We start from the raw sequence: 70,783 nt of genomic DNA on the forward strand, positions 1-70,783 counted from the left end.
CTCACTCCTGCTGGGGTACTGCTCCTCTCTCTACTCCGCTCTCCTGCTGGGGAACTGCTCCCGTCACCGCTCCTCTCTCCTGCTGGGGTACTGCTCCTCTCTCTACTCCTCTCTCCTGCTGGGGTACTGCTCCCGTCACTATTCCTCTGTCCTGCTGGGGTACTGCTCCTCTCTCTACTCCTCTCTCCTGCTGGGGCACGGCTCCTCTCACTGGTATCTTCAGCTCCCAGTCCTCTTCCTGCTTTCTCTCGTAGGAAGTCCACAGCGCCAGACTCCAGGCTCCGCGTGTGCTCACGCACAGCTCCCCAGCTCACACAAAAACCACAGACAAAGAAGGTCTTTTCTCAGCTTTTATTGGTATTTTTTTAACCATTTCTCTTTTTCTATTGTTGTTTCCTTATGGTTACACAGAAGAATTAGTCACACAGTCAGTCAAGTTTGATTGTTTTTTTTCATTATTCTAGGTTTTTTTTCTCCTCACACTGCTAAAAGCTAAAAGTTACACGAGGACGAGCACGCCGATCTCTAGGGAACATGCCGTCGGAGACGAACAAGAGCAGATGGACACGGAAAGTTACTTTGAACCCCCCCAAAAAAAAGAAAATAAAACATAGAGACACATAGTCGTCCACACACAAACACCTCTCCCTCGCTCCCTTTTCCCACTTTTCCTGGGGGATTCAAAACGGAGACCTTCGGAACGGATCTCGGACTCACTGCGACATTCTGGCATCCTGATTTCACCAATTCCACCGACATAGCTGCCGGCAATAAATTTTAAGTCACGTAACCGGACACAGGGGTCATAGACCACAGTATTTACCATGGAGACAGAATATACAGGAGCTATTAAGGGATTCGGCACCTCCTCTACTTCCAACGATGTTTCCCATCCAGGTGTGGCCTACAGGAGCGCAGCAAACCAATTGATGAAACACTCCCGCCGACCCATCGGTAGGAGGACAGAAATCAAACTCAGCCTGAAACTCGCCGTCAACTTCCAACGGGCCCTCTCGGCGTCTACCGGATCTCGGGGATAACCGATCCGCACGCAGTCAAGCCCGTTCGCCACGAGCGGCTTACGCGACTGTCCGGTTCCGCCACCTAAACCTGGAACCCGCTGGCCGCTTCCTCTGCTCTCGGCTTCGTGCTCTGCGGATCGACTCCGGCCGGCCACCGCTGCGAACGAGAGTCTGGTCTCAGTGGGAGCGACCTGCTTCGGCGAGTGGAATGAATGCCCCGCCGACGATGAAAGACGCCAGGTTGGCCGGAGAATCCAAATCCCCAATAGGGTCCGCTGGGAGTGTGGGCACAGGGGACAAACCCAGCCAGCGGTGGGGAAATAAGCGAAATCCTGCGGACACTCTCGGCACTGCCCCGTCTGCAGGGTCCAGGCCCTGGCCGCGTTACCAATGGGGACGAGACCCCCCCCCCCCCCTTCCCTGGGGAATCGACGTCAGTGCACCCCGATGTTGTGGTTAACATCCTGACCGCTTTTCAAGACAGGAGAGCCATCAGAGAGTTTCGATCGGTCCGGCCTCTCCCAGATGTAGGAAGTAGGGGGGGGAGGCGGGGTGGTGACAGATGTACAGGACCGAAACAGGACAATGGCAAGCTACACACTGCTACACTGCTACAGAGTCCTCTCAGCTACCCCACTCCCCCCCGGATCTCTCACACACACACACACACACACAGAGACCAGTGCTCCCCCCAGGGATCAGAGTACGGGGCTTCGTGCTGATGACTGCACTGATCATCATCATCATCATCACTAGCTCAGGGTTGGCAGTTCTTCACCCAGTTTCAACGCTCCTCTTCTGCGTCTTCAAAGAACGCGGACACCGATCTGATGGCCTGCGGCTGCCGTGGGCGTTCTTGGGTGGGAGCTACTCAGGAAGCACGGGCTCGCCGACTGACACCAGCCTTGTGGTGGAACTCTTGCCTTTCTCCACCCGGAAAACATCACCCACTCGACACCTCCCAGCAAGCTCCGACAGTCCATCAGTCGACGGGATGATCGTCAGCCCGTTGTAGTCCCTCGGACTCTGCCATCATCACCGGCATCTTCATCATCGTCGTCGTTGTCGTCGTCCGTCACCTGCAGATCCGAGACGAGCTCCGGCCTAGCCCCGGCTGTCTTCTTACACCTGCCGCTCCCTTCTTCGTCATCTTCGTCTTCCTCCTCCCCTGCCGCTCGCCGCCTTTCCTTGTCATGAGATCGGGGATCCGGGGGGGGGTACCTCAACCAGCCCCCCTATAATGCAATCAACACCCCTGGGGCCGCTCTGCGGCACGGCAGCTCGGCAACATCATCCAATCCGCACGGATTAGCCGGACTTCGGGAGAGACACACGTGCCGTAACTCGGCAGTGGCCTAGAGTGGGTCCTGCAGGGCTCAGGGTTCGATCTGGGGGTTCGGGGGGGACCCCTGTGGAGAGCACCGGTCAACACGACATCGAAGAGCCCCACAGTCTACGGCACACAGCGACACCTGCTGGTCAGGGTGAGAATTCACCTAAAAGAATGGAAGCACTGGTTTGGTTCACTTCGGGCTTTGTTTTTTTTTCTACAACGAGAACAAATATGAATGCAAGTATTAATAATTTATCCCCACCACACCCTCTCTAAGACCCCCCCGATTCCCTCCTGCATCCCCTCCGACCCCCCAAAATTCACCGATTCTTTGATTTGATGTCACGGCCATCGTGATGTCGCTATGAAGGAGAAGCATGCGGTTCTAAGGAAGGGAAAGACTCCAAATTAAAAAGGCAGGAGAGGAAGACGGAGGAGCCGTCATATTCGAGCCAAAAAGAACAGAAGGTGTCACCTTTCAGGCCAGGGAACAAACAAACACAAATAAAAAAAACAAAACCAAAGAACGACAGTATGTATACATACGCATATTTATATATTTATAAATATATATAAATATATACCCACATCCTCAGAAGGTTAAAATCCATGGGGAAAAAAAGGAAATCACAAAACCATTTTTCCAGACGTTTGATTTCAAAATCAAAGGAAAGTCGACTAGTAAAGTTATCAGTAATAGTAATAATAATAAAAGTAGCGAGAACAATTAATCCCTTTTTCACCTGTGTCTAGGGAGAAACACTCAGCAAAGAAGGTTCACTGTTAATCCCGTGATTAATGGAAATCCCATTGTTATGATCGAGGCCCAGACCTTTGAAAACACCTTAAGATGTAGCAAATACATTGTTACTTTATTTGTATTATTATTATTACTATTATTAAAAAAATCTAAAATGCCTCACTGAAACGTTTTTAAGAGCTGTAAGGGTCTGTACTGGATAACGCTGTGCAGAAGATCTGGCTCTAGCAACAACGCCCTTTAAACTTCTGAGACACATTTTCTCTTGAAAGTGAGAACCCCCCCAACCTAACCCTAACCCCAACTCTCACCCAGAGCCCCTGGACTGTCCAGTGTCACCCCAACTCTCACCCAGAGCCCCCAGACTGTCCAGTGTCACCCCAAGTCTCACCCAGAGCCCCCGGACTGTCCAGTGTCACCCCAACTCTCTCACCCAGAAGCCGCAGTCTCTCCAGTGTCACCCCGACTCTCTCACCCAGAAACCCCAGTCTCTCCAGTGTCACCCCGACTCTCTCACCCAGAAACCCCAGTCTCTCCAGTGTCACCCCAACTCTCTCTGGGCCCTGGGCTGCTCGAAGTCGCTGAGACGGGCGTGTTCACTGTGTCTGCAGCTGCTGCTGGGAAAATAACATCGGGCAAGGAGACCCCGTCAGGACTGGACTGAGATTTCACCATCGTCTGCCAGGGCCCTGCCAACAGGCTGGCAGCTGGGGTGCACCGCGACTCGGGGTCAAGAGAAAAGCCCTCCCTGCAGGCGAAGCTGGATCTCCTGCACATCGTTAGCACTGAACCCCCTCTCACCACCACCTCTCTGCCCCCCACCCATTGCTGCCCGCAACAGTTTATCCAGCACACGGGGCAAGTTCTGAGGTGCCCATGAACCGCGGATTACGGGGGAGACCAGCGGGAGATGACTGACCCCACGGCCCCCACTCCTACAGGCGTTCCCCTGTCTTCCTGCCGCGCAGGCGCAGTTCCGGGGCAAGCCAGCAGGGCGCCGTCCTCTCCGCTGGCTGAGCGACGATGCGGTAGTGTGAAGGTCAGCTGGCGATGAAGCGCTAAGCCGGTCAGGCAGGGGCAGGGGCAGTGTTTGGGTGGGGGGAGGGGGCTGTGGGAGCGAGGAGGGGGTGGGGGGGTGGGGAGGGGGTGTCTCTCACCGCACCCCATCTAACAGGACACCTCCATGGTCTGGGAGGGGGAGGGGGAGGGGGGCACCTGGCCGGCCTCGCTGCCCTGAGACAGGGTCCGGGAGCGGGAGCGCGTCCCGTCCAGGGAGTAGGAGCTGGAGAGAGAGGCGGTGCGAGAGCGAGACAGCCGGGTCATGCAGGATGAGGCCACTAAAAGACAGGACAGAGAGAGGAGAGAGGAGAGGAGAGGGGAGAGAGGAGAGGAGAGAGAGAGGGGGACAGGGGAGAGATGAGAGAGGAGAAATGGGAGAGAGACAGACAGGTGAGAGAGAGGAGAGAGAGACAGACAGGAGAGAGAGACAGGAGAAGAAGAAACAGGATGGGAGGAAGGAGAAAGACAAGGACAGAGGAGAATGTCAGGGCGGGGAGCCGGAAGGGGACAGCAGAATGAGGAAGAGGGGACAACGGAAGAGATGAAGAGTGGAAAGGAGAAGGGGGAGAGAGGAGAGAGAGACACAGACTGGTTAATCCTCTGGTTCCTGGAGCCCTGCCTCGAGCGAGCAGACGGGGCTGGAGAGACTTACTGTAGCCCATGCCCTGGATGAAGTACTTGAAGGCCTCTGTCAGCTTGCTGGGCTGCGGAGACAAAGCCGGGGGAGAGGGCAGGTCACTCTCTCCGTACCTTGGACGCCGTTCAAAACACAAATGTGCACAGGCCTCTCTCTGCCAGCGGCCTTACCTGAGTGAGCTGGGGGAGTCCGCCTCCATCCGCCATCTGAGAGAGAGGACAAGAGCGTCAGCGAACAAGCGTCTGGAGCGGGGCGCGGGGGGTTGTGGGATAGCGCGAGGGAGCAGCGAGCACAGGGGGGTCGGGGGGGTCAGGGGAGTCGGGGTGCAAGGGAGGACGGGGACAGAATTGCGGACGTTCCGGCTCTGTTCACCTTCAGGAAAGAGGTCTGCGTGGGATCCAGCTTGCTGTTGCAGTCCACCTGGTGGACACAAGAGGAATTGCACCTGGTGAAACCAGCGCACCAGCACCGCGGATCTCACCACGGGGAGGACACTCGAAGGACGGGGCAGAGACCGGGGCAGAACACGAATACTCACCACCGTGTCCTCGTGGGGTGACTGGTCTCCTACCACCAGCATCACCGGACACCTGGAGAAGACACAGACAGAGACTAGGGTGAGACACAGACTCTGATGAACACTGATGGACAGGGCCAGTGACCACACCCTGGACACAAACTGGACACAAGCAGACCTGGCTGGCCAGAGAGGACAGGCTCAGTGACCACAGCCTGGACATAGAAAATAGACACAAGCAGACCTGGCTGTTCAGAGAGGACAGGCTCAGTGACCACAGCCTGGACACAGAAAGTGGACACAAGCAGACCTGGCTGCCCAGAGAGGACAGGCTCAGTGATCACAGCCTGAACATATAAACTGGACACAGGCAGACCTGGCTGCCCAGAGAGGACAGGCTCAGAGACCACAGCCTGGACACAGACACAGACCTAGCTGTCCAGAGAGGACAGGCTCAGTGACCACAGCATGGACACAGAAACTGGATACAAGCAGACCTGGCTGGCCAGAGAGAACAGGCTCAGAGACCACAGCCTGGACACAGACCTGGCTGTCCAGAGAGGACAGGCTGTGCTCCCACTCCCAGGGGGAGAAGCAGAGACAAAACTGCACTGTCTACTGCACTGAGAGAATCTGAGGATTAGACAAACACTCTTCCCTAAAATAACAAATCTAATCCCAGAATTCCTATTACTGACAGAATGGGAACAGCTCCCAATCCTACTTTAATCCTCAAATCCACAGTGCAGTATAACGGTAGATAGTAGACAAGTGCAGTTCTGTCTCTGCTTCTGTGCTCTGTGTGTTGTATGCTGTATGTAACGTACTGTGAAGTATTTGTCTGTACACACTGTACTGACTCTAAATGCTTTGGCAATACTGTAATCATGCGGACAAGGATCTTCGGACTTGAATTTGAGAGAGAGGCTACTGGGGATGAGACCAGAAAGAGCCAGTGGAGAAGAGACGGAGACACAAACACGGGCGAAAACGCAAAGCGACCAAACAGGCACAAACGTCAGGAGCAAGGCCACTTACTTCAGAGTGTTGGAGCTACGTTCAATGTCCAGGTCTCGACGACTGCCCCAGGGCGGGAGGGAGAGAGAGAGAGAGAGAGAGCAAGATTCTGCATAACTAGGGTGTGAGGACCGCAGCGCAGAGCTCTGATCGAAACCTTAAGATCAGCAGGTCCGGTCCAAACGGACGCGTTAGTGTGCAGTGCGTTCTGGGAGCGGACGTTAGCAGGCCTCCTCCTGCCGAGCCCATTAACGGATCTCCGATCAGACTCGCGTTTCACTTTTGGCTTCAATTGCTTAACTGATCCTAACCTGACTGGCCCTGCAACTGAAGGCGGCGTAAATATTAAGCTTCAATGTCCCCATTTCCCAAGATCCCCCGATGTCTCACAGGCCCGTCCGGTATGGATTAGGCCGGCGTCACGCTGCACAACTTTGCCTAGGATTTTCGGGCGGAGCCTTCATTCATCGGAAGAAAATCGCAGCGAGGCGGAGAGAGGGGTGGCTGCGTGCGCTCATTACCGTCGGCAGAGTGGTGCCGCACCCCCAGCTCTTTACAGCCCCTACGACTCTCCGCGACCCGCTCCGACAAGACCGAACTCGCAGGTCGTAGGGGCGGGCTCTCGTGTCTGCGACAGTCTACGGCCAGCGAGCGCTCCGCCGTTGCGGAGGACAGAGGGGAAGCGAGTGTTCTGGGCTGTACTGCGACACTGTAATCGTTGTCAAGCGCCTTGGGGCAACCTTGCTGTGAAAGGCGCTATATAAAAAGAAATTGAACTGAATGGAATAATCATGCCAATAGGGATCTCTGGACTTGGATGGGGGAGAGGCTCGGCTATCTTCGGGGCCGGCACAGATGTCTGTTTGATGTTTCGTATTTGTCGTTTGGTGTCTGTTGCGTGTTTACTGTCGTGCGGTGCTCCTCCTCTTATTCTGGGGTGGATTACTCCACGTGGATAGGCTGCCAAAACGAGGCGACCTCGCGGGACTTTCGCAGCGCAGTGCGAGATTCGGAACCGTGACGAAAAGTCGTGAAGGAATCGTGTAATTAGTCACCCCCTGCGATTGCTGGTCGTATAATCTGACGCCCTCTAGGACAGAAAAGGCAGCGAGATTCAGCAGCTGCAGTCGTGAAATTTGACATGCTCTCAGACTAGACGTCACGGCGAGTCCTGTAGTGTGAAACACCGCACCGCCGGCGGCCGCGGGCTCTGTCTCCCTCCAGTGGGGAGACGTGGGAAGCGCAGGCTGACCTGTTGAAGCTCTTCCAGAACAGCTCGAAGTTGTACAGGTTGGGGGCGTTGGAGATCCTCTGTCTGTTGGACTGCACCAGCTCTGTGTTCGCAGACAGCTCCTCCTGCACACACACACGAGACAAACAGAGACGCACACGTTTTCGAGAATGTAGAACTTGAGTGATGAGGACGTAACTTCAGTGATGAGAAAAAGTCTTCAGTGATGACTGGGGAAGAACTTTGACTCATGTACCAGATGTACAAATGTACATAAGAGATTGTAATATTGTACAATGTTTCAGAGATTGTAACAGGACTGTTCTATTGTCCTGGGACTGTAGCACCTATTGAAGAGGATTGTTCTACTGTACTGGGACTGTAGCCCCTACTGTAACAGGACTGTTCTACTGTACTGGGACTGTAGCCCCTTTTGGAACAGGACTGTTTCCACCAGGCAAGGTAAAACCATCCTGCTAGTGTGAGAAAATACCCCACCAGCACCTCTCCCTCCCTTGTACTCTCACCTGGCTGAAGAGGTGGCTCACAATCTGCTCCGTCAGGGAGAAGGTCAGGGTGGTCAGCTGGAGGGAGAGAGGGAGATCAGAGGTCAGACAGGCACAAGCTTACAAACGGCCAGCAGCGCTGTCTGCTACAGTCTGCAACGGCAGGACGTGTCTATTGGTACAGACCACCTCCGTTCACCCGGCATGGAGGAAATGACCTCTGACCTTGTGTGCAGCCCAGTCTATCCAGCCCTTGGCGTTGGGGTCTATGTTGATGAGCACAAGCCCCTCCACGGAGTCCGGGCAGTTCAGCTGGGGAGGGAGGGGAGGGGATGGGCAGTTAAGAACAGGTGTGCGTGACGTGCTGACGGACACACTGAACCGACGAGGGTGACTGTGTGCGCAGGGTGAGTGTGGATGTGTGAGCATGTTGGTGCCGACAGGCAGAGGGGCTGAGTCTGATCTTCACTCACCGTAAACCTGGACAGGACATAGGCCCCAGCGCCCACCCCTATTCCAATAACACTGCGGAAACTGTCAGAGAGAGAGGGGTTAATACAGACACATTGACCGACTGGACACTCCAGTACATTAATACTGCACTGAGAGAGAGGGGTTCATACAGACACACTGACTGACTGGACACTCCAGTACATTAATACTGCACTGAGAGAGAGGGGTTCATACAGAAACACTGACTGACTGGACACTCCAGTACATTAACACTGCACTGAGAGAGAGGGGTTCATACAGACACACTGACTGACTGGACACTCCAGTACATTCACACTGCACTGAGAGAGAGGGGTTCATACAGACACACTGACTGACTGGACACTACAATATAAAAACAGAGTAGACCAGGCAGAAAAATAAAAGACAGAAACACAAAGAGAGACTCACTTGAAGTACTGCAGAACACAGGGGATCATTTCAGCCAGCTGGTCCATTGAGGGGTACTGATACCTGTCAACGAAATGACCACATCAACACCCTGACTGCCCACGACAGCACACACGAGTACAAGACTGTCGCCGACGCTCCGGGCACCCCCTCAAACTCCGGACTGACCCCACGGGGAAGGCAGCTGCCTCCTCTTCCTGTCCCGGGGCGTCGATGTGACACACTGCGAAGTTCTTCACGATCTCCTGCATCTCCTCGAAGTGGAAGAGAGAGCTGAAACAGCTCTTGTCTGGGGAAGAAGACAGTACAGATCTGAGAACACCGCGATCAACAGTCTGAGCACACTGTAAATACAGCACTACTGTACAAGCGTGAGTGTACTGTCCATACAGGACTACTGTACGAGTGTGAGTATACTGTAAATACAGGACTTCTGTACGAGTGTGAGTATACTGTTATTGCAGAACTGTATACCATTATACAGCAGTGTGGGCAGTCCAGTAGAAAGCAGTGTGGACAGTCCAGTAGGCAGTCCAGTATACAGCAGTGCGGGCAGTCTAGAGGACAGGATACTCACGGTCCAGCCCCACGTCGTGGAAGGTGAGGATGGCGGGGCGCCGGGTCTTTCCCGAGCCGTGCAGGGTGACGTGCAGCAGGCCGTAGGGCGTCTCGATGCTGTGCTCCTGAGAGAGGGGGGAGGAGAGGGAGGCGCACCGCTCAGCAGCTCGTCCCAAACACCCACAACCCCCTCCTACAAGCGACACACGAAACAGAGCCGAGCGTACAGACCGGCCTCTCGGGGCAGTGACCGGGCTCTCAGCACCCCGGTAAAAGCGCACGCGAGCTCGGGCACGAGCCCGGGTCGTGGTACTAGCCGACTGTGACTGGGATCTCCCACAGGGGAGGAAATGGGTGGGGCTCGTCGGCCTGGGCGTGCCCTTTATCTCTCTCTCTCTCCCGGTGAAGACAGCGGGCACTCCCCAAATTGCGTGGGGGGTGACGCTCTGCAGCGGCGCCCACAATGACCGTACCGCTGGCCAACACGCCCAGTCTCGCCTGCCGCACGCCACGAAAGCCCGCGAGAATCCGTGAGGGCGCCGACTGCGAGACCCCGGAAGCGAAAAGAGATAGGTGACTCCTTCGAACCCCAACAGTGCTTACGGCAGAAAGTTTCGCGCCTCGGGGATTTTCGTGAGTGCTCCACAGAGAGGTCCGACGTGGGTGTTTAATAAGAGCTTCCTGCTCTCGGACCGACCAGGACCTTCGACACAGTCCACTAGTCACCATCAACACGGATCAAATTAATTACTGTCGAGTCGAAGCCCAGCGATGACCAAATAACTGTTACTTGTATAGCGCCCTCCAAACGCTTTATGTAATGATAAAAAAGAAACAAACGCCATAAAAAGCAAATAAAATGAAACAAGAACATTCAGAACAAACTGCAAGGCAATCAGACATAGGCCCTAGTGAAAAAAAACTCAGAATCAGCATCATCTCCTACTGCAGCTCGGCGCTCTCTTTCCAGTTGTTATTTGCAGGGAGTACATCCCAGTCCAAACCACTAAAGGGCGCACCTACCTGGCCCTGGTCCAGCAGGATCCTGGCAGCCAGTTCTGCATCCTGCACAAGAGAGCGGGAGAGATGAGTTTTCAGCTGGCAGGAAGGTCACGTGGGGACCTCTACGCCATGAGAGGGAGGCTCTACAATATCAATCGCTCCTCCCCCCCAGGAAAATCTGAGATCAGGATTACACAAAACTGGGAAGGACGGCACCTTTTTAGTCTAGTGTCCCCGTCACTATACTTGTGCATTAGGACACACACAGACCGCAGGGTGAGCGCCCCCTGCTGGCCCCACTAACACCTCTTCCAGCAGCATCCTTAGCTTTCCCAGGAGCCTCCCATCCAGGTACTGACCAGACTCACACCTGCTGAGCTCCAGTGGGGCTGCCAGCTGTGAGCTGCAGGGTGATAGAGCTGCTGGCAAAACATTCCTGTGTGTATAAACTGGGTTTAAGGAGCCAAGGCCAAGTTTAAGGCCAAGGAGCCATGCTAATCTTCACAGTTGAAGCTCTATATTTCAAATAGAAAGGTGAACATTATTTTAATAAATAAATGCACAGGTAGCCTATTTAAAAAAACATTTAAGAAATACAACAGTTAACAGTTTTACACCCATCAAATCTGATAATCTGACATAACGATAAGAACATTACAAAAGAGAGACCGTGCAGTCCATTTAGCACACAGTAGCAAATCAATCCCAGCAGTTCTGTAAAAGAAGCCAGGGTATCGGCTTCAACAACATGGTTGGGAAGCTTGTTCCACACCCCCACCACCCTCTGTGTAAAGCACCCCAGGATCTAAAAACAGGGCTTTCAGGATTTGTATCCGGGTGCTGTTGTGTATTGCTACCACAAGGTGGCACCACATCCCTACAAACCTCTCTATGTTTGCCCAGCTGTCAGATCCCTTCAATCCTTATGTGGGCCTCAGTTCCTGCCGGCACTGCTGGCAAAGACCGGACTCTGTGTCGGAGACTCACACAGGAAACCAGACCCCACAGGACACACACAGACACACACAGACACACAGAGACACACAGAGACACACAGAGACGGATAGACACGCACAGACATAAGATAAGATACTTTATTGGCCATATGCAATTTGAGACACACAGACAGGGAGAAGCTTGGGGTCAGAGCCCAGGGTCAGCCATTGTACAGCACCCCCGGAGCAGTTGGGGTTAAGGGGTTCAGGGGCTTAAGGGCTTCATCTGCCAGCCACGGGATTTGAACCGACAACCTTCCGGCCACAGGCACAGATCCTTAGCCACAGTGCTACCACTCCGGCCGAAGGTGAGACAGTGGCCCGTACTAGGATCAAACCCGCAACCTTGGCGTTATTAGCAACACTCTCTAACCAACTAAGCTAACCGGCTCCTGCACACGCACAGACACTAAAACACTCCTCACAGACGTCAGAACACGAGCGAGCCCCCGGTGACCTTTTCCTCACCTTGGCAGGATCCGCCTGACCCGGAAGCAAAGGCTTCTCCTCGGTGATGGCGATTTCCTGCAGTTCCGTCGTCATGGCGACTCGGTCACGACAAGCCAGCTGCGGAGGAACAGGAAGGACGCCGTCAAAACAAATATCAGTCTCGGTCAAGCTACCAATCGGTCACTCAATCAACCAATCAAACTCCACTGGCGCAGAACGCAGTTTCAGATCTTTGGGGGCAGAAGGGAGAGGGGAGGGGTGACCCCTGTCACAGCAGTCCGGAGCAGACCGGCCGTGAAAACAGAACGGGCCACTCGGCCCGTGGAGAAGGCCATTCCCACGGACAGCACTGGCTACACTGGAAAAGATCCCACTACCGCCACCAAAAAACGGGCATTTCGGCGCGATGAGTCGAACCCCACCTGCACGTCTTGGTGGGGGGGGGGGTTCGATCGAGGTCGCAGTAGAGAAGCGTTATGCAGACCGGCTCCCCAGGACTTGAACTCAGGGCCGCGAGGCGCGCAACAGGGGCAGCGGCATTTCCTTGGAGGTCCATCTCAAGAGGTCCGAACCCCACGGTGGGGTCGGCTTGACCGAGATGGGACATGTCACCGGTCAGGCCTGGGCCCCCCTATCCCACACACCCCCTCTTCTGCCTCCCCCCACCCCAGAACTCCCCAGCAATCCCCCACCGATCATCGGCCTCTCAGCTGGTTCTATCCCCAACACGCGTTTGAACCAGGAGTCACGCCCACAGCCTGACTGTGACCCCGACAGAGGAGGGGAGGGGCGCGCAACTGGCCAGGGACAGGGATGGAATAGTCAAAGAAGGCATCCCGTGGAGAAACAGCGCCCCCTTGTGGCCTCCCGGGTGGATCGCACTTCCTGCGGCACGGAGCAAGACCGCTCGCTGTACACACCTCTCCAACCCCAGACAAGGAGCGCAGGACCGCACGACGATCTAAAAGCAGGGAACCTCCACAGAGATGACCCCAGCCTTGGGCTAATCGGATCGGACCGGGCAGAACCGCGCAGACCCGTGACGCTTTCCCGGGACAGGCCTGGCTGGGCCTGCGTCCAGTCAAACCCGAAAGCATGTCTCATTCTGTTCCCTCCCAAAAATCCCAATTTTGCCCTCCACGGAACCCAGAGAGGATCGGAATCCCCTGGCCATGATTTCGCCCTTCCCAAACGGCTCTGCCCGGCGTTGCCGGCCTGTTCCAACCAGTTTGTTCTCTTTCTTCGATTTTTCCATGACTCTTCCGGTCTGCTGGCCTTGAACTTGGCAGATTTTTCCAGGGCTGTTCCAGATTTCCCTGGGGGAGTGTGTGTGCATGGGGGGGGAGAAACAGCGCAAAGCCGCGCCTGTCTGGCAGTTAATTAACGAGCCGCCACTTAATTAAAACAGGGATTTTTTGAGGCCTCCCACGAGGGTGTCTGATTATTCAATGACGAACTTCAATAAAGAGGAACGAGCTCCTGACAGCCCAGAGGCCACAACACGACTTCCAATCTAGGACACGAGAGCACAGAGAATCCCTCAGTAAAAACACACACAACAGGACAGGAGACACAGTGAGAGAGAGGAGATCACAGAGAATCCCTCAGTAATAACCACACACAACAGGACAGGAGACACAGTGACAGAGAGGAGATCACAGAGAATCCCTCAGTAATAAACACACACAACAGGACAGGAGACACAGCTCCTGTCAAGAACTCCTGCTGCGCTCATCATGAATAACCACGCTGGATTACAGCACTGTGGACAGACAGCGTAGTCAACACTACACACGGACTCACAGGCCCACAAGTACCGAACCGCACACTGGGACCTGCAGGTGGACGGGTCCGAGACAGGAGAGAGAGAGAAGGGAGAGAGGGAGGAGAAAAGAGAAAGAGAGGAGAGAGAGGAGAGTGCGGAGGTGAGAGAGAGGAGAGTGTGGGGTCAGAGAGAGTGCGGAGGTCAGAGAGAGGAGAGTGTGGGGTCAGAGAGAGTGTGGAGGTGAGAGAGAGGAGCCAGGAGAAGGAGTGTCCGAGAGAGAGGGAGGGAAGAAGAGAATGAGTGGAAGGCTGAAGAGAGGTGTAATATGAGCCCCAGAGCTCCTAAAATAACCGAGCGGAGACTGGCCTGCACCAGGCGGGAGAGCTGCTACAGAGGGGGGCTGTCCTGGACTGACACCCAGCCCTGGGGTCCCTGCAGGCCCTGAAACGTGTAAAATACCTCCCCGTCGCCGTCCCACCCTGTACACCCTGTACCTCCCGTCACTCGCACTGCGGGCTACCATACAGCAATACTGCTTCCAGCGTTTCAAAACCGTAGAGCTGGAAGAACCCAGGAAGATCCAGGAGGCTCTGCACAACAAGGCCAGTGGGGCTATGATGGTCAGCATCTGATCTGTAATTGCACTGTTGCGGTCTTACCCTGAAATCCCCAGCGCACACCTGCATGTACTATAGACACTACTAGTGTCACTGCTGTCACTCTCCTCTTACATTCACCCTGAACTCACCAGCACACACACACTGTCACACCTGACTGTACTGTAGACACTACTAGTGTCACTGCTATCCTTCTCCTCTCCCTGAACTCACCAGCACACACACTGTCACACCTGACTGTACTGTAGACACTACTAGTGTCACTGCTGTCTCTCCTCTCACACTCACCATCACACACACAGTCACACCTGACTGTACTGTAGACACTACTAGTGTCACTGCTGTCCCTGTACTCTCACAGTCAGGAAAGAAAATAAATTATTTAATTCAACAGGCTTTATTTCCCTAACCGATGAATTAGTGTTGCCATAGCAATACAAATCATCAAGTTATTTACAGACATTTATAACAATAAGATAAGACAATAGGAGGGTCTCTGCTCCTCTTTTGGTAGTGGGAGCAGAGCCAGTCCTCTCTGGACAGCCAGGTCTCCCTGTGTCCAGTTTCTGTGTCCAGGCTGTGGTCACTGGCCCTGTCCTCTCTGGACAGCCAGGTCTGCCCGTGTCCGATTTCTGTGTCAGCTGGTGTCTGTGTTGAGTGTGCGAGTGCCGATGGGTGAGCAGCATCGCTCGTGCTGCTGAAGCTGTGCCGTCCTGAGGCTGGCTGGCGCCGTGAGCTGCAGGACCAGGTGCAAGCTGTATTTTATTGCTCCTTCCTCTACAGTCCTTAGTACTTCATGATTAACAGCCCAGACACCTGATTTCCTGGAAGCTCTCTCTGTGTGGCGCAATGCGCCGGGGGGACAGGCGAGAAGACGAGCGAAGGGTGTGAGAGACGGAAGGAGACGTGTGAACGATGGAGAGCGAGCAAGGAGGAGGAGAGAGCCGACAGATGGGAAGAGGAGGAGAGGCCGCAGTGACTAATCACTTCCGCTTTCTGACACGCAGGGCCGGTCCCCTGAGGATCAGAGCCACACGGATCACTGCTCTCTCGCTCTCTCCCTCCATTGTTCTCGCTGTCCTCCTCCCTCCCACCCTGAGCCATCGCAACTCTCTCCCGAGTCCCAGAGCTGAAGAACAGGCAGGCCATGATGAGGAACAGAAACTGGACCCTGGACACAGATACAGAGAGGACAGGCTCAGTGACCATGGCCTGGACACAGAAACTGGACACAGACACAGACCTGGCTGTCCAGAGAGGACAGGCTCAGTGACCACAGCCTGGACACAGGCAGACCTGACTGTCCAGAGAGGACAGGCTCAGTGACCACTGCCTGGACACAGAAACTGGACACAGGCAGACCTGGCTGTCCACAGAGGACAGGCTTAGTGACTATGGCCTGGAAATACAAACAGGACACAGACAGACCTGGCTGCCCAGAGAGGACAGGCTCAGTGACCACAGCCTGGACACAGAAACTGGACACAGGCAGACCTGACTGTCCAGAGAGGACAGGCTCAGTGACCACAGCCTGGACACAGAAACTGGACACAGGCAGACCTGGCTGCCCAGAGAGGACAGGCTCAGTGACCACAGCCTGGACACAGAAACTGGACACAGGCAGACCTGGCTGCCCAGAGAGGACAGACTAATGTCCCACTTCATGCTATAGAGTAAGAAATACTCAGGGATTAGACATTCTCTCCCACAATTACACATCCTCTGTCCTACTGTGCTAGAATCCCCACACTTCACAGAATCCAAAACCGTCCTCAATGAGAAACTCGATGCAGATACGGCCCATCACAACCAGAGGAAGAGAGAGAGAAACTCTCCAATAATAAGTACCAAGTCACTGTCCTGCAACTACGCAAATAGCAATATCCAGTTGTGGTGACTGCTTTAGTTTTTTAAGGTTAAAGGGAAAGGACAGGGCTGAGGGGGACGGTTATCCTCAACCGCTGTGTTAGGGTGTGCTCCTCTCCGTGCTTGGTGTTGTGTCCTAGCCTCTGCCAGCGTTGATCTCAGAGAAACATGTCAGGGATATTCCCCACTGGGAGGGGGGAGGAGGGGAGGGCTGGGTCGCACCAAAGGAGTGTTTATCAGACTGCTGGCAACCGGCTGATCCATGCCTCTTTACAAAAGGATTTAAAAGCCACCCGGATCCCTCCCCTCTTCCTCACCACCTCACGGATCACATCAAAATGAGCTTTACTGTCGACCCAGTTCCACCTCTGATGCACGCCCCAGGGAAAAGGAGGAAGTAAATCACAATGCCGACAGAAATAGATGCAGAACGAAGCCTGATAGACATCAGGGACCAGGTACAGACGCTCCCTCTCCCTGTGGCCCTCCCTCGCTCGTCTCCCGTGATTCAGACAGCACGGCCAGGCAGCATGACTCACACACGCAGACAGGGAGGGAGAGGAGAGAGGGAGAACAGTCCTTCTCTGACAGAGAGACTCGGCACCTGCAGTCAGACCTGAGCAGAATAACTAATAGTGACCTTTCTCTGGCTCTCTCTGCTCTGCTCCTCCTCCCTCCCTCCCTCTCAGCTCTTTATCTCCTCCCTTCCTCTCTTTCTTTCACTCTAAACATCATTTTCCTTCAGGCTCCCTGTACCAGTTTCGCAATTTACCCAGAGTTCAGCTGGGCTTGAATCAGGAGACACCAGCTCTCCTGCACACTCACACACAATGAAACACCAGCTCTCCCGCACACTCACACACACAAAGAAACACCAGCTCTCCCGCACACTCACACACACAAAGAAACACCAGCTCTCCCGCACACTCACACACACAAAGAAACACCAGCTCTCCCGCACACTCGCGCACACAAAGAAACACCAGCTCTCCCGCACACTCGTACACTCACACACAATGAAACACCAGCTCTCCCGCACACTCACACACACAAAGAAACACCAGCTCTCCCGCACACTCACACACACAAAGAAACACCAGCTCTCCCGCACACTCGCGCACACAAAGAAACACCAGCTCTCCCGCACACTCGTACACTCACACACAATGAAACACCAGCTCTCCCGCACACTCACACACACAATGAAACACCAGCTCTCCCGCACACTCACACACACAAAGAAACACCAGCTCTCCCGCACACTCACACACACAAAGAAACACCAGCTCTCCCGCACAGTCGCACACACAAAGAAACACCAGCTCTCCCGCACACTCGCGCACACAAAGAAACACCAGCTCTCCCGCACAGTCGCACACACAAAGAAACACCAGCTCTCCCGCACACTCGTACATTCGCACACACAAAGAAACACCAGCTCTCCCACACAGTCGCACACACAAAGAAACACCAGCTCTCCCGCACACTCGCGCACACAAAGAAACACCAGCTCTCCCGCACAGTCGCACACACAAAGAAACACCAGCTCTCCCGCACACTCGCGCACACAAAGAAACACCAGCTCTCCCGCACACTCGCGCACACAAAGAAACACCAGCTCTCCCGCACACTCGTACACTCACACACAATGAAACACCAGCTCTCCCGCACACTCACACACACAATGAAACACCAGCTCTCCCGCACACTCACACACACAAAGAAACACCAGCTCTCCCGCACAGTCGCGCACACAAAGAAACACCAGCTCTCCTGCAGACTCGTACATTCGCACACACAAAGAAACACCAGCTCTCCCACACAGTCGCACACACAAAGAAACACCAGCTCTCCCGCACACTCGTACATTCGCACACACAAAGAAACACCAGCTCTCCCACACAGTCGCACACACAAAGAAACACCAGCTCTCCCGCACACTCGCGCACACAAAGAAACACCAGCTCTCCCGCACAGTCGCACACACAAAGAAACACCAGCTCTCCCGCACACTCGCGCACACAAAGAAACACCAGCTCTCCTGCACACTCGCGCACACAAAGAAACACCAGCTCTCCCGCACACTCGCGCACACAAAGAAACACCAGCTCTCCCGCACACTCGCGCACACAAAGAAACACCAGCTCTCCCGCACACTCGCGCACACAAAGAAACACCAGCTCTCCCGCACACTCGCGCACACAAAGAAACACCAGCTCTCCCACACAGTCGCACACACAAAGAAACACCAGCTCTCCCGCACACTCGCGCACACAAAGAAACACCAGCTCTCCCGCACACTCGCGCACACAAAGAAACACCAGCTCTCCCGCACACTCGTACACTCACACACAATGAAACACCAGCTCTCCCGCACACTCACACACACAAAGAAACACCAGCTCTCCCGCACACTCACACACACAAAGAAACACCAGCTCTCCCGCACACTCGCGCACACAAAGAAACACCAGCTCTCCCGCACACTCGTACACTCACACACAATGAAACACCAGCTCTCCCGCACACTCACACACACAATGAAACACCAGCTCTCCCGCACACTCACACACACAAAGAAACACCAGCTCTCCCGCACACTCACACACACAAAGAAACACCAGCTCTCCCGCACAGTCGCACACACAAAGAAACACCAGCTCTCCCGCACACTCGCGCACACAAAGAAACACCAGCTCTCCCGCACACTCGCGCACACAAAGAAACACCAGCTCTCCCGCACACTCGCGCACACAAAGAAACACCAGCTCTCCTGCAGACTCGTACATTCGCACACACAAAGAAACACCAGCTCTCCCACACAGTCGCACACACAAAGAAACACCAGCTCTCCCGCACACTCGCACACACAAAGAAACACCAGCTCTCCCGCACACTCGCGCACACAAAGAAACACCAGCTCTCCCGCACACTCGCGCACACAAAGAAACACCAGCTCTCCCGCACACTCGCGCACACAAAGAAACACCAGCTCTCCTGCAGACTCGCACACACAAAGAAACACCAGCTCTCCCGCACACTCGCGCACACAAAGAAACACCAGCTCTCCCGCACACTCGCGCACACAAAGAAACACCAGCTCTCCTGCACACTCGTACACTCACACACGCAAAGAAACACAAGCTGTCCCGCACACTCGCACACACAAAGAAACACCAGCTCTCCCGCACACTCGTACACTCACACACAAAAGAAACACCAGCTCTCCCGCACACTCGCGCACACAAAGAAACACCAGCTCTCCTGCACACTCGCACACACAAAGAAACACCAGCTCTCCTGCACACTCGTACACTCACACACGCAAAGAAACACAAGCTGTCCCGCACACTCGCACACACAAAGAAACACCAGCTGTCCCGCACACTCGCGCACACAAAGAAACACCAGCTGTCCCGCACACTCACACACACAAGGAGACACCAGCCCTCCTGCACACTCGTACACACAAAGAAACACCAGCTCTCTTGCACACTCACACACACAAACACCAGCTGTCCCGTACACTCACACAAAGAAACACCAGCTGTCCCGTACACTCACACAAAGAAACACCAGCTCTCCTGCACACTCGTACACTCGCACACACAAAGAAACACCAGCTCTCCTGCACACTCGTACACTCGCACACACAAACACCAGCTCTCCTGCACACTTGTACACTTGCACACACAAAGAAACACCAGCTTTCCACACTCATACACTCGCACACACAAACACCAGCTCTCTTGCACACACACACACAAAAGAACCCTAGCTGTCCCGCACACTTGCACACACAAAGAAACCATGCTCTCCCGCACACTCGCACACTCGAGGAGACACCAGCTGTCCCGCACACTCGCACACTCGAGGAGACACCAGCTGTCCCGCACACTCAAGGAGACACCAGCTGTCCCGCACACTCGCACACTCGAGGAGACACCAGCTCTCCCACACACACGCACACACAAGGAGACACCAGCTCTCACACACACCAAGTTCAAAGTCATATTCATTCACACAGAGGTACAAACACACACACCCCAAGGGACAAACATGCATCGAGACATTGAGACATGGACACAAGAGGAGCCACAGAGATGAACACTGGCACACACACTCACACAAACACAAAGATGCATGCCCCGTGCAGACACGCCCGCTCTATAAAAATACACACAAGAACAGGCATGATGGGACTGTGTGACAGATTGTAAAAGGACCCGCTCACATTCCGACTTCAAGTCTGTTTTGGGGGGCTGCGTCATGACAACGCAATGTCACGGACAGCGAGCGCAGACGGCAACAGGGGCTTGGCCCAGACCGCGGCACGGACGCAGAGCCAGCGAGGACCGCCGGCGGCAGCACAGCCCGAGAGAGCTCCCGGCGCCAGCCCCACTCCGTCCCAGAGCACAGGGAGGAGGCTGGGCTACAGCAGGGGAGTCACAGGATCAGACCGTTCGGTTCAGGACAGTGCTACTCTAGAGCAACCCCTTACAGTCACTGGTGTCAGGACTAGAGCGTTCTAGAGCAACCCCTCACAGTCACTGGTGTCAGGAATAAGGCTTTTCTAGAGCAACCCCTCAGTCACTTGTGTCAGGAATAAGGCTTTTCTAGAGCAACCCCTTACAGTTACTAGTGTCAGGGACTAGGCTTTTCTAGAGCAACCCCTTACAGTTACTGGTGTCAGGAACAAGGCTTTTCTAGAGCAACCCCTTACAGTCACTTGTGTTGAGAATAAGGCTTTTCTAGAGCAACCCCTTACAGTCACTTGTGTCAAAAATAAGGCTTTTCTAGAGTGATCCCTTACAGTTACTAGTGTCAGGGACTGGGCTTTTCTAGAGCAACCCCTTACAGTTACTGGTGTCAGGAACAAGGCTTTTCTAGAGCAACCCCTTACAGTCGCTTGTGTCGAGAATAAGGCTTTTCTAGAGCAACCCCTTACAGTCACTTGTGTCAAAAATAAGGCTCTTCTAGAGTGACCCCTTACAGTTACTAGTGTCAGGGACTAGGCTTTTCTAGAGCAACCCCTTACAGTTACTGGTGTCAGGAACAAGGCTTTTCTAGAGCAACCCCTTACAGTCACTTGTGTCGAGAATAAGGCTTTTCTAGAGCAACCCCTTACAGTCACTTGTGTCAAAAATAAGGCTTTTCTAGAGTGACCCCTTACAGTTACTAGTGTCAGGGACTAGGCTTTTCTAGAGCAACCCCTTACAGTTACTAGTGTCAGGAACAAGGCTTTTCTAGAGCAACCCCTTACAGTCACTAGTGTCAGGAATAAGACTGTTCACTCAGCTATATTTAACTGTCCACTACTCCGCCTCGAGGTTCACCAGACATGGTCTAGTGCAAAAAGCAAGTGGAGATTCAGGTTTCATGAGCTGCACATTGTAGGACTTGCGCTGACAAAGCCTGAAAGCAAACATGTTTGATATTGTTAGAACATCTCCCGTCTGTTGAAACTAAACTTTCTCCAGGAGAGGAGCTTGGAAACTCCTGCTATAGAAGAGCTCAGGAGCTTCCAAAACCCAGAATGGATCCGATTGCAGTGCAACAGGAGTCATACTAACAGCTCTGCGCAACCACTGTAAAACCTGGAGTGGATCTGACTCCAGTGCAATTGGAGTCTTGATAACAATGAATTGACTACTCTGAGAGCCTAATTCAAATCACGAGATCCTAATAAACAGATTACATACTATACAACTATATTTTAAATGTACACAAGGAACACAATAGCAGGTCCAGCAGCAGAAAAAAAAAATCTACAAAAACATGGTTCTTGGCTAAGAACACAAAATAGCAAACATTTAAAACAGGACTGCTCAGTTTGGAAACACAAGCTAACAATTCAGCTGATAACATGAAGGAGCCACTATCAGGCGCAGCCAGAAGGCAGAGTGAGTTCCCCTTCAACACCCCCCAGAGAGCAGGAAGGCCAGTGGCTGTCAGAGGAGGTAGATCGTTAGATCGTCCCAGTCAGTGTGTCTGTATGAACCCCTCTCTCTCAGTGCAGTGTTAATGTACTGGAGTGTCCAGTCAGTGTGTCTGTATGAACCCCCCTCTCTCAGTGCAGTGTTAATGTACTGGAGTGTCCAGTCAGTCAGTGTGTCTGTATGAACCCCTCTCTCTCAGTGCAGTGTTAATGTACTGGAGTGTCCAGTCAGTCAGTGTGTCTGTATGAACCCCCCTCTCTCAGTGCAGTGTTAATGTACTGGAGTGTCCAGTCAGTCAGTGTGTCTGTATGAACCCCCCTCTCTCAGTGCAGTGTTAATGTACTGGAGTGTCCAGTCAGTCAGTGTGTCTGTATGAACCCCTCTCTCTCAGTGCAGTGTTAATGTACTGGAGTGTCCAGTCAGTCAGTGTGTCTGTATGAACCCCTCTCTCTCAGTGCAGTGTTAATGTACTGGAGTGTCCAGTCAGTCAGTGTGTCTATATTAACCCCTCTCTCAGTGCAGTGTTAATGTACTGGAGTGTCCAGTCAGTGTGTCTGTATGAACCCCTCTCTCTCAGTGCAGTGTTAATGGACTGGAGTGTCCAGTCAGTCAGTGTGTCTGTATTAACCCCCCTCTCTCAGTGCAGTGTTAATGTACTGGAGTGTCCAGTCAGTCAGTGTGTCTGTATTAACCCCCCTCTCTCAGTGCAGTGTTAATGTACTGGAGTGTCCAGTCAGTCAGTGTGTCTATATTAACCCCTCTCTCAGTGCAGTGTTAATGTACTGGAGTGTCCAGTCAGTGTGTCTGTATTAACCCCTCTCTCTCAGTGCAGTGTCAATGTACTGTAGTGTCCAGTCAGTCAGTGTGCCTGTACATGTATCAGTATTACTAGCAGTGTCAGTATCAGTACAGGTACCAGTATTACTAGCAGTGTCAGTATCAGTATAACTAGGAGTGTCAGTGTCAGTACAGGTATCAGTATTACTAGCAATGTCAGTATCACTACAGGTACCAGTATTACTAGGAGAGTCAGTATCAGTACAGGAATCAGTATTACTAGGAGTGTCAGTGTCAGTACAGGTATCAGTATTACTAGCAGTGTCGGTATCAGTACAGGTACCAGTATTACTAGCAGGGTCAGTATCAGTACAGGTATCAGTATTACTAGCAGTGTCAGTACAGGTGTCAGTATTACTAGCACTGTCAGTATCAGTACAGGTATCAGTATTACTAGCAGTGTCAGTATCAGTACAGGTGTCAGTATTACTAGCAGTGTCAGTACAGGTGTCAGTATTACTACTAAGTGAACATTACTCCCAGCGAATCAGAGCCAGCGGATCAGAACCATTTACACGACAGGTCAAAGGTTATTGGAGACCCCAGTTCCTCAGCAGTTTGCAATCCCAGGACGGGTTGTGTGGGATGCTCCCAGGCTCCCAGGCAGCACCACTAAGCACCGTCTGGGTGTGAAGGAGACGGGGAGTGGGCCGTGAGCTGTGCTACTGCGAGTACTCTCCGTGCAGAGCTCTGGACATGCCCCCCCTGTCCTTCACACTGCTCGGAGCGAACCGCCTGACCGCACAGCGGGCAGGGAAGCACACTTCCTCAGATCCGGAAAAGCCACCCTCCCGCTAGCTTAGAGAAGCCAGCTCTGCTCACAAGCACTGGCCTTTCAGCCCAGCCCAGTCAACCAACAGATCAGTGAAGTCTCAGTGCAGCTCAGCTACAATGACAAGCAACAGGACAGGAGACACAGTGAGAGAGAGGAGATCACAGAAAATCCTTCAGTAATAAACACACACAACAGGACAGGAGACACAGCGGGAGAGAGATCACAGAGAATCCCTCAGTAATAAACACACACACCAGGACAGGAGACACAGTGAGAGAGAAGATTCAGTCCTTCAGTTATTAATGCACACAAGAGGACAGGAGACACGGTGAGAGAGGGAAGAGGTAACAGAGAATCCCTCAGTAATAAACACACACAAGAGAACAGGAGACACAGTGAGAGAGAGGAGATCACAGAGAATCCCTCAGTAATAAACACACACAACAGGACAGGAGACACAGTGAGAGAGAGGAGATCACAGAGAAAACCCTTCTTTAGAAAGGAAAGGAAAGGCGGCTGGGTGGTGGCAGGGTCATTGAGAGCTCTGCTGTCTCCACACAGAAGACAGTGGCAGCCCTGTTTCCCCTTCTGTCTGCTGACTGCCCCTGCCCCTTCCCTGCAGGACAGCAGGCTGCTCGGTGACTCCCGGCCAAGCCTCCCGTCACCACGAGCGGAGCAGCCGGATCGCGAGAGGAACGCAGTGTGCCTCTTGCAGAATCCGACGCTCCGGCTGGCTCATGCCGACTCGCTCCGGTACGGTGGGCGAAAGTCTCCTGCCAGGTCAGAGCAACACTCCTTTGCACTTTGAGAAGCCACCTTTAAAGGCGCTATATTATTATTATTATTATTATGAATCCTGTAGTCGCACTGCTGAACACAGAAAGACACTTCACACTTTAAAACACTACAGCCGCCTCAATGAGCAGAACTCCAACCACCCAGCCCTTTCCCATCTGCTACTTGGAACTGGCGGTCGCGGGAGAGCCGGAGCCTATCCCAGCAGGCAGCGGGCTCAGGGCGGGGTTCATCCTGGACGGGACACCAGTCCATCGCAGGGCGCACGCACACACACACACACACACACACACACCGGGGGCGCTTTTCCCAGCAGCCAATTAAGCCACCAGCCTGTCTTTGGACTGAGGGAGCAAACCAATGTGAACATGGGGGGGGGGGGGGGGGGGGAACGTGCAAACTCCACACAGAGCACCCCAGGAGGAGAATCAGCGCTGCCAGGCAGCAATGTTAACCGCTTCGCCGCCGTGCCACTTCACCCATCACCCGTGCCATCACCCAGTTCGTAGGTACTCTAGACCCATACGCCTGTATATACGGTATGTGTACAGGGTACACGTGAGGTACAGGGCCTGTATACAGGGTACACATGAAGTACGGGGCCTGTATATATGGTATGTGTACAGGGTACACGTGAGGTACAAGTTTGTATGTAGAGGGTATATGAGGTATACAATACAGCTGCACTTCTGCTGCACTGCCAAGCGTAGTCCCTCTACCGGGACAAACTGCAGCTGAAATGCACCCAGGGTCAAGGGTCATACCCAGGGTCATGAGGGTGACTGAGGTTTTGTTTCAAGTGTCTGGCCTCAGGTCAAAGGTTATGGTACCATGTCTGACGACTCAATTGACCCCTACCCACTGGAGATCTATAGTCTACTGATCACCTTCTCCACACTCCCCTGTTCACACTGACACCTGGAGATCTACAGTCCACTGATCACCTCCTCCACACTCCTGTTCACACTGACACCTGGAGATCTACAGTCTACTGATCACCTCCTCCACACTCCTGTTCACACTGACACCTGGAGATCTACAGTCTACTGATCACCTCCTCCACACTCCTGTTCACACTGACACCTGGAGATCTACAGTCTACTGATCACCTCCTCCACACTCCTGTTCACACTGACACCTGGAGATCTACAGTCTACTGATCACCTCCTCCACACTCCTGTTCACACTGACACCTGGAGATCTACAGTCCACTGATCACCTCCTCCACACTCCTGTTCACACTGACACCTGGAGATCTACAGTCCACTGATCACCTCCTCCACACTCCTGTTCACACTGACACCTGGAGATCTACAGTCCACTGATCACCTCCTCCACACTCCCCTGATCACACTGACACCTGGAGATCTACAGTCTACTGATCACCTCCTCCACACTCCTGTTCACACTGACACCTGGTGATCTAGTCTACTGATCACCTCCTCCACACTCCCCTGATCACACTGACACCTGGAGATCTACAGTCTACTGATCACCTCCTCCACACTCCCCTGATCACACTGACACCCGGAGATCTACAGTCTACTGATCACCTCCTCCACACTCCTGTTCACACTGACACCTGGAGATCTACAGTCCACTGATCACCTCCTCCACACTCCTGTTCACACTGACACCTGGAGATCTATAGTCTACTGATCACCTCCTCCACACTCCTGTTCACACTGACACCTGGAGATCTACAGTCCACTGATCACCTCCTCCACACTCCCCTGATCACACTGACACCTGGAGATCTACAGTCTACTGATCACCTCCTCCACACTCCTGTTCACACTGACACCTGGTGATCTAGTCTACTGATCACCTCCTCCACACTCCCCTGATCACACTGACACCTGGAGATCTACAGTCTACTGATCACCTCCTCCACACTCCTGTTCACACTGACACCTGGAGATCTACAGTCCACTGATCACCTCCTCCACACTCCCCTGATCACACTGACACCTGGAGATCTACAGTCTACTGATCACCTCCTCCACACTCCTGTTCACACTGACACCTGGTGATCTAGTCTACTGATCACCTCCTCCACACTCCCCTGATCACACTGACACCTGGAGATCTACAGTCTACTGATCACCTCCTCCACACTCCTGTTCACACTGACACCTGGAGATCTACAGTCTACTGATCACCTCCTCCACACTCCTGTTCACACTGACACCTGGAGATCTACAGTCCACTGATCACCTCCTCCAAACTCCTGTTCACACTGACACCTGGAGATCTACAGTCCACTGATCACCTCCTCCACACTCCTGTTCACACTGACACCTGGAGATCTACAGTCCACTGATCACCTCCTCCACACTCCTGTTAACACTGACACCTGGTGATCTAGTCTACTGATCACCTCCTCCACACTCCCCTGATCACACTGACACCTGGAGATCTACAGTCTACTGATCACCTCCTCCACACTCCCCTGATCACACTGACACCCGGAGATCTACAGTCTACTGATCACCTCCTCCACACTCCTGATCACACTGACACCCGGAGATCTACAGTCCACTGATCACCTCCTCCACACTCCCCTGATCACACTGACACCCGGAGATCTACAGTCCACTGATCACCTCCTCCACACTCCTGATCACACTGACACCCGGAGATCTACAGTCTACTGATCACCTCCTCCACACTCCTGTTCACACTGACACCTGGTGATCTAGTCTACTGATCACCTCCTCCACACTCCCCTGATCACACTGACACCTAGAGATCTACAGTCTACTGATCACCTCCTCCACACTCCCCTGATCACACTGACACCCGGAGATCTACAGTCTACTGGTCACTTCCTCAGCTCCCACCTATTCAGAAAACCAACTTACCTTTTTCTAGCACATGGAACAATCACGTACTACACTTGCAACAGTGACTGGTATTAGTAGCCATTTTACTAAATAGTGCAACCAATTTGTTGTTGTCTTTTTTTTTTTGCTTTGATAAAATCCCCTTCTACGCAGGCCCTTCTTTATAGGCCTGAGATACGCTGCGAATATTTATTCCCCCTAGAGGTGTAGGTTCTCTCTTTTCCACCTCGATCTCCTCGGAAACACCCTCTTTTGACATTGAAATTGAAAACAAAATCGCGAGAGGCGCTCACATGCCCGCTCCAGGAGGGACTAACCCAGCCCGCTCCCTCTCTCTCTCTCTGGCCAGCAAACACACTTGATTGTGCGCCACTTGACTGGGAACTCAGAAAGAAAAACAGACCTGTCCCTGGCGTGGGTTATGCAAGCCGGCGGAGAGGAAATAATGATCAACGTTAAAAACTCACGAGTGGGGAGACAGAGAAGGGGTACGCACTGGCACGGGACGGGACGGGACACCCCCCCCCCCCACACACACACAAACGATTCACCCCGATGTACATATGGTCGAGCGTCGAACTCGTCTCTCCCCCACCCCCCAAAAAGAGTTCCACGCATGTCCCGCGCGTCCAGTCCCCCGCGGCGCCCTGTCTGTGGGGCTTCTCTTGCCCCGGAGACTGAACGTGAGCGCACCCCACACACACACACAGAGGGCGAAGACGCGCAGCTCCTCGGCACAGACGCGGACACGCACGGCGCTGTCGCGAGTGTTTTCGCCCGGGGGAACCTGTGCGGCTAGTTCATCCACAGTCGCGGGGGGGGGGGGGTCGCGACTGTCGGATGCCCACGGCGAACGAGGGGCAACGACACGACGTCCAAGTGAGTTTGGAAAAAAAAAACCCATAAAAACATAAATACGAGCGCAGCGCCCGACCGCCCCTGGAGACACGTTCACGACCCAACCCACCCGGGTCGCCAAGACACGAGTGAAATCCGTCCCGACACACACACACACACAGAGGGCGAAGACGCGCAGCTCCTCGGCACAGACGCGGACACGCACGGCGCTGTCGCGAGTGTTTTCGCCCGGGGGAACCTGTGCGGCTAGTTCATCCACAGTCGCGGGGGGGGGGGGTCGCGACTGTCGGATGCCCACGGCGAACGAGGGGCAACGACACGACGTCCAAGTGAGTTTGGAAAAAAAAAACCCATAAAAACATAAATACGAGCGCAGCGCCCGACCGCCCCTGGAGACACGTTCACGACCCAACCCACCCGGGTCGCCAAGACACGAGTGAAATCCGTCCCGACACACACACACACACAAGAAAACAAGCAAATACGTCGTTTTATTATTCAAAGCCTGTGCAGCGGCGGATGCACCTCCCCCCATATAAACAGCTGGTTCGGGCAGACTCCCCACCAAGTGAATTGAAACATTAAAACAACAAAACAAACAAACGCATCAAAAACACTGGAAACAGACTTGTCCACGGGGAGGGGTGGGGGGGAGACAGCGTGTCCGTGTCCAGCAGCGGGTCCACGCCGCGGCTGTCGCCTCTCAGACGTCCGAGCCGAGTCACCCACCTATCTGAGCAGCAGCCGAACCCCCGTCGGCTTGGTGCTGGTTCTGCTCTCGTCCGCTCTCGCCTTCCCGACTTCTTTCGCCCAGCCTTGTTTTCCTTCTTTTCTCTCGCCTTTTCTCTCTCTCTCTCTGTGTTTTTTCCCCTCTCTCTTGTGGGTGGGTGTGTGTGTGTCTCTCTCTCTCTCTCTTTACACAAACTCAACCCGCCGCCTTCGGCAGCGCGAAGGGTCTCGCAGAAAATGTGGAGCTGTCCGTCAAAGCGCGAGGAGAGGCCGGAAAGCGAGGGGGGGGGGGGGGCTGGGAGGAACCAACTCCTAAAAATAAGAACCAAAACAGGGCGGGGGCTTGAGCGAGGAGGGATAGGTGATCCAGGCGGGCGCGCCTCCCGGGGGATACAGATCGCCCAGGCAGGAAGACGTTGCTCTCGCTCCTGAGGGACGAGCCCTGGGGTGAAGGGTGAAGGGTGAAGGGTGAAGGGTCTGCTCCCCCCCCCCCCCCCGGTGACCGGAGGCGGTGGTACGGTCCCGCGGCAGATGCGGTTTGTGAAACAAGCGCGCGCCCGCGCGCGCCGCATTCCGGGGCTCCGGTTACAGCGCGCGGCGGTACGAGGGGGCTGTCGCCAAAATTAGGGCTTCCTCGACGCCACCCGAGCTCCTTCACCTCTCACCCCGTAATATAGCGGTGTGTGTGAATTGCGCAACGGGGCACGGCCCGTTCCCGAGGGGACACCTTGTTATCGCTCCGGTCGATAGCGGTTCGCACGCTGCGGGCCCAGTCGTGACGGGAGAGTTCACAGCTTTGCGACACCCCGAGTCCCGCACACGCGGTGCCAGACGGGGAGGAGGAGGGGGGCTGTAGACATTCCCCGCTCTATAGCGACCGCTCTGCTGCTCTCAGTCCAGCAGGGGTCGAAATGTTTCCCTTCTTTGACTTAAGGACTGTAAACATGGTGCTGGCGTCCGTCTCTCTGGCCATTTCCTCATCGCTCTGTCCAGTCGGGCGGGGAAGGGGGGGGTGAGGGTCTGTCCCAGCAAGCAAAGGGCACAAGAGAGGATACAAGCCCGTAACAGGGCGCCAGTAGATCGCTGGGAGTAGAGCACCTGGAGGAGACCCACACGAGCCCGGGGAGAACATGCGAACTCCACACGGACAGCACCCCAGGTCCAGAATCGAACCAGGACCCTGGCGGCAGCGCTCCCCGCTGCGCCGCCGTGCTGCTCGATGTAGACATGCACAAACCTCAGGCAAAAGCTCTGCGTTTACCTCGTAGCTTTCTGTCGTTCACTCAGGGTGCACGGGTAAAAGGCTGCCCGTCTGCAGTGTCTTCGGAGCTGCAGTGTCCGGTCTCGGTCCGGCAGCGCTGCTCTAACAAACTCACGCCGGGGACCGATGGCTGTAGGGGAGAGCCCTCGTGCCCACAGGCGTCCGTCTATCCATCATCCATCCAGCAGTGTAATGCTTGTGTAGCAGCTTCAGACAGCTGACTCAGAGGGTCCAGCTGCCAGCAGCTCTAACACCCTGCAGCACTGGCAGCCCCACTGGAGCTCAGCAGGTGTGAGCCTGGTCAGTACCTGGATGGGAGACTCCTGGGAAAGCTAAGGCTGCTGCCGGAAGAGGTGTGAGTGGGGCCAGCAGGGGGCGCTCACCCTGCGGTCTGTGTGGGTCCTGATGCCCCAGTACAGTGACGGGGACACTAGACTGTAAACAGGCGCCGTCCTTCAGATGAGATGTAAAACCGAGGTCCTGACTCTCTGTGGTCATTAAAAATCCCAGGGTGTTTCTCGAAAAGAGTAGGGGTGTTACCCCAGTGTCCTGACCAAATTTCCCCCTGGTCTTTAGCAATCATGGCCTCCTAATAATCCCCCTCTCTGAACTGGCTTCATCACTCTGCTCTCCTCCCCACTGGGAGCTGGTGTGTGGTGAGAGTACTGGAGCATCATCCAGGTGGGGCTGCACACTGGTGGTGGTAGTGGGATTCCCCATGACCTGTAAAGCGCTTTGAGTGGAGTGTCCAGGAAAGCGCTATATTGGTGCAAGGAATTATTATTGTGATTCTCAAGGCACTTGACGTACAGTAGATTATACATAGAAACCCAAGAAAAAAGTACAGAAGCAGGAAAAGAGCGATGTCGAAAAATGTCCAGCCTCTGACACTGAAAAAGAATTATGTTAGGAACTGAAAGCTGACGAGATCACGTCAGTCTTGAGGCGAGGTTTACCAAGATCAGCAGAGGGGGCGTTTTCAGTAAGCTCAGGGAGTGTGGTCCCAAAGACGGGGTCACGTGTGTCCCATGATTCCCAGGGTCCGTGAAGTGCCAGTGTCTGCGTCAGCGATCGAAGACGGAGCCAAGAGGCCTCACCGGCGGCCCGACTGTTGGTGAGCCTGCCTCTGGTACGTCGCTGAAGGTAACAGCAGACCTGGCTAATGCGCCAATTCAGACAGGACAGTCTCAGGGGCCGATCACCCGGCCAGGGGGTGTCCACAGAGCAGGAGCTCCTCCTGGGTGATTGGTGCCTCAGCGTCTGTGGACGTCTAGGCCGGGTTGTCCATTCCTGGACAATTAATTGATGGATTGATTTGCCATTGTTGGTATGCATGATAATGAGAACCGGGTGCCTGTCTTTATACTACTGCTAGCCCTGTTTGAAAGAGGCAGAAAACAAAAGAGCAGCGAAGACTTTGCAGGAAACGCAGAACTGAGACCTTTGACGGAGACTTTAAACAGCGAGAGGAAAAGGAGTTGGAAATCTGGAGCGCGCTAAATAAATAATGGAAGAAGCAGGCAAAGATCCCTCCCAGACACACAAAAGGCTCTTTCTCTCTCCCTCTCTCTCCCTCTCTCTCTCTGGGTCTGGGCCAGCTGCCTTTTCTTTGCAAAGCCCTGATAAATCTCTCAGTCCCTGGGAGACAGGCTTGTTTACTTGGCCCAAGTCCGCAGTTCTGGACCACAATGGGAGCAGGACGAGGAGTCCAAGCCGAGGGGGCCCCGTCTCACCCCCTCTCTCGCTCGGCCCCAACAACGGCCCTTCGAGGGAGAGGGAGAGGACGAGGGGATTAGCCCCAGATTGTTCAAAAACAAGTAGTTGCGAAACCTGCTCAGCTCCCAGTGGAGTGATTAGGGGCTTCGACACACTCGGATTGAGCCTTTCCTGCCTGATGATGAGCTGATAGAGTTATACATCGTTGTGTATTGGAAGCCGGCTGCGCTGTAAAGATATTTCGCAACTCCAGATTTCTTGGAGATAAAAATAATTAAAAAGGTTTAATCAAGTGAAGTTAATTGGTTTCATTAAGGTCTCAATTAGGTGATTAAGCACTCAGCCTAAAGCACAATAGGACAGGAGGAACAGTTTGAAGAGGAGATAATCGAGAAACCCTCAGTAATAAACATGCAGAACAGGACAGGAGACACAGCGAGAGAGAGGAGATCAGAGAGAATCCCTCAGTAATAAACACACAACAGACAGTGAGAGAGAGGAGATAGCAGAGAAGCACTCAGTAATAAACACACACAACAGGACAGGAGACACAGTGAGAGAGAGGAGATCACAGAGAAGCCCTCAGTAATAAACACACACAACAGGACAGGAGACACAGTGAGAGAGAGGAGATCACAGAGAATCCCTCAGTAATAAACACACAACAAGACAGGAGACAGTAAGAGAGAGGAGATCACAGAGAATCCCTCAGTAATAAACACACACAGCAGGACAGGAGACACAGTGAGAGAGAGGAGATCACAGAGAATCCCTCAGTAATAAACACACACAACAGGACAGGAGACACAGTGAGAGAGAGGAGATAGCAGAGAAGCCCTCAGTAATAAACACACAACAAGACCGGAGACACACAATGTATAAACTGAGAAACGTGGCCCTGGTGTGCGTGTCTGTGATGGCTCTGCCCCCCCATCCAAGACCTAATACTGGACAGGGAGATTATGGTGATGTAATACACAGCTCTGGGGCCTTAAGTAACAGAGGACAAACACAGTCATCAGCAAGCAGGGTCACTTCTATCACTCATGAAATTTAATGAATACAAACAGTACTGTACAACTTCAAAAGAACACTAATAAATAAACGGATTCTGAAAGACCTGACTGACGTTAAAGCACAACTCTCCAAAATCTATTCTTTTTGTAATTGTACTTAGAATACGTTTAGGTCTTTACAAAATACAAACTATCTTACAGTATCATGTACAAATAATTTCTCACAATAAATACAGTAATTTATCACAATTTGTAACAATAATCTACCATAATAATTTCACACAATAAAATACAGCCCCAGAGTCTCCTCAACCTGGACATTACAGGCACAGCCAGGGTTCCAGCCCAGGATGAGCCCCTACAGCCCAGAGATCCCAACCAGGGTCCCAGTCCAGATGGAGCCCCTACAGCCCAGAGATCCCAGCCAGGGTCCCAGCCCAGGATGAGCCCCTACAGCCCAGAGATCCCAGCCAGGGTCCCAGTACAGGATGAGACCCTACAGCCCAGAGATCCCAGCCAGGGTCCCAGCCCAGGATGAGACCCTACAGCCCAGAGATCCCAGCCAGGGTCCCAGCCCAGGATGAGCCCCTACAGCCCAGAGATCCCAGCCAGGGTCCCAGTACAGGATGAGACCCTACAGCCCAGAGATCCCAGCCAGGGTCCCAGCCCAGGATGAGACCCTACAGCCCAGAGATCCCAGCCAGGGTCCCAGTCCAGATGGAGCCCCTACAGCCCAGAGATCCCAGCCAGGGTCCCAGCCCAGGATGAGCCCCTACAGCCCAGAGATCCCAGCCAGGGTCCCAGTACAGGATGAGACCCTACAGCCCAGAGATCCCAGCCAGGGTCCCAGCCCAGGATGAGCCCCTACAGCCCAGAGATCCCAGCCAGGGTCCCAGTACAGGATGAGACCCTACAGCCCAGAGATCCCAGCCAGGGTCCCAGCCCAGGATGAGCCCCTACAGCCCAGAGATCCCAGCCAGGGTCCCAGTACAGGATGAGACCCTACAGCCCAGAGATCCCAGCCAGGGTCCCAGCCCAGGATGAGCCCCTACAGCCCAGAGATCCCAGCCAGGGTCCCAGTACAGGATGAGACCCTACAGCCCAGAGATCCCAGCCAGGGTCCCAGCCCAGGATGAGACCCTACAGCCCAGAGATCCCAGCCAGGGTCCCAGCCCAGGATGAGACCCTACAGCCCAGAGATCCCAGCCAGGGTCCCAGTCCATTCCGGATCTGGTCCAGTCTGTTCTAGAACACAGTTCTGTTCTCCCAATGTTCTTCAATCATTTAGGATGCTAGAAAAGCAGGAGGAGAACTGATGGGGCCCAGACAGACCTCCTGCGTCTTCTCTCCGTTGTGAGCGCAGGGAAAGATCAATGATCTCCTGGGAAGCGTCTTTCAGATCCAAGATCCGATCCGGTTCGTCTGGAGGCTGACTGGGACACAGAGCGGCCCAGCACCCAGCTTGGAAGGAGGACTCATGCTGGGTCACATCATGACCGCAAACTCAAAATCCACAAAGTCTGCGTTTCGGTTCCAGAGGATGAAGAGAAGGAACTTGGGTCTGAGGATGACTATGACCTTCATCACCATGGCTGCGGGTTCCAGGGCTCCTGTGCTGCTGGGGGCCGGCGTGAGTGTGTCAGGCTGACGAGGGGGCGACGGGCTGCTTTTATCGGCTCCACAGCCTGCTCCGCGCAGCCCCTGAAACTCTCTCTCCCTCCCCCAACCCCCTGCTTGTTCTCGTCGGTGACGCTGGACAGACAACGATCTATACCGATCAATACTGCATGAACCAGTCCTCAGTCTCTCTCTCTTTGACCATTTAAATCAGCCTTCCCCTCTCCCTCTCTCTCTCTTCCCTCTGTCTCTGTCTCTCCCTGTCTCTCCCTCTCACCCTGTCTCTCTCTCTCCCTCTCCCTGTCTCTCCCTCTCCCTTCCTGTTTCTCCCTCTCTCTGTCTCTCCCTCTCACACTGTCTTCCCTCTGTCTCTCCCTCTCCCCCTCTCTCACTCTCTCTGTCTTTCCTCTGTCTCTCTCTCTCCCTGTCTCTGTCTTCCCTCTGTCTCTCAATTCAATTTCAATTCAAGGTGCTTTATTAGCATGACTGATGGGTACAATCAGTGTTGCCAAAGCAAATAAAAATAATAAAATGAACATGGAACAAAACAAAAAATAAAAGTAAAATACAATCTACAGATATATTACAGATATTTACAACAGAGACATGTCATAAAATATTGACATATACTGTAGGCAGATGGAGCATTATTGGGAGACAGACTCACTGTTCCTCAGGCTGTGACAGGAGATCACACACTGGGCTGCCAGTTCCACTGAGTTCCTTCCTCCCTCTCCCAGTAGGATTGGGACCTGTTGTGATTCTGGCAGGTGTGGGAACTCTGGGACTAGATTTCTGAATTTCGGGAAGAATGTTTCTCTAATCCCAGAGTATCTGTCACAGTACAGTAGGAAGTGCACCTCTGTCTCTATTTCTCCCCGCTGGCAGTGGGAGCACAGCCTGTGTTGCCCAGTTTCTCTCTCTCCCTCTCTCTCCCTCTCTCTGTCTTTCCCTGTATCTCCCTCTCTCCGGCTCTGTGTCGGAGCGGAGTCAGGGATAAGGATCATGATTCCCTGTATCTCCCTCTCTCCAGCTCTGTGTCGGAGCGGAGTCAGGGATACGGATCATGATTCCCTGTATCTCCCTCTCTCTGTCTTTCCCTGTATCTCCCTCTCTCCGGCTCTGTGTCGGAGCGGAGTCAGGGATAAGGATCATGATTCCCTGTATCTCCCTCTCTCTCCGGCTCTGGGGTGAACACAGTCCAGGATCAGGACAGGGGTCGCTCATCCCCGTGTCGCCCCTGCCTTGCTCTGCTCTCCCTGTGGGCCGGCGCACTTCTGTCGCTGTGCCTGCAGGGCCAGGCTGCTGACTGCTGACGTGGGTGAAGTAACGATCGCTCGGTCTGTCTGGTCTCCAGTGCTCCAGCCCTGCGTCTGCCCTCCCCCCCCCTTCGGCCTCAGCTTGTCATTGTGCGGCCTTACAGGAACTGAGTGTGTCCTTAGCAGAGCGCAGTATGGTATCCCAGTGACAGAGTCACGCCCAGGCCGAGCCCGGAGAGGCAGAGTGCTCTATAGTACTATAGGGTTTCAAGAAAAGTACAGTATAGTATTGTATAGTATAGTGTGACACCCTGTAGTACCACACAGATTCACATAGCACAGTGCAGTACCCTATGGTACAGTATGGTGTAATACCCTATAGTACCACACAGATTCACAGAACATAGTATGGTACCCTATAGTACAGTAGAGTGTAGTTCTCTAAAGTACTACACAGATTCACAGAACACAGTGCAGTACCCTATAGTACAGTAGCGTGTAGCACCCTATAGTACTATTCAGATTCACAGAGCACAGTGCAGTACCCTATAGTTCAGTAGAGTGTAGTACCCTATAGTTCCACACAGATTCACAGAACACAGTGGAGTACCCTATAGTACAGCATAGTGTAGTACCCTATAGTTCCACACCGATTCACAGAATACAGTGCAGTACCCTATAGTACAGCATAGTGTAGTACCCTATAGTTCCACACAGATTCACAGAACACAGTACGGTACCCTATAGTACAGTACAGTGTACTACCCTATAGTTCCACACAGATTCACAGAACACAGTGCAGTACCCTATAGTACAGTATAGTGTAGTACCCTATAGTCCCACACAGATTCGCAGAACACAGTGCAGTACCCTATAGTACAGAAGAGTGTAGTACCCTATAGTCCCACACAGATTCGCAGAACACAGTGCAGTACCCTATAGTACAGAAGAGTGTAGTACCCTATAGTCCCACACAGATTTGCAGAACACAGTGCAGTACCCTATAGTACAGAAGAGTGTAGCACTCTAAAGTACTACACAGATTCACAGAACACAGTGCAGTACCCTATAGTACAGAAGAGTGTAGCACTCTAAAGTACTACACAGATTCACAGAACACAGTGCAGTACCCTATAGTACAGCATAGTGTAGTACCCTATAGTCCCACACAGATTCACAGAGCATAGTGCAGTACCCTATAGAATAGTACTGTGTAACACTGTATAGTACAATACAGTTTTACACCAGTGTAGTGACCTCTGGTATAGAATAGTGTAGTAGCTGCAGTGTAGTAAGTACAGCACTCTGTTCTGTGATACAGAAAAGCACCCGCAGAGTGGTGGGCTGCAGCAGAGCACAGTTCAGTTGCACAGTGCAGACCAGGACGCTATGGCCCAGTACAGTTTCGCGCCAACCGAGCGGATTAAAAGCAACGCTCACCGGCACTGGAGAACGGGATGTTTTCGGATTCCGGGCAGCAGAACCTGACACGGATGTAGCGTGAGGGTTTCCCCCCAGGCCACGTTTTACTTTTCGGGGGGGGCGTCATTAACACGCGTGGGGGAAAAGCGTCTGAACGCCCTGCGAGAGTGTTCCGACGCGGCTGGACGGAAGACACCACGGGGCCAGGGGCCCCAAGAGGAGTCGGCACTGCAGACGGAGAACCGGCTCTGGAGACCCGGCTCTGGAGACCCGGCGGGTCGTCTGGCGTGCTGGTAGCCGCGCGTCACCGGCGGGATACACTCCCGCTCACGGAGATACAGAGAAAGGGCACGGAAGGGGTGTCGCGTAGACACTCTATCTAGTGTGACCAGACGTCCTCTTTTTGAGACCTAAAATACCGGTCCGACCGGGATTTATAAAATTCCCAAACTTGTCCGGGATTCCCAGACTTGTCCGCTGGGGTATCTAAATCTACTCTGAACAAACTGCAGGATGTCCAAAATTCAGCAGCCAGGATCCTGACCAGGTCTAGTGCAAGTGTTCACATTACTCCTATCCTGGAGTCCTTGCACTGGCTTCCGGTCAAATTCCGTGTGGACTTTAAGATCCTCCTGCTCACCTATAAGGGCTTTACATGGCTTGGCACCTCAATACCTGTCTGAACTTTTATCGCCCTACTCCCCACCTCACAACCTTCGCTCCTCTAATTCTGTTTTATGGCCATGAGAAATAACAATGTTTAACTTGTTTCATTATATTTCAAAATGTTTCGTCAATATTAAGCATTTTTGGAACCAGTGAGGACTTCTCCTGAGTTCTGGTGTCTTCGTTTTTTTCCTCAGATGTCAAGACTCACACCTGAAGAAGACTCCACGGCCGAAACGTTGTGTTTTCTTTCTTCTCTTCTCAGCCTGGGAATAAACCTATTACTTGTTCCTGTTAAGACTTTTGTTGCGTTAAAGTGAACAAAAAACTTTAAGTTGAAAATAGGATTGTTTTTTTTCCTTGTTTGCCATTATGGAAGAGAAATAGCAACCCTGCAACTGTTTAAAAGTTTACTAAGAAGTTTAATTTAAAAAATTGAGAGTTTAAATTGATTTTTTGATCAGAAAAAGTAATAAGGATTCTTTAGTTTGGAGGCGTGTGTCAGTTTTGAAAACCGAAATCTGGTCACCCTACTCTATACCACATGCTATACACAGTATAGACCGTATATAAACACGTTCGTGGAGAATTCGAGTAGGGAGCTGCGTCTGCAGGCTTAGGCTGGGAAGAAACGGGTAAACGTTTAGTCCACGCGGGAAGACAAAGACAAGAGACACAACGTGGAGACAAGAGAACATTCAGCATGAAGGACTGAAAATATTCCAAGACCCTGCTAACCCCCTCCCTATGAACCTCCCCTCAGGAAAAAGACTCGGAACCATTAAGACCAAAACCACCTGTTGGAGGGATCTTTAATCCTCACAGCCCTGACGTGTTCTCTGAAGCGGTCTCCGAGTCTCCTTCCTGTTTCTCCAGTGTAGATGGCTGCGCATTTACTGCAAGACATACAGTAAATAAGGTTGCCGGAGCTACAAGATGCCATCTGGGTGATCCGGAATTGTCCTGAGGGGCCTTGAATGAGTGTGGTGTTAGATGTGTACTTGCAGGATATATAAACTGTATACATATACATATATATGTATATATATATCTGCAATTTCCCTCACGGGATCAATAAAGTATCTATCTAGGATATAGGATATATATACCATGTATATAAACTGTATATATATAGGATAAAGGATATATGTATACCATATATATAAACTGTATATATAGAATATAGGATATATATACCATGTATATAAACTGTATATATATAGGATAAAGGATATATGTATACCATATATATAAACTGTATATATAGAATATAGGATATATATACCATGTATATAAGCTGTATATATATAGGATAAAGGATATATATACCATGTATATAAGCTGTATATATATAGGATAAAGGATATATAAACTATATATATAGGATATATATACCATATCCAGTATATAAACTGTATATATATAGGATATAGGATATATATACCATATGGGTGGGGAGCTGCGTCAGCATGCGTAGGCTGCAAAGGAACAAGTAATAGGTTTATTCCATGCTGAAAAAAAGAAGAAAGAAAACACAACGTTTCGGCCTTAGAGCCTTCTTCAGTTGTCTTCTTCAGGAGCCTTCTTCAGCCTTCCTCAGGCTCCTTCTTCTTTCGGCTCCACGGCCGAAACGTTGTGTTCTCTTTCTTCTTTTTTTCAGCATGGAATAAACCTATTACTTGTTCCTTTGCATATATACCATATATATAAACTATATATATAGGATATATATATACCATATCCAGTATATAAACTGTATACAGTCTGTATGGGTGTATGCTTTAAACGAATCAGGGAGGGGACAGCCCCCGTCCATGAGGTGGGGGCTGTCCAGGCAGGGTTTCGGCACGCCTGAGCAGCCTGCAGGCCTGTCTTCCTGTGAGATCGAAGCGAATGGGCGCAGAGCTCCGGCTGTCGGCGAGGCGAGTGTGGGCTCAGTGCGGCAGCGGCTTCCTTTTTTTATTGGATAACCGGCGGAGCTCCGGGGAGAGATGGCGGGGGGGCGTGTCCTATCGATCCCTCGGCGGTGTCTCGCTTCCCATTGGCCGCCGGGTGATTCCGGGGGGCGGGGCGGTGACGCCTCGTTCCTCGCTGACCTAGTTTGGCGCGCCGGTGGCCGCAGCTGTTCCCCGCCTGTCCTGAACACGCATTCCGGCACACATCGCATTCCGCACACACACACACACTCAGACCCCTCCAGGACTGGGACTGGACAGCCCTGCTGCAGACACACACACTGACCCCTCCAGGACCAGGACTGGACAGCCCTGCTGCAGACACACACACTGACCCCTCCAGGACCAGGACTGGACAGCCCTGCTGCAGACACACTGACTGACCCCTCCAGGACCAGGACTGGACAGCCCTGCTGCAGACACACACACTGACCCCTCCAGGACCAAGACTGGACAGCCCTGCTGCAGACACACTGACTGACCCCTCCAGGACCAGGACTGGACAGCCCTGCTGCAGACACACACACTGACCCCTCCAGGACCAGGACTGGACAGCCCCGCTGCAGACACACACACTGACCCCTCCAGGACCAGGACTGGACAGCCCTGCTGCAGACACACTGACTGACCCCTCCAGGACCAGGACTGGACAGCCCTGCTGCAGACACACACACTGACCCCTCCAGGACCAAGACTGGACAGCCCTGCTGCAGACACACTGACTGACCCCTCCAGGACCAGGACTGGACAGCCCCGCTGCAGACACACACACTGACCCTTCCAGGACCAGGACTGGACAGCCCCGCTGCAGACACACACACTGACCCCTCCAGGACCAGGACTGGACAGCCCTGCTGCAGACACACTGACTGACCCCTCCAGGACCAGGACTGGACAGCCCTGCTGCGGACACACACACTGACCCCTCCAGGACCAGGACTGGACAGCCCTGCTGCAGACACACTGACCCCTCCAGGACCGGGACTGGACAGCCCTGCTGCAGACACACTGACCCCTCCAGGACCAGGACTGGACAGCCCTGCTGCAGACACACACACTAACCCCTCCAGGACCAGAACTGGACAGCCCTGCTGCAGACACACACACTGACCCCTCCAGGACCAGGACTGGACAGCCCTGCTGCAGACACACACACTGACCCCTCCAGGACCAGGACTGGACAGCCCTGCTGCAGACACACTGACCCCTCCAGGACCAGGACTGGACAGCCCTGCTGCAGACACACACACTGACCCCTCCAGGACCAGGACTGGACAGCCCTACTGCAGACACACACACTAACCCCTCCAGGACCAGAACTGGACAGCCCTGCTGCAGACACACACACTGACCCCTCCAGGACCAGGACTGGACAGCCCTGCTGCAGACACACTGACTGACCCCTCCAGGACCAGGACTGGACAGCCCTGCTGCAGACACACACACTGACCCCTCCAGGACCAGGACTGGACAGCCCTGCCGCAGACACACTGACCCCTCCAGGACCAGGACTGGACAGCCCTGCCGCAGACACACACACTGACCCCTCCAGGACCAGGACTGGACAGCCCTGCCGCAGAACCCTCCAGGTTTGATTCATTAGGCTCCAGGGTATGGCACTGCTGTGCCACACCTGGGATTTGAACCCAGAGCCCTTCAGCTCAGGGGTGTAGAGCCCAAACCAGTTCTCCACACTGACTGAGGGGGGGCAGAGTGACAGTCCAGCGGGGAGAAGAGAGAAGGGCAGGAGAGAACCAGATGCTAATCTGGTGGCCAGAAGAGGGAGGGGAAGAGACACAGGGTGTGGGGGAAACGGAACGAACTGCCTCTTCCTGCCCGTTGCCCCCCCAGACGATCAATCTTCCACGCCGAGCGGCTTGTGAACAAAGGGCTCCTGGCACAGCCTCGCGCCCACGCCAGCTGCCAGCCCGACCCGACAGCAGCCCTCTCTCCTGCTCTCTCTCTGCCCCCTCCGTCCCTGCCTCTCACCCTCCCCCCTCCCCCTTCCTCCCCCTGCCCGAGCTCCCTCTCTCGGATCTCTCTCGCCCCTTCCTCCCCCCTTTAAACCTCTCGTTCCCCCTCCTGTCCAACTCCTCTCTCCCTCTCTCCCTCACCCTTTCTCTCCTTCTTTCCCTCTCTCTCCCTCTCCCTCCCTCTCTCCATCTCTCTCCAGGCCGATGGTCTGTCAGCTCTCCAAACTCCTGGCCTCCCCCCTCCCCCACCCCCCGCTGTAAAACTACAAGAAAGGCCCAACTTCCCCGTTCTCTCTGCCTGAGAAAAGTGGTTCCTCTCGATAGCGCTGCCGAGATCGCCGATTGGTATTCCTGAGAGACGCCCCTCCCCCCTCCGGCAGCCCGGGCCAGAACCGCACCAGGGAGGACAAAAACACAGAACACCGGGCGTCAACGCGGACGGGAGGCGGACTGTCAGCCGGGATCTCGGACGCCGGTCGATCTCCCGACTCAAGTACAGTACCAGTCAGATTTCTTCTCCCTCTGTCTGAGCCGATCGTAGCTCAGGATCAGGACTCTTTGTTCCTGAAATGTGTGGGGGGGTGACATTGCTGCCTCACAGTGCTGGGGCCCTGGGTTCAGTTCCTGGGGTGTTGTCTGTGTGGAGTTTGCATGTTCTCTCCAGGGTTTCGGCCCACAGTTCTATGCTGGTTGAATAGCTGTCCGGAAACACTGCCCCTGGTATCAGCTAGGACACAGAAATGGGTCTCTGAGTTTCTTTTCTGAACTGTCCCTGTTACTGGGTTCCAGGCAAGAGAAAACACCTGTCAGGTCCAGGAGAAATAATCTACTGCCCGACGCCTTGTACTAACACATATTATCACATATCCAAACACACACTACCAGCAGCCATATCACCCTGCAGCTCACAGCTGGCAGCCCCCCCCTGAAGCTCAGCAGGTGTGAGTCTGGTCAGTACCTGGATGGGAGACTCCTGGGAAAGCTAAGGCTGCTGCTGGAAGAGGTGTTAGTGGGGCCAGTAGGGGGCGCTCCCCCTGTGGTCTTTGTGGGTCCTAATGCCCCAGTATAGTGAGGGGGACACTGTACTGTAAAAAGGTGCCGTTTTTCACATGAGATGTAGAACTGAGGTCCTGACTCTCTGTGGTCTTTAAAAATCCCAGGCTGTTTATCAAAAAGAGTAGGGGTGTTACCCCAGTGTCCTGGCCAAATTTCCCCCTGGTCTTTACCCATCATGGCCTCCTAATAACCCCCCTCTCTGAACTGGCTTCATCACTCTGCTCTCCTCCCCACTGGGAGCTGGTGTGTAGGGAGAGGACTGGATCACATCATCCAGATGCTGTGCACTGGTGGTGGTAAGGAATGTCAACAGAGCAATGTTCCCTCTAATTTTTAATGGCCTGTGTGTGCAAAAATTTCGAGTTGTGCAAATTATTTCACCAGTGGCAAAAACTTGTGTGCACTCAATTGAGTGAATGTAAAATTGTAAACCTGAAATTATTTTTTGTCAATATTGTCATTCTCATAGAAGCAGAGAGAGCTAAAAGACTGGTCATGGAGACTGAGTGAGCCGAGAGGTGCGAGACGACGAGAGCAAAGATACCGCTGATCGAATAGCAATAATAATAATGCACACAGCCAAGCTGGGCCTCTCGCAGCCAGTCTCATGCGGTCAATCTAGCATTTTTCAAATGACGACCGTGTTGGTTTCATTATGATTTTTTTTAAATTTAATTCTTTTTGCGCAGTTCAATTTCCTATGTGCACTGATTTCATCACCTGTGTGCACGTTCCCTTGGAGGGAACATTGCCACAGAGCAGTTACCCTCACACGCACACTCGTCCACAGAGCACATTGTCACACGCACACACTCGTCCACAGAGCACAATGTCACACGCACACTCGTCCACAGAGCACATTGTCGCACGCACACTCGTCCACAGAGCACATTGTCGCACGCGCACACTCGTCCACAGAGCACATTGTCGCACGCACACAACACACACCCAGCCACGAACACGGACACTGTGGACAAAATTTATCGTCAAACTAAGGTACAGTGGATAAGGGTATCTGCTAAGCAAATAAGGATACTTGCTGTTGCCTTCACATATGTAAGACAGTGATTTAGTGACCCGCAGGCCTCTGCATTGCAGAAAAAAGACCCTGGTCAGAAATTCTTTTGTAAATTTTATTGAAATTTTTAATACAGTTAGACCTGTGAATCGAAAACAAAATGAAAATGACAGTATTGTATAATTACACACAACGCAGGACAGTTTAGAAAGTTCAGCCAAATTCTGTATACAAGATCTCATACAAAATAAACAGACTCGGAAGAAAACAAAACAACAACAAAGCCTTGTTTTTAGCGAGGGCCTCCCTGTCTCAACCACTCATCCCCCCTCCCCCCCTTCCCTCTCTTCCGAAAGAACAGAAATCAAAAATAATCCCAAGTCCAAAGAGTATCCTCTTTCACAAGATCTCATGCCTGTGCCCAATCGCATTCGCTTGGTTCACAAGAGTCCTGCACGTAGCTTCTTTAAAGCAATTAGTTCTCAAATTAAAAAAAAAATAAACCTTGTTATTTTTATTTAAATCCAGGGACACATGATTCATGCAGTTCAGGAGAGAACTTAACCCCTAGCCGTCCTCAATCGAAATAAGAAATGATCAACAAAATAAAAATATCTCTATAAAAAAAGTGATTTTGCCGCAGTGGGGAGTACAGGAGCAAGGACTGTACAGCCTTCATGTCTGGAGAAGTAAACAGCCACTGCCTGCCAGATGCCAGGGCCACACAGTCACAGCACCACCCGCTGGCCACACAGAGGCACTGCAGCCCCATTCCTTCTTTTGAGTCGATGCCGAGTAACGTTCATGGCTTAAAAACACACCCCTCTTACGCCTCACCTCCCATTTAACGCATTTATGATACAATCAAAAAAGCCACCACCTGAATAAAAATATGTGCGCGCGCGCGCGTGTGTGTGCGTGTGCGTGTGCGTGTGCGGAGGGAACAGAGTGCAGATGCTGAAGACTGAGAGCAGGAGCCGTCAGGAGGGAGAGATATCACGAGCAAAGGCCAGGCCTGGCTTTCAATCCCTGGGGGGACTCAAGACGAGCAGCGGGGCGCAGGATGGAGACGGGGAGGATGCAGGGGCCGACAGAGGGAGCCCGCGTGTCCGCCGAGGGCAGCAATTCTTGTACAGGAGAGGGGGCAGCAGATCTGTCCGGGACTGTTGGGAGGAGAGGGGGCAGCAGATCTGTCCGGGACTGTGAGATCTGAGTGTAGTGTCTGTGTGTAGAGCTGGAACAGGAGACCTCTGCTCTTCCACTCTGTGCCACCACCAACCTTTCTGCCAGCCGATTCTTAACAAATGGAGCCTCAGCAGTAGAGAACATCAAGTCAATTAGCCAACTGAAGACCAATTAAACAATAGAGGACCAATGTGGTTAAGTACAGGTAAGACTGAAGTCCTGCAATAGTATGGAAGAGAATGGGGAGCTCTTCAGTACAGGATCTTTGGGTCACGCTGAGCAGACAACCCAAACCCTGGTTACTGTTAGTCCCCACGATCCTAAATTGACTACTTGACTCCAGGGATTTTTCCAGCCCTGATTCCAAAGGATTACGGCATCAGCTTAGTTTAGTCAGTGACCTGCAAACTGTCGATTTATCTAACATGTCAGACCTTTTTCTCAAAAGAAAAAAAATCCTACTGGAACAATAAAAAACATAACCAAGCAAATCTCTAGATGAATCTGGGAATAACTCCCCCAGAATCTGGCCAAGATTAAAGCAACCGGACACAGTCCTGCTGCAGGGGCAGGGGCTGAAACAGCCCTTTAATGAAGTGGGATGAATGCATCCAGTTTTCCCAGGTCCTCAGCGGGGCTATGGGTAACAGACAGGGGCAGCGTGGCAGCAGGGTGCAAGAGTGTAGCTCCAAGACCCCTCCACTGTGATCTACACAGCCCCGGAGGACCTAAAAAACCCAGGTGTTTGTGTCTGTGTGGAGCGTGGGACAGGGCGAGAGCTGTGCCAGCCATTTAGGAATCGTCGTCCCCGTTGGCGCTGTCCCCGTCGTCCTCGCCCTCCTCCGCCTCCCGATCCTCCTCCTCGTCGTTGTCGTCGTCATCGTCATCACGGCCCCGACTCTTGATCTGGAAAAGAGGGAGCCAGGGGCCGAGGCAAATGGGAATAGGAGACAGTCAGACATCACTCATCCCCACGACCAGTCCGATACATGCCCAGTGCACTGCCTGACCCAACCCCCCCGCTCATACCAACCTGCTTCTCTTTATCAAGTGCTCCCCCCTCTCTCCTCTCCCTCCCCCTATCCTATCCCTCTGCTCCTCCCCCCCTCCCTTTCCCTCCTCTCCCCCCCTGCTCTCCTCTCCATCCCCTCCGCTCTCCTCCCTCCTCCTATCCCTCCCTCCCCCTGCTCTCCTCTCCATCCCCTCCGCTCTCCTCCCTCCTCCTATCCCTCCCTCCCCCTGCTCTCCTCTCCATCCCCTCCGCTCTCCTCCCTCCTCCTATCCCTCCATCCCCTCCGCTCTCCTCTCCATCCCCTCTGCTCTCCTCTCCCTCACCCCTCCTCCCCTCCGCTCTCCTCTCCCTCACCCCCCCTCCTCCCCCTGCTCTCCTCTCCATCCCCTCCGCTCTCCTCTCCATCCCCTCTGCTCTCCTCTCCCTCACCCCTCCTCCCCTCCGCTCTCCTCTCCCTCACCCCCCCTCCTCCCCCTGCTCTCCTCTCCATCCCCTCCTCTCCCTCACCCCCCCGCCCCTCCGCTCTCCTCTCCCTCACCCCCCCTCCTCCCCCTGCTCTCCTCTCCATCCCCTCCTCTCCCTCACCCCCCCTCCTCTCCTCTCCCTCACCCCCCCCCCACCATCCACACCCCCTCCCCGCAAGTCTCCCTCTTCCTCTCCCCTCTTCCCCCTCACCTCCTCCTCCTCCTCCAGCAGCTCTCCCTCTTCCTCTCCCCTCCTCTCGCTCACCTCCTCCTCATCCTCCAGCAGGTCTCCCTCCTCCTCTGAGTCGGGCAGCTCCTGGCTCTCCCTCTCCCTCTTCAGGCACTCCTCCTTCTTGAGGCTGGAGCTGCTGTGCTGGGTGGAGCTCTCGCCCCCGTCTGACTTGGTGCTCTTGCCTGCTGGGTGAAGAGGGGGAGAAGGGGAGAGAGGGGCAGGAGGAAGAGGAAGAGAAAGGGGATCAGTGCCGAGATGAAGACTGATGAGATGCGTGTTGGAGAGGAGAGGTTGAGGAACAGTGTGTGATCAGAGTATCAGAGAAGTCTGGAAGGACAGCGACACTGACATAGGAGAGTAAGGGGGGACGAGAAGGTGGTGGAGGAGTGTGAGAGAAAAGGGGAGATCAGGCGAGAGAGGGAGAGATGGAGAGAGGCGTGTACCTGACTTCTTGCTGTGGTCCCTCTCCATCCTTTCCAGGCTCTCCAGGAGGTAGTCCACCTTGTGCTTGATCTGGGTCAGTTCCTTCTTGATTGTCTGCAGGTCGTCCGCTTTCACTGAGAGAGAGGCAGCAAGTGAGCAAAGGAACAAAAGGTGTAGGGATTGGCTCTCCCCAGTGTTTCTATGCAGGACTGTACAGCGTATAGCAACTGTGTCCTTAGAAAGAGCGGTGTGGTGTGTCGACAGTGAGCAGTGAACGAGCAGTGCAGCGTGCTGGTGCGAGGCCTGTCTCCGAGTGTGTCTTTATAAAGAGCGGTGTGGTGTGTAGACAGTGAACAGTGAACGAGCAGCACAGCGTGCTGGTGCTCTGTGGTGCAAGGCCTGTCTCTGAGTGTGACTTTAGAAAGAGCAGTGTGGCGTGTAGACAGTGAACAGTGAACGAGCAGCACAGCGTGCTGGTGCTCTCTGGTGCGAGGCCTGTGTCCGAGTGTGTCTTTAGAAAGAGCAGTGTGGTGTGTAGACAGAAAACAGTGAACGAGCAGCACAGCGTGCTGGTGCTCTCTGGTGCGAGGCCTGTGTCCGAGTGTGTCTTTAGAAAGAGCAGTGCGGTGTGTAGACGGCGAACAGTGAACGAGCAGCGGAGCGTGGTGGTACTCACTGGTGCGCGAGGAGCTCCTCTGGCTGCTCTTGGAAGAGAAGCTGGTCTTGGTGCGGCGCCCCCCGCTAGTGCTGACCCTCGGCCGCTTGGAGGGAACGACTGCCCGGGACAGAGGGGGAGGCGGGGGAGGCACGCGGGAGGGGTACGAGTACATCCTGTCAAGAGAAAGGGGAGTGCAGGGGGTTAGCACACACAATGTAAGACACCTGACCGCTGCCGTCAGGGGGGCAGGAGGAGAGCAACGACAGACAGTGATGAAGACCTGCTGGGACCACACAGAGCAATAGGAAGGACAGAGAGAGAAAGAGAGAGCCGATACCAACACCTGTGCGCTCACCTGTCGTAATAGTCCCTCTGAAAGTCATAGTCGAGGTCGAAGGAGGAGCTGTAGGCGGACACAGAGAGATACTGTTAATCCTCCCAAACCCACGGCTTGTAACTCAATTTCACAGACAAAAATCTCCACAACCACAAAGATTTGGATAAAAAGGACTCTTACACTTACACTTTATTTTTTAGTCTTAACTGCCTTAACATGTTTTACACAGCCATGTCCAGGAATGCTGCCCACTACTTACATGAAAGCAATGGGTACAGTCCTTCAGTACGGCCTTAATGCACAGATTTTATTAGATTTTTTTCTCCCAGAGAAAACTCTATGTAGGACCAAGTTTTAAGATTTTTTCCAAAGTAAAGATCTCTCATTCAGTGAAAAGACAACAATGGAACACCCGTGGCCCGGTTTACTGTCCTGCCTCGTGTCCAGTCTCAGCTCCCTGTCCCGTCCCTCCCCTTCCATGCTGGACGCTCACCTGTACATGTCTCCTGCAGAGCGCTTCGCTGCCTTGGATCGATGGGGCTTGGGTTCACCGGCCAGGTTGATATCTACAACACAGAAGGACAAGGAGATCGGGGAGGTCAGGGGAGGCAGTGGGACAGCCCCCAGCTTGCCTCCACAAGGAGGAAATTGGTGGGGGTGAGAGGAGGCAGTGGGACAGCCCCCAGCCGGCCGCCACATGGAGGAGATTGGGGAGGTCAAGGGAGGCAGTGGGACAGCCCCCAGCCTGCCTCCATTAGACACACCCACAGCAGGAATAATGACACTGTCTCATACAAAAGACACAGAGTTCCCCCAGGACCAGGGTTGGGAACCACAGGCTTAAACAGTTACTTCTGGAAGAAGATTGCCAATCAAACTGGCTGAACTCTAAGGCCCCTGTTAATGATCACAGATCATATCATAGAAAAGCAAACCAAGCCACGCCCACTTCCTGTCCACACCATTACCATGCCCTTACTCAACCATACACTCCTCCTCCTGCCCACACCACACTGCTTCACACTGGTGGTGGTGGAGAGGATCCCCATTACCTGTAAAGCGCTTTGAGTGGAGTGTCCAGAAAAGCGCTATATAAGTGTAGACAATTATAATAATTATTAATTATTACTTCCTGTCTACGTCACGCCCCCATCCAACCATGCACGTCCCTTCCTGCCAACACCGCGCCCCTTCCTGTCTATGCCACGCCCCTTGTCTCTTACCCAGCACTTGGCCAACAATCATGCGCCCGTCCTCCCCAGCCACCGCGGAGCGGGCGTTCCTCTCATTGGCGTACTGGACAAAGGCAAAGCCTTTGTGCACGGAGCAGCCCACGATCTTGCCGTACTTGCCGAAGATGGCCTCCACATCTGCCTTGGTGACCAGCAGCGTGTTGAGGTTGCCGATGAAGACCCGCGAGTTGAGGGAGCGTGGGTCTGTCTTGTTCGTCACGTTGCTCGACATCAGGCTTCTGGTGGTGGGTGACAGGCTGTGTGGAGAAAGAGAGACAGAGAACAAGAGAAGGTCACCATACACACACCGGCTGCCGTCTGCAGTACTTTAATCATCATAATTCCTTGCATTTATACAGTACTCTTCACCCTGAAGGAAGGAAAAGCACTTTACATGGAAGAACAGAACCCACTTCATTCAGGGATTAATACAGACACACTGACTGACTGGACACTCCAATACATTAACACTGCACTGAGAGAGGGGGGTTCATACAGACACACTGACTGACTGGACACTCCAGTACATTAACACTGCACTGAGAGAGAGGGGTTCATACAGACACACTGACTGACACTGCACTGAAAAAAAGTGGCAGGTTACCACGTAAACTAAAGCCACAGCACTTTCATTGAGAAATACTTTTCTGCACTGATGGAGAGGAATAGGTCAGACAGCAACACAAAGAGTACACACACTGACAGTAAACCCAAGAGAGAGAACTCAGCAGGAACCTGCAGAAGTAGGATAAGTGCATTAAGAACTCAGAACAGGCGGCAATTCTTTCAAACAAAGGGTAGTGGTCATGGTGAGCAAGCTGCTGGCCCCGTTGTTGAAGCCGATACTGGGGGAAAAAAAGGCTGGATGAGATCCTAAGATCAATTAGCTACTACGTAACAAGTCAGACGGATCAAATGGCCTCCTGGCACATTTATCATTCCTGTACATCAGCCTCTCCCTGGGGGTCGGTGGACACTAGTATGGCCGTGTCTGTATTTATCTCTTTATTCCAGTCTCTCTCTTCCTGTGCTTGTTAAAATCACCCGGAGTTTCTAACAAAATGAAACACTGGCTGGGATGAAGCCAGAGTGAAGGGACAGGCAATTATTGCCTGCCTAAAACTCTCTGATGGCTCTTTGTTGTTCAGCCCCTCCTCTCCTGCAGGGGTAACAGCCCTGACGTGGGCATGGGTGCTGAGATATAATAACCCCGCCACAAGCTACTGACACCTCACTCCGCCAGGACATACCTACGCTATAGAGCGCACTGTGGCGGACAGCTGTCATAAGCATGCCCTTCAGAGAAAGCCCCAAACCCTTAATGCTTAGAAATCACAAAACAGGAGGGTGAACAAGAAATCCAGATAAAAAAGCAAAGAGGCTGCAGTAATATAGAGCGTGGCGACAGGACCATTAATCCAGCGAGCCGCCAGAAACGCTCGAGTTGTATTATTGTCACGTAGCCGCAGAGCTGTATAATTCAGTGCTGTCCTTGCGCTGTAACAGTGCTGTGGGGATTTTAACAAATAGTGGGATCACAGTGACACACCTGCGATCTGGGGGACTACATGGGCAAAAAGGCCTCCTCCTTTGTAGACTTATGGTTTTATCCGATATACCAAGATTACTATAAAATCCAAAGCCCACAGGACTGGGCAGGAACACTAGAATGATAGTGAATTTGGGGGATAAGAGACTCAGGCTGTCTTATTTGAGTAGCATGACTTAGAGGTTCTGCATGACTGAATTAGTCCTTCATTCATTAGTAAGGGGAAAAGGGCCCACAGTCAGAAGCCTCTGGGCCTGTGCTGATCTGGTGGGCGAGGAGATCTGCTTCAAGGGTGCAGCTGGCACCCATGGGCAGGGGGAGGAAGTCGCATACAGTCGTGTAAGTTAACAGGCTGGGGTCAGCCTGTTAGATAGGAAGGTAGCGCTGTCATGGAAGAAACAGGATGGGGGATAATCTGGTGTTGAGACAGTAGAAGACTGTAGTCAAAAGGGTCACAGGCTTTTTAAAAATAACTTGGATGAATGCAGCATCTGTTGTTTTCTGCCCTCACTGAGAGGATCAGATACACTCTGTAAACAGCTGAACAGAGAAGTCATTGAGGCCTATGCGTGTGATGGCCAAACCAGTTTTCAGTAACACAGGGTCCAAGTTTCCAAGTACTCAATTATCCTGAGATTTGAGAATTCCTTCCTGCATTTTAGACAAGACTGAGGAAAAAAAAAAGCATCACAGGCCTGTAGCTTGTTTCAAATGCAGAATCATCAGATTAAAAAAATCTGACGACATTACAAATACTTCCCACTGGGCAGGGTCAAAATTAAACAGAGGTTGCTATAAAACCAGTGGAGTTACAGTAACATGCAAGGATGATGATAATGAACTTGAGAGTTATAAAACGTAGCACTACTTTAAAACTGGTCTTTTAATGACGCAGAGGTGCTACAGTAAAGAGTTCAGGGCTGCTTGGAGAACATTCTTGATTACTATAGGAACATTTTAGGGCTACATCAATTAAACCTGAGTTATACTACAGCAAACATTACAGTAGTTATCCAGAGACATAGCAATATACTGGGGCAACATTAATAAACTGGGATTCAGAAAAGTGTGGTTACACATTAAGACTCCAGAAAAGACAGTAAGGTTCACTAATATTTTGGGGTCTCAGAAAGATATGAAGGCTACAGTAATGCTAGCAATACTTCGTGATCAGATATAATAAAGCTGCAGTAATGACAGTAGGGTAAACAGTTTTAATCTGTTGTGATAAAAACATTGGGGCTATAGTACTGATGGGGCGGGGTCAGATATCACAGTGGGGTCATATACAGTGGAAATATAACAGGTGGTGTTAATTGTGACTCACTTCATGGCTTTGCACTGCTGGGCAGTCCTCTCTCTCTCAGTCTGGAATGGGGCTGTGTGTGTGAGAGGGCGATCAGCGCTATAGGGACACGGCCTGTGTCTCGTTTTCTGCTGGACTACAATTCCCAGCAGCTCCGGCGCCTGCTTCCCAGAATGCAGCGCTCCACAACAACGTCACTGAGGCGACACAGAACACACCTCAGTACCTTTTTTTTTTTTAATTTGAGATTTGGGGAATGGCTGGAGAAAAGCTCTGAAGAAAACTGCCAGATCAGCTTTGCTGTGGGCAGCTACACAGCCCTTGGAGAGCAAACAGTACCTCAAACAGCCCAGTCACAGAAGTGCAGGTCACCGTTTTTCACGATTTTGTTTTACAGAAGAAAATCCATTTTTTTTATCACTTTTGTGGACGACGGAGAACTTTCACAAAAGGAGCTTTATGAATTTCTGTTGCTTCAGCAGCCCTGATGCTGTTCGTCACCACAATGTTAAATTAATTTTATCCATTACAGCCTATGGATGATGGACAAAGGAGTGGTATTAATCAAGTAAGGAAAGCGTGACTGGTAATCTGGCTGAATAAAGTCTGCTCTGCAAGGACAATGAATAGCTGAACAACATCTCTTTCGGAGTTTCCCTCCAGGTTTGGCTCAGAACATTTCCCAACCCCCTTCATTTACAATTTTTCATCTTTTTTTTTTGCCTTCGGGGAAAGAGTGTTCCCTTCCTTTCCACCTAAAAGAAAGGTAGAAAATCAGGTTTATCAGCAGCTGTGATGATGTCTGGGTGAAAAAAAGTCTCAGACACGTGAAAGAAAACATCCTTTCGAGACAAAAAACCTTCCTTCCTTCGGACAGGCGCAGAGCGTGTTCCTAGGCGCAACACCCTGGGATTGGGCTGTCTATGCCCTTCTGTCTCACAGGTCAGATTTTGGGGAAAAATGAAAAATCCAGTTGCTTATTAAAATTCAAGAACAGAATATCGCCCAAGTCCCTGGAGAGGGCAGAGGACTCATCCAAAAAAAAAAAAGAAAAAAGGCAGAACGGAATCCTTCTCATCTAGATGTCAACCAATCTCAATATACACTTTCTCTTAGTGAGCCTGTTCGATCAGCTGATGAAAACTGAGCGCTGTGGAGGAAAGAAATTTGATTCACATAGAAGTGTTCCCACGAATGAGGACTCCAGAGGTCACTGCACTGGCTCAGACTGACCACTGTTGGTGCCCACGATGACCTGAGTACACAGACTCAGCCCGACACTGGACACTATACTGGCTGACTGACCACTGCTGGTGTCCACGATGACCTGAGTACACAGACTCAGCCTGACACTGGACACTGTACTGGCTGACTGACCACTGCTGGTGCAGCGCCCACAGTATCATGTACCTCAAGGTCATTGGAGCGTGCCTGCCATACTTTACTGGCTCCCCAGCACCCAGTTTTCAAAAGCAGCTGCCTTGTTCTAAGGCCAACCTCACTACAGGTTTAACCTGCTTCGCCCAGGCAGTCAGACCTCTCTGTGTAATGTGCTACGCTACCTGCAGGTTTGTAACATTCAGTTAGCAATGGAGTAACTGTATGACTGTTCGTTGCCCTAAAGGTATCCCTTCCATCAGGAGGAGAAAAAAAAAAGGTTTCCTGCAAATCTTTATATCACAGGTGTTTTCTTGATTCCCCATCTTCAAAAAAACAAAACAAAACAGAAGGATGCTCCAAAATATAAAAAAAACTGCAAGAAAATCTGTGAACACAAAGTTGTTAACAGGGAATGAATATTAACACTGCCTATTAGAAAAGGGAGCAGGAGGTGGCAGTTTTATTCATCTGGTCCTCCCCTATGGCATGCACGTGTCTCCCGTTACCCTCCCCAAGGGTCTCCCGTTACCCTCTCTCACCTGTCCTATTATGTGGATTGAAAATGAACAAGTAAAAGGTTATTAAGAAACGGAAAAGAAACAACGTTTCGGCTGTGGAGCCTTCTTCGGGTGTCGAAGAAGGCTCCACAGCCCAAACGTTGTTTTTCTTCTCTTTTCAGAATGGAATAAACTCGTTCCTTTGCAGCCCGCGGATGCCGACGCAGCCACCTACTCGAACTATTATGTGCATTACTGAGGGACTGGGGAAACACCTCCTGTCCTGTTGGCTGTTTACTACAGGGGAAACCTCTCTGCAGCTCCTACTGCTTTGTAAAGCTTGGCGAGTTGGAATGTGCTGGCAGTGATGCTTTCCATCAGGAAAACGTTCCTCCCCATATGTACCTCTCTCAGAACCCTGCTGGGAAAAAGAAGTGGCTCCTATCAGAGCATCAGGCTGCTGCTGCTGGTGGCAGACACGCACGCCCCCTGGGTGGTATATCTGGCACAATAACTCTGCCTCTGATATGTGGGTGCGTGGGGATGAAGCAGAGGGTCACCTAGAGGCAAGTGTACCCTTTTCTTCCAAGTTCAGCTTCAAACCATTTTGGCGTTACAAATGTCTTGCTCACGAATAGCGCTTTAACAATACTACAATTTATTAATATGGGTCTGGGTTTAACCCTAATTTGACAATACTGCAATCCATTGATAAGGGTTTGGGTTTAACCCTAATTTGGCAATACTGCAATTCCTTGCCAATGCCAACCCAGCTCATCCACCTACTTCAGTCTGAAGGTGAGGGTTTGCAAACACTACAGAACTGTTCTTCGCCTCTGCCCTGGTAGGAGATGTCTTGGCTTTCAGTTTTCTTATCACAGTATCTTAGGGGCCCACAGGGGCCCCAGGTGGCAGGCTGGGGAGAGCGAGGGAGCGCGGGTGGGCTCCACACTCGTCCAGCGGTTCCTCCTGCGCGGGCTCCGCGGCACACTGCACGGCCCAGGACGTCTCAAAGGTCTGCCGCTTCGCCCCCGAGCAGCAGGGAACCCTGCCCGAATACTCCCGATCCTGCTCATCGCTGCGGCCGGGGGAGGAAGATCCCGGCGGCGGTCAGGCAGAGCCGGGGACCGCAGAGCCCTAAACCAGCTCTACCACGGGCTCTCCAGCTCCAGCCCACACAGCCGATCTGAAGAGCACGCTGGGAAAGCCTGGTTTCCGACGGGGAGGGCGCACACTACGGACGGGCACTTCTAGCAAGGACCCCCCAGTTTGTCAGGGAGGTGTCTTCATGATCAAGAAGAGTCCCTAGCCCAGAGCTCCCCTTAACCTCAGGTACAGCGCTTCAGCGGTCACCGGTCCCTCCGAGCACTGTCTGTGAAACTAGTAGGAAAGCTCTCCCCCTCTCTTCAAAGACATGGCTGTTACACCGGTCCCACACTACAGCACAACACCCCACTTGCAGCTGACGCTGTGCACAGGGGGTGGTGAAGTGACCCACAGTCAGCCAGGCTTAGACCAGAGCCTCAGGTCCAGGCTGACTGCGGGTCACTTCACCACCCCCTGTCCACAGTGTCAGCTGCAAGTGGGGTGTTGTGCTGTAGTGTTCCTGCTCCAGGCAGCCTTTTTAAATTCCACACACCTCTCACCTCTGTAACTTGAGCATATTTTATATTGCACTGTGGGGTGCTGTAACATGGGGGGGGGCAGGGGAGAGAGCAGCGTGCTGTGACGCGGGGGGGGGGGGGGGGGGGGGCAGGGGAGAGAGCAGCGTGCTGTGATGCGGGGGGGGGCGGGGCAGGGGAGAGAGCAGCATGCTGTGACGCGGGGGGCGGGGCAGGCGAGAGAGCAGCGTGCTGTGACGCGGGGGGCGGGGCAGGCGAGAGAGCAGCGTGCTGTGACGCGGGGGGGGGGCAGGGGAGAGAGCACGGTGCTGTGATGCGGGGGGGGGGGGACAGGGCAGGGGAGAGAGTGGTGTGCCGTGACGCGGGGGGGGGGCAGGGGAGAGAGCAGGGTGCTGTGACGCGGGGGGGGGGGGGGGGTGTAACATGGGGGGGGGCAGGGGAGAGAGCAGCGTGCTGTGACGCGGGGGGGGGGGGGGCAGGGGAGAGAGCAGCGTGCTGTGATGCGGGGGGGGGGGCGGGGCTGGGGAGAGAGCAGCGTGCTGTGACGCGGGGGGCGGGGCAGGCGAGAGAGCAGCGTGCTGTGACGCGGGGGGCGGGGCAGGCGAGAGAGCAGCGTGCTGTGACGCGGGGGGGGGGGGGGGGACGGGGCAGGGGAGAGAGCACGGTGCTGTGATGCGGGGGGGGGGGGGGACAGGGCAGGGGAGAGAGTGGTGTGCCGTGACGCGGGGGGGGGGTGTCAGGGCAGGGGAGAGAGCGGTGTGCTATGATGCGGGGGGGGGGGGGCAGGGGAGAGAGCAGCATGCTGTGACGCGGGAGGGGTGGATGTGGTTCATGAAGACTGCCTGTGGCCAGGAGGGGCACCATGCAGCACTACAGTTCCAGATCCCTGCAGACCTGCCTGGATAACAGGGGCAAGTGCAGCTCCCAAATTTATGAAGTGAGCCAACTTTCCACTTGTTTCTGAATTATTCACAATGCTGCGTATGTGAAGATCGCCATTGCTCAACAACACTCAATTCAGGAGCAGCCAGCGACACCAGGCGTGCTCTAGTAAACCAGGACAGGGAGGGTGGAGGCCCAAGAAGGACCTGAGCCAACTGAAGACAGAACTGTAAAGACATGCAGATCCTACCTATTCTGGGGCAGATCGACTGCCAGCTTAAAAAAAAAAACAGGAGTTGACAAAAAAACAGATAAAAACAGGAAGGCACGGAGAAGTTTAAGTCAGAATTCAGACAAAAAACCTTCAAAGTGCAAAACTGAAAACGTACAAAAACTGATCACAGAACTAAGGTGACGACAGCATCATTTGACTCAAATTGAAACGAGAGCAGAAAAAAATACCAGCAGTTTAATGGGGGGGGGGGGGGGGCGGGGGGAGGAGGAGGAGGAGGAGGAGGAGGAGAAGGGGAGGAAATTCGACAAAAATCTAAAAACTATTCTGACATGAGAAGTGGAGCAAAAAAACATGGAGAAAACTTACGGATCGCCGCTGATCAAAAATGTGGCTGCAAAAACTGAAAAAATAAAAAAAATAAAACAAAAAAGGAGGGGGGGGGAGAAACACAAAAAAGACTGAATTAGAAAAGGATGGCAACAGTGTTTTTAACAATAACAAAACTCTTCCGAGAAACAGGATGAAAAAAAACAGCAGGGAGGGGCAAACAGCGGGTTTGCTGCCCCCTATGGGTGAACATGCACATCTACACCCTCTCTCCTTGAAAGGCTGGGGTGACACCTCGCTACTCGCTTTGGATCCATTTCTCCAAAGACCGGCAAGGCGTCAGAATACTCGACGCTGTGAAAGGGCGAGGGGACACGGAGGGGGGCTGTGGACCAAGGCACCACCCTCAACCTTTTCCAGGAGCTCTGCAGAAGCTGGAGACAAGACCACCGCAGAGCTGCCAGGAGAGAGCTCAGGCCCGACCGCGCCCGGGGGGGGGGGGGGGGTTGCACACGTCCAGGGGAGGGGTATACCGATTCCCCCCCCCCCCCATCATCATCTATGCTGCCTTGTTCAAACAATTGTACTTGCAAAGGGGCGACGTCCACCTTCCTGCTTTGTCTGCTCGAAGTCCGGGAGCTTTAAAGAAACAGAAACAAGCGAAGGGGTATCTGGCTGCCCTGCGAGTGGTCTTATCTCCAAGCCTGAGACACGCGGGCAGGCCGTCGGCTTTGTGTGCCCAGTTTAGCACGAGTGCAAGCACCTGGAAGGGGTTTCAGAAATCCTAAAAAGAGGTTCTGTTAAGAAATGGGATTTTGACCCTTTTGCTTTGCATTAGTCTATTGAACACCCAAAATCTTATTCCCAGCCAGTTCCGTTGAACGAAGTTTAGCCGCCTAACGTTTCAGGGGACTGCAGCCTGCGAACGTGGGGGGAGGGGGGAGAGGAAAGCATTAAACAAGTTGGGGGGGTGGGGACATTTCTGAAACATCCAAAAAACAGACAAGCATAAAGGCAGGCCAAGCACAACCCTTTGTTTCCTGCGATTGCAAAAGGACCTCATCATCATCATCATCTTGCACAAGGAAATTTAAGATTTGGCACAAGAGCACCTTCACACAAGGCACTCATTTTAGGGTGGATTATTCTCGTGGGATATTACAGATCATCCACACCCCCAGAGACCCCTCTACACGTGGCCCCTGCAAAGGCATCAGGAGGCCAGAGGGGGGGCAGTGAGAACAGGAAAGGCTCCTGGATCTTCAGCGGGAACAGAGGGCAGGAGGCCGACCTGGCTCTGACAAACTGGTGCACAGGAGGAAGAGGAACAAAGCCGACTTTCTACCCCCCATCCCCCATCTCAGGTCGGCTTTACAAGTCACGGTGCAGTGTTCAATGATTTAACACCATTAAAACCACGGCACCTAATGCCTACTTATCAACAACCCGAGGTACCTTCTCTTTTAAAGCTTAATTATTCAAGCTGAAGCAAGTAGACAAAACTATCTAGGGTCTACAGCAGAGCCAGCAATCAAGAAGTTTAGCTTTAAAAAGTTAAAACTCAAACCAAGTTTAACCTCAGAATCTTAGCACCCCCCCCACCCAAGACCCTGGTCATGGAGAGCTCCAATCAAGCATCAAACCCAGGTCAAAAACGTTACCCGAGTGCCCAACAACAGGCAGTTCACTAGATGAACTTTACAGAACAGGAACAAAACTTCACCACTTGAGAACAGGAATCCCCTTAATTCAGACAATTCAACAGTTATTGGGGGGGCATGGGTATCTGCAAGCTTCTATTTCAACCTGGCTCTTAACCAGATTGTCATTTTTAGCTTACTGGGACCAGTTTAACTGCTCTAAGGCCTTGAGCAAACTGGAATGCTCCCCTTGAACCCCCCTGGCCCACTGGGGCTCAGAGCACGGTGCAAAGCCAGATCCGGTCCACAACCTCCTGCTGGAAAACAAGACTGCTGCTCTGGAGAATCACAGTGAGAAACCACAGCGAGCTCAATAACAGCCTGTAAACTCGGCTCTTACAAGTAGCATGAACAAAGCCAAAAAAAGCAACCCTATCAAGACTGGAATAATCAAAACTGAGCTTTCAGTTAAGGGACTAAGAGCTCGGACCAGATGAAAACCTGGATTAGACACCAGGACTGGACGTGATGACCCCTGGAATAGCCGTGCGTGAAACTTACGCTATATGGATGCTTCAGAGGCTTAAAATCACCGAGTACGACCCAATACTGAGTGCCTTGCTGACAAAACTTCAAATTCACCTTCATACACTCTTGCATCAACAGAGTAGATTTAAAACCAGACTGTGCATCACGACATGGTTAACCAACACCCTTCTCCGCGCAGGACTCGATCTGTTGACCTCGCAACACACACTAAAAATAAAAAAAAACAAGCCTTCAATCTCTTCGGCCATCATTAAAACGCGCTTCAGATCCCTTCAAAAAACAGGAGGCAATACTGCACACACCCTGAAACTTAATACTTGGAAAGCAGGCAGATACTCGCTTTACTGGCGCCCGTCGGCACTACAGATTTCAAGAGAAAACCAGCCAGATTACAAACACATCGATGCCACCGCCATGAAAAGAAGCGACCCGAGGGATCTCGTTAAATGACGACACCTGGCCCTCGAACGTGTTCAGGCAACGTGATCGCTCCGGGCTTTAATGGTTTAAGGCTGTGGGGAACTATTACAAACAAGATCGCTGTGCGTTTTCGAGGTACGACCTGGAAAAGGTTTATTAAAAAGCACCGGCGAAGCGGCGCGCCTGCTGGGAAGCTTCATGCCCGATTTGCGCAGTGCTACAGTAATCCGCCATTTACTACCTGCTTTCTGATTTACGAGATCAAGGACTACAAAAAGACACCCGAGTCAACCTCACGCCTGAGATAAAAACGCGTCAAAAAAAACCAAAATCCCAAAGTTTGCACGACATAACTTTATTATTGCTCCGTGTATTTAAATATAGATTCCAGACGTTTCTTTTTTAAAAGAAAAAAAACCATTACATGATCGTATCTTTTTTTCAGTCCTGTCCTCGCTGCCGCCAAAAAATAAAGTTTATTTTAAAGTCCTTCTTTAAAAATCGCCACCATAATGCTTCTTGCCGAAAAAAAACACCTCTTTAAAAATGCATCACCACAGTCTTAAAGCAAAGCCCACATTCCGCACAAACGCACCAAAAATTAGAAAAATTAAAAATCTCCAACCCATATTCACCCTGAAACTTTCTTAAATTAAAAATGACGGGAAAAATAAAGCAAAAAGAAAAAGATATTTAACACCAATCCAGCCACGAACCGCTGACCAACACGACCGCCGGCTTTGGGGGAAAAAATAAAAATGAAAGTAAAAAGGTTACAACGCCAGTGGTTATAGGAAAAATCTGTTTTTTTTTCTGTTTAAAGGAGGAGACTTTCTTTAAAAAGAAATCGGAAAAAAACTGCAGCAGACGTGTAAAACACAGCGTAGCTTTCGCGGTTTTTAACAGTCAACAACAAACCACCTCCGTTTCAGCCACCTGAAAAAAAAATAAAAATCCAAAATATTTCACAAAGTTAGCAAAAAAACCCAAAGGCTTTTCCAAATCAAAATACTCACCAGGGGCTTTATTAATTGTTTTGTTTTTAAAAATGTAACAAAAGTCGACGGCTTTCTCGTTTTGTGCTCAATTTCTCTCCCTATAAAGTCTCTGTTCTCTGAGAACCGCCGACGCTCGAGCTCCTCTCGCGAAATGGCGGTCGCTACTCCGAGCTCCCTCCCCCTCCGCCGTGCCTGCTTCCATCCAATTGGTCGGCCTCGGGGCCCGCCCACTCCGTTCCCGTCGTTAATTGCTCCTTGGAGACGTCGATTTCTATTGACGTCACCGCCTCCCGGGAAAGGACCTTGGCTGCCCTTGGTGGTGTCGGACGTCAGTCAAGTGGAGGGGCGGAAATGGGGGCCTCGTCCCGCCTCTGACATCGTTTTCCTGAAACTATTGGTTTCTTTACATGCCAATCATTGTGCGGCCCAATCAATTTGTGCTCCTGCAAAATCCCTTCGAGTAAAAGGTCTTCTCTCCTTACAAATCATCGTTTAGAGTCTGTCTAAAACCAGCGGTTTCGCACTAGGAGGTGAGGTGGAAGAATGGTCCCGAACGATTTGATAAGGGGCAGACTTTTCTTTAAACTTGCCTTTGAACGGCCAGAAACGGTCGTGTAATTTAAATTTCTTTTCTTTCTTTCTAACACGAGTTCTGAATAGCTACTGCAAAATAACCGCAGCGGAGGAATAATTGAATTCCCCGCCGCTGCCGATGCTGGCGATTAACTGAACAGCGACGCCGTTTCGCGTCTTTGAGTCCCCGACCAGAAACAACAACGGAAGATCTGATGCATTACGTGGTAAATCAGGAGAAATATGTTGGCGTTGACATGATATGTTGGCATAATTTTTCATTTAACTTCAAGGGGTTCGCTTATGAGATGTAACAAAAAGCCATCGGTGTAGCGCCGCCTGCCGGAGCCGGGGTGCACTCCGGGTCAGGGCCAGCAGGCCGCAGGGGACGGCCCGGTGGCGTCTTACTGTCGGCCATGTCTGTCAGAGCCGCCTTCGCCACAGACGTAACGTAAATAACAGCAACGCTCCCGCAACGTTACAGTTGGACAGAGAAGAAAGCAGTGAAAACACCCACCCACCCCACCCGCCTCGCACTGCGAGTGGAGGTGATGGCGGTGTTTATCGGGTTTGGTCGGACGTTAATGCCGACCGCTTCAGTTCCGAGCAGCTGGATATAACCCAAGCACACGAGGATGCTGAGGGCAGGTTCAATTCCTGGGGCCTGGGGTGCCATCTGTGTGGAGTTTGTATGTTCTCCTGTGTTCACATGGGTTTTCTAAAGACATGCTTTTATTTTTTATTTTTTAATTTTTTTTCCCACTTTCCCAGTCAGCTTTACTACTCAGGAAAATATAGAGCACACAATACATACCAGAGAAACAGCAAGGTAATAAATACACCTTAATGTTTGCAACTTTTTTAAAAAAACATAACATAAACATCTTGAAATATCGGTAAACCAGAGATCTTCATCCTCGTACTGATTATCCAGACTATTACAATATAACCACGCTGAGCAACCCTACTTCCCTACTCCCTTATATTAGCAGTATCTTACTACAAGAGCTCTCAGACATCCTGTTCTGTTCATTGAAAGTACAACAGCAAAGCCAGCACTACAGATTCACTGTGCTAGAACAACTGTCTTCTGAAAATGAAATTCTTCAAAATTGTAAGGCAGCTCAGTCATAAAGACATACTAGTAGGTTAATTGCCTTCTAGGAAAACTGGTCCTGGTGTGAGAGTGTGTCCGTGCGTGTGTCCTGTGATGGACTGGCGTCCCGTCCAGGGTGTACCCTGCCTTGAGCCCGCTGCCTGCTGGGATAGGAACAGGAACAGCACTGGGGATAGAATTTATAAAAATAATTCCTTACACTTCTATAGCACTTTTCTGGACACTCCACTCAAAGCGCTTTACGGGTCATGGGGAATCCCACTACCACCACCAGTGTGCAGCCCCACCTGGATGATGCTCCTGTACTCTCACCACACACCAGCTCTCAGTGGGGAGGAGAGCAGAGTGATGAAGCCAGTTCAGAGAGGGGGATTATTAGGAGGCCATGATTGGTAAAGAACAAGGAGATTGGTAAAGAACAAGGAGAAATTTGGCCAGGATACCAGGGTAACTCCCCTCGGTTTTACATCTCATCCGAAGAATAGAGAAGGAGGAGGAGGTTACTATTTCACTCTGGCAAACTACTATAGTGTACAGCACTGTACCATAGGTTACTTTATCACTATAGAGTACTGCACTCTACTACTATAGTCTACAGCACTGTACCATAGGCTGCTATATTACTATAGAGCACTGCACTCAACTACTATAGTGTACAGCACTGTACCATAGGTTACTATATTACTATAGAGCACTGCACTCAACTACTATAGTGTACAGCACTGTACCATAGGTTACTATATCACTATAGAGCACTGCACTCTACTACTATAGTCTACAGCACTGTACCATAGGGTGCTATATCACTATAGAGCACTGCACTCTACTACTGTAGTGTACAGCACTGTACCATAGGTTACTACAGTATATCACTATAGAACACTGGACTCTAATACTATAGTGTACAGCACTGTGCCATAGGTTACTATATCACTATAGAGCACTGCACTCTAATACTATAGTGTACAGCACTGTACCATAGGTTACTATATCACTATAGAGCACTGCACTCTACTACTATAGTCTACAGCACTGTACCATAGGGTGCTATATCACTATAGAGCACTGCACTCTACTACTGTAGTGTACAGCACTGTACCATAGGTTACTACAGTATATCACTATAGAACACTGGACTCTAATACTATAGTGTACAGCACTGTGCCATAGGTTACTATATCACTATAGAGCACTGCACTCTAATACTATAGTGTACAGCACTGTACCATAGGTTACTGTATCACTATAGAGCACTGCACTCTACTACTATAGTGTACAGCACTATTTTTACGTCTTGTCCGAAGACAGGATCTCCATCTGCTCCTGGCTGGAAGGGATTTTGCTTTGCTCAGTAAATTACTGACAGTTTAGCATGAGCAGCTCTTCTTTTCCCTGATGTTTCAGTAAAGTTTTTTCTGGTGTTTCTGTAAAGACAGGCACTCAGTGCAGAAGAGGAGTCATGTTGGTCAGCAATACTGGGTGAACGTGCTCGGGGCTCGTCAGGACCGTGCTCGGAGCACCTCGTTTTAGGGGCTTTGTTGGCGACCACCATCTCAAGAGCCCAGGGGGAGGCGGAGCTCAAGAGAGGGGAGGGGCAGGAGAGTTAAGGGGCTGCCGTCAGTGTGTCCGCTGAGAGGTCAAAGGTCAGAGGTCAGGTCTGGGAGAATCCCTGCTGGCGTCACCACTTCAGTTTCCGGGGCAGAGAGCCTGTGGGACAGACAGTGAGGTCAGCCCCCTCTCCCACACACAGTCGAACTCTTCCTCTCTCCTCAGCGATCAGCTGGTTTAAATAATAATATTCCTTACACTTCTATAGCACTTTCTGGACACTCCACTCAGAGTGCTTTACAGGTCATGGGGAATCCCACTACCACCAGTGTGCAGCCCCACCTGGATGATGCTCCTGTACTCTCACCACACACCAGCTCTCAGTGGGGAGGAGAGCAGAGTGATGAAGCCAGTTCAGAGAGGGGGATTATTAGGAGGCCATGACTGGTAAAGACCAAGGTGAAATTTGTCCAGGACAGTGGGGTAACACCCCTACTCTGTTTGAGAAACATCCTGGGATTTTTAATGACCACAGAGAGTCAGACTCTGTTTTATATCTCATACAAAGAAAGTTGGCCTTTTTTATAGTATAGTGTCCCCGTCACTGTACTGAGGTCCCACACAGACCAGAGGGTGAGCGCCCCCTCCTGGCCCCACTCACACCTCTTCCAGCAGCAGCCTTAGCTTTCCCAGGAGTCTCTCATCCAGGTGCTGACCAGACTCACACCTGCTGAGCTTCAGTGGGGCTGCCAGCTGTGAGCTGCAGGGTGATATGGCTGCTGGCATTGTTTGTTTGGAGTCTACAGTCCTAATTTCTCTTAGTAAACTCTGACGTGAATCAGAAGCTACCCGTCGGCTCTGTCCTCTTGCTGCGGGAGCGGGGCAGGGAGAGGTCCAGGCGGGGGCTCGGCTTAGGTGTCCTCAGCACCTCCTCCATCTCGCGGTGATGCTGGAGAGCCTCTGCGGGGCCCGGGGCGCCCTGAGAGAGGGGGAGAGCACGTGTGAGTGTGTGGCTACGGTAAAGACTGTCTCGTGCTCTGGCTCCACAGCTCGCCGAGCACAGCGTGGATGGTCATGGGAAACCGGTGCCCTGGGTGAGTGCAAATCTCAGTGCTCCCGCCTCCTATCCCATCATCCTCTCTGACGGACGCGGGCCAGTGGGCAGCGTCCTGTTGTTATTGTGTGAGAAGTCCCTGGTTCTGCCAGCGAGGCTGTCGATACTGTCACACAGAAATCAGACCAGTCCAGGGGGCACTTCCTTCCTGTTTTTTTAAAAAGGTCTTACCACAACTAAAGAGAAGATCTCTATCTAATAATACAGCAGAAAGCCCAACCTACCCTTCTGTTACTGAAAGTACTTCAAACTACTATCCTCTCAGCCAGATGATGAACACCTGATCATCAGTTATTTCCCAGCGACACACCATTATACACACTGACACCCCACAAGTTAAACCCCCACCAGAAGGAGCATTGCAAATAATTCGTGAAGAATGCCATTAGTAAGACTATTTTATATTCCTCTGCGCTCATCAGTTAAAAGCCCATGTGGCGGCCCCTAGTGGCAGAATCTGGAAATGACAGTCCTTCCACGGGGAAAGAACAGGCCCAGAAGATCAGAAATAGGGGAACCGTACATCACATGATTTGCCCCCCCTCCAACCAAATACTTTCAATTTCAGGAAATCCTCTTTATCTCCCAAGTGGAGGAGTCTTGCTCTAAACTGTTTTCATATTTGCTCTGAACCAGCCTGCTCATTCGATATGCAAAGCATGGAAATTTCCAGCTGTTTTATTTCCGTCTTTTCTCGTTCAAATCGTCCCGTTTTCAACCATGGTGACCCCAACTCCCTGTTCATCAAACTGGATCCTAGTGGTCCACCCACGTGCCCCACCCTCAAGGCAGGGTGTGTGTGCGTGCATTGTGGAGATCCACACACTGGTGACTGTGAAAAGTGTTCAGCAGAGATGTGAATCACCAGTGACTGTGACTGCAGGTGTGTGTGAGTGTCACGGAGATCTGTGCATCAGTGACTGTGAGCTCAAGTGTGTGTGTGAGCGTCACGGAGATCTGCGCACCAGTGACTGTGAGTGAGAGTGTGCATGTGTGTGCGCGTCACGGAGATCTGTGTACACATGACTGTGAGTGCGAATGTGCATGTGTGTGCGTCACGGAAATCTGCGCACCAGTGACTGTGAGGGCGAGTGTGCATGTGTGTGTGTCACGGAGATCTGTGTAGCAGTGACTGTAAGTGCAGGTGTGTGTGACACGAAGATCCACACACCAGTGACTGTGAGCGTGAGTGCATGTGTGTGTGTCATGGAGATCCACGCACCAGTGACTGTGAGCATGAGTGTATGTTTGAGTGTCACGGAGATCTGTGCACCAGTGACTGTGAGCGTGAGTGTGTGTTTGAGTGTCACAGAGATCTGTGCACCAGTGACTGTGAGCGTGAGTGTGTGTTTGAGTGTCACGGAGATCTGCACACCAGTGACTGTGAGTGCGAATGTGTGTACGTCACGGAGATCTGCACACCAGTGACTGTGAGCATGAGTGTGTGTGTCACGGAGATCCGCGCACCAGTGATTGTACGTGCGAGTGTGTGTGTGAGGGTCACGGAGATCTGTGCACCAGTGACTGTGAGTGCGAATGTGTGTGCGTCACGGAGATCTGCACACCAGTGACTGTGAGCGTGAGTGCGTGTGTGTCACGGAGATCCGCGCACCAGTGATTGTACGTGCGAGTGTGTGTGTGAGGGTCACGGAGATCTGCACACCAGTGACTGTGAGCGTGAGTGCGTGGAGGCTGGCAGACGCTCTCTCTGCTGCAGGATGGCCAGACGGGTGCTGCGGTACTCCAGGGCGAAGTCGCTGACCGTTTTGCAGAATGCCTCCGGGCAGATGCCCCTCACTGCAGTGCTGCTGTACCCCAGGAACAGCAGGAAGGAATGGAACCTGCAGCCACAGGGAGAGAACATGGCATTGGGATTGGGACAGAAGGAGTGGGATTGGGAGAGAAGGGGTGGGATTGGGACAGATGGTGTAGGATTGGAACAGAGAGAGTGGGATTGAAAGAGAGAGGGAGTGAGATTGGGATAGAGAGGGAGCAGGATTGGGACAGAGGGGTTGGGATTGGGAAAGGAGGAGTGGGATTGGGAGAGAGAGGGAGTGGGATTGGGACAGAGTGAATGGAGTCAGTTATACACGGAGGGCCAGTGTTCAGTGTCAGTTATGCACAAAGGCCAGTGTTCAGTGTCAGTTATATACAGAGCGCCAGTGTTTAGTGTGCACTGAGTGCTGTACCTGTTGGTGACTCTCCGGTACACAGCCCTCAGTACAGCCAGTCTCTCCTCACAGTCCCTCAGGAACTCTGGAAGCTGAGTCCTCACTGCTTCCTCTCCCCTGCTATCACACTCCATCCAGTGCAGCTGCTCCCAGGACGCCTTGCAGCGGTTCTGTAACTGGGTCAGATTGGACTGTACCTGTGAATAATCACACTGAGAGAGAGGGGTTAATACAGACACATTGACTGACTGGACACTCCAGTACATTAACACTGCACTGAGAGAGAGGGGTTCATACAGACACATTGACTGACTGGACACTCCAGTACATTAACACTGCACTGAGAGAGAGGGGTTCATACAGACACACTGACTGACTGGACACTCCAGTACATTAACACTGCACTGAGAGAGAGGGGTTCATACAGACACACTGACTGACTGGACACTCCAGTACATTAACACTGCACTGAGAGAGAGGGGTTCATACAGACACACTGACTGACTGGACACTACAGTACGTTAACACTGCATTGAGAGAGAGGGGTTAAAACAGACACACTGACTGGACACTCCAGTACATTAACACTGCACTGAGAGAGAGGGGTTCATACAGACACACTGACTGACTGGACACTCCAGTACATTAACACTGCACTGAGAGAGAGGGGTTCATACAGACACACTGACTGACTGAACACTACAGTACACTAACACTGCACGGGGCTGACACAGACTGACAGGTACCTTGGCTGCCTTGGCGACAGCGGTGATCTCAGAGTACAGGTCAGTGCACTGTGGGTAGGTGTCCAGCAGGAAGGTGCAGGTGTGGTGGAGCAGCGGCTGGCGGCTGGCTGTGTCTCGTACTTGTGCCAGCTTCCCAAGGTACCCGAGCTCAAACCCCCGTGCCTAACGAGAGAGAGAGAAGGTAGAGAGGCCGTAAGTGCATACCTACAGTCTGTCTCTCCTGCGGCCTACAGCCAATATGGCTGCCGGTTAGTGCCTTGGTACAGTATTCCTCTGTGAGTTGTCCTATTTGTCTTGCTAAAAGCACTCCAGTCAGAGGGAAAGCATTTTAAGCACTGTGTAAATGTGGTTCTGCAGGGACCATCCACAAAGTATTAACAAGCTAAATTCCTGTAAAACGTGGTAACACTTCATTTTTAACCCCCAGATTACAGTTGTACAACTCGCATAGGGGCCGCTCTTCCTGTCGATCCCGGTAGTGACGGAGCATCTGCCCTGCCTCCTCACCTTGCCCCCGTTGAGGAAGTTGCCGATGGCGAGCACGGTTGCTAGGATATGGCGGAAGGTCTGGTTGCTGGCCAGCTGCTCCATGGCTAGTTTGAGGTGGAAGAGAGGCTCTGCTATTTCCTAGGCAACAGGAGAGGGGAGGCGTGAAATACTGTATGTTTATACTGTGTAGACTCAGTCTCTGTGATCTCCTTTCTCTCACTGTGTCTCCTGTTCTCTTGTGTGTGTTTATTACTGAGGAAAACTCGATTTCCTCTCTCTCTCACTGTGTCTCCTGTACTGTTGTGTGTGTTTATTACTGAGGGATTCTTGGCTATTTTCTCTCTCACTTTGTCTCCTGTCCTGTTGTGTATGTGCATTACTGAGGGATTCTTTGTCATTTCCTCTCTCATTGTGTCTCCTGTCTTGCTTAATTGTGTATTTATGACTGAGGGATTCCGTCATCTCTTCACTCACTGTGTCTCCCATCCCTTCTCACCAGTCACAAACACAAATACACGCATAAATACATACTGTTAACAGTCTGAATATATAAAAATCCATTGGTCTTTCACACTCTCACTCCTTACTCTCTCAAGGCTGTCGTAGTCCAGAGTGAAGGCCCAGAGCTCAAGCCTGGGGCTCAGGTGCGGCACAGAACCCAGCGTGAGCAGGCAGAGCTCGGCTTGCGCCAGGGGCGAGGAGGGGGTCGCGCGCTGGGCCTCCCGGATCAGAGTCAGCTCTTCCTCAGTGGGCACCAGGGACTGCAGCCTCTACTGAGAGAGAGGGCAAGGAGGGGAGAGGACAGACAAGGACAGGGGCAAGGGGAGAGATGTTCATTTTGACACACTGGGTCTGCCGCTGAACGGTGCTGTTGTCCTGATGGAAAGTGCTAGAGAGGGAGGCAGGGGGAGGAGAGAGGGTCAGATCAGTCAGCCAGTTAGTGAGAGTGTTATCAGGCACAGTACGAGTTACTCCGTGAGCCAGTCAGAGGCTTTGCGAGTGTTTCTGAGTGTCAGTCACTGAGTGAGTCGGTCAGTGAGTCAGCCAGATCAGTGTGTGAGTCAGGCAGTGTGTGAGTCTGTGAGTCAGAGTGTGAATCAGTGAGTCAGGCAGTGTGTGAATCAGTGTGCGAGTCGATCAGTGTGTGAGATCAGTATGCGAGTGAGTCAGTGTGCGAGTCAGGCAGTGTGCAAGTCAGGCAGTGTGCGAGTCAGGCAGTGAGTCAGTCGGTATGCCACTCAGTGGCTTTGTGAGTGTGCCAGCTGGCATGACCTCTGACCTGGATGTCCTCCCTGTCCAGGACGCAGTTGTCCATGCTGAGGATGGCGTGAGTGATGAGGCGGGGGGGCGGCAGGCGGCTCAGCGCGATGTTGATGATGTTACTGCGCTTGATGTCCAGCACGGATACACACTGCTTCCTGCAGGGGGCAGGCTGAGAGAGGGAGAAACACCAGGCCCGGTCAGAGGGCCACACACACGTGTGTACAGCGTACAGTATGCAGACACATCACATCCAGTACAGCCCGACAGACACACAGATAAGTTCGGCGTGCCGTCACACGTCCTTTCCAACTTCTACAGGTGCACCACTGAAAGCATCCTAACCGGCTGCATCACTGCCTGGTACGGTCACCGTAGAGCATAAGGCACTCCAGAGGGGGGTGAAACTGCCTCAAAACACTACCGGCTGCGCTACCGAACATCGAGGATATCTACTCTGTTAGATGAACCCAACAAGAAGGCCAGGTCTGTCCTCAGGGACCTTGTTCTCTCCACTACCATCCGGAAAATGATAGTGAAGTATACAGACCAAGACCAGCAGGTTTCGAAACAGCTTCTTCCCCCAGGCAATAAGACTGCTAAACAGCCGACCACAGCAGACACCTGCAGTTACCCAAACAGCCGCTGGCGAATAGCAACCTACAGTACTTGAATACCTTGAATACTTGAATACCGCCCTCCTGTCACTTTGCAATCTCAGAACACATATGAACAGCGCTAAATACCTCCTATCCTACTGTACCATATCTCCTTGTGTTACTTTCGCACAATCCGTAACTGTATTGCAAATTGCAATTGTATAATTTATTCTATCGCAATC

At 52.3% G+C, this 70,783-nt stretch overlaps 3 protein-coding genes across 5 annotated transcripts in view; all 3 read right to left on the minus strand.

The window, feature by feature from the left end:
- Nucleotides 1–339: 339 nt before the first annotated feature.
- Nucleotides 340–29,256, minus strand: ndrg2 (NDRG family member 2). Its single transcript, XM_088916124.1, has 16 exons — nucleotides 29,018–29,256; nucleotides 12,009–12,107; nucleotides 10,567–10,608; nucleotides 9,563–9,668; nucleotides 9,154–9,274; nucleotides 8,986–9,048; nucleotides 8,556–8,616; nucleotides 8,308–8,394; nucleotides 8,104–8,160; nucleotides 7,598–7,701; nucleotides 6,367–6,408; nucleotides 5,350–5,401; nucleotides 5,184–5,231; nucleotides 4,982–5,017; nucleotides 4,827–4,878; nucleotides 340–4,452 (listed from the first exon to the last, which is right to left on the minus strand). Exons 2-16 carry the CDS (start codon nucleotides 12,081–12,083, stop codon nucleotides 4,283–4,285), a joined length of 1,116 nt encoding a protein of 371 aa, XP_088772250.1. The 5' UTR covers nucleotides 12,084–12,107; nucleotides 29,018–29,256; the 3' UTR covers nucleotides 340–4,282.
- A 14,824-nt stretch (nucleotides 29,257–44,080) lies between these two features.
- Nucleotides 44,081–61,093, minus strand: hnrnpcb (heterogeneous nuclear ribonucleoprotein C b). 3 transcript variants are annotated; one of them, XM_088916125.1, is made up of 10 exons: nucleotides 60,943–61,080; nucleotides 57,357–57,390; nucleotides 52,396–52,571; nucleotides 49,511–49,776; nucleotides 48,781–48,853; nucleotides 48,306–48,353; nucleotides 47,969–48,123; nucleotides 47,313–47,426; nucleotides 46,903–47,051; nucleotides 44,081–46,067 (listed from the first exon to the last, which is right to left on the minus strand). In XM_088916125.1, exons 3-10 carry the CDS (start codon nucleotides 52,398–52,400, stop codon nucleotides 45,954–45,956), a joined length of 924 nt encoding a protein of 307 aa, XP_088772251.1. In that variant the 5' UTR covers nucleotides 52,401–52,571; nucleotides 57,357–57,390; nucleotides 60,943–61,080; the 3' UTR covers nucleotides 44,081–45,953. The 3 variants fall into 3 exon arrangements, with proteins under 3 accessions (XP_088772251.1, XP_088772252.1, XP_088772253.1); XM_088916126.1 differs by lacking the exon at nucleotides 57,357–57,390 and having other exon boundaries at nucleotides 60,943–61,093; XM_088916127.1 differs by lacking the exons at nucleotides 57,357–57,390; nucleotides 60,943–61,080 and having other exon boundaries at nucleotides 49,640–49,776; nucleotides 52,396–52,527.
- Nucleotides 61,094–62,227: 1,134 nt separating this feature from the next.
- Nucleotides 62,228–70,783, minus strand: part of LOC148833606 (FH1/FH2 domain-containing protein 1) — a 12,091-nt gene continuing 3,535 nt past the window's right edge. The window contains exons 3-10 of the mRNA XM_088916876.1: nucleotides 69,962–70,114; nucleotides 69,270–69,452; nucleotides 68,701–68,820; nucleotides 68,194–68,355; nucleotides 67,466–67,659; nucleotides 66,940–67,117; nucleotides 65,012–65,141; nucleotides 62,228–64,321 (exon numbers count right to left, since the gene is read on the minus strand). Coding sequence (XP_088773002.1) covers nucleotides 64,293–64,321; nucleotides 65,012–65,141; nucleotides 66,940–67,117; nucleotides 67,466–67,659; nucleotides 68,194–68,355; nucleotides 68,701–68,820; nucleotides 69,270–69,452; nucleotides 69,962–70,114 — 1,149 coding nt within the window. The 3' untranslated portion in view covers nucleotides 62,228–64,292. The remainder of the gene's footprint in view (nucleotides 64,322–65,011; nucleotides 65,142–66,939; nucleotides 67,118–67,465; nucleotides 67,660–68,193; nucleotides 68,356–68,700; nucleotides 68,821–69,269; nucleotides 69,453–69,961; nucleotides 70,115–70,783) is intronic.

Source organism: Atractosteus spatula, chromosome 5 (assembly GCF_055471065.1).
Source record: "Atractosteus spatula isolate fAtrSpa1 chromosome 5, fAtrSpa1.hap1, whole genome shotgun sequence".
Lineage (NCBI taxonomy): Eukaryota > Metazoa > Chordata > Actinopteri > Semionotiformes > Lepisosteidae > Atractosteus > Atractosteus spatula.

Bases quoted from the DNA above. Each gene is read 5' to 3' on its own strand.
- hnrnpcb (XM_088916126.1), bottom strand. The intron at 48,854-49,510 runs GTAAGAGACAAG...TCTGTGTTGTAG, and splicing joins GATTGTTGGCCAAGTGCTGG to ATATCAACCTGGCCGGTGAA. The intron at 47,052-47,312 runs GTACACGCCTCT...TTCACCCAGCAG, and splicing joins GGACCACAGCAAGAAGTCAG to GCAAGAGCACCAAGTCAGAC.
- ndrg2 (XM_088916124.1), bottom strand. From the start codon at position 12,083: ATGACGACGGAACTGCAGGAAATCGCCATCACCGAGGAGAAGCCTTTG. The intron at 9,275-9,562 runs GTGAGTATCCTG...CTTCTTCCCCAG, and splicing joins CCACGACGTGGGGCTGGACC to ACAAGAGCTGTTTCAGCTCT. The intron at 8,617-8,985 runs GTGAGTCTCTCT...TCTCTCTGACAG, and splicing joins TGTGTTCTGCAGTACTTCAA to TTTCCGCAGTGTTATTGGAA.